Below are 72089 nucleotides of genomic sequence, written 5' to 3' on the forward strand. Positions count from 1 at the left end.
TTCTGGGGCTGAGCCCAAGTCCGAGCCCTGGGTCGGGCGGAGCGGAGTTCGCCGTCTTCCGGGGCTTAGCCCGAGTCCGAGCCCTGGGTTGGGCGGAGCGGAGTTCACCGTCTTCTGGGGCTTAGCCCGAGTCCGAGCCCTGGGTCGGGCGGAGCGGAGTTCACCGTCTTCCGGGGCTTAGCCCGAGTCCGAGCCCTAGGTCGGGCGGAGCGGAGTTCGCCGTCTTCCGGGGCTTATCCCGAGCCCGAGCCCTGGGTCGGGCGGAGCGGAGTTCGCCGTCTTTCGGGACTTAGCCCGAGTCCGAGCCCTGGGTCGGGCGGAGCGGAGTTCGCCGTCTTCCGGGACTTAGCCCGAGTCCGAGCCCTGGGTCGGGCGAAGCGGAGCTTCCTATGGTGCCTCCGGCCGGGCCTGACTGCCTGTCAGCCTCACTCTGTCAAGTGGCACCGCAGTCGGAGCGGCGCAGGCAGCGCTGTCTTTCTGTCAGGCCGGTCAGTGGAGCGGCGAAGTGACGGCGGTCACTTCGGCTCTGTCGGCTGGGGGGCGCGCGTCAGGATAAAGGTGTCAGGCCACCTTCGCATTAAATGCTCCCGCGATTTGGTCGGTCAGTGCAGCGATTTGGTCAGGGTTGCTTCTTGGCGAAGACAGGGCCTCGGGCGAGCCGGAAATATGTTCGCCGCTGGAGGGGGGCCTCGGGCGAGACGGAAATCCTTCGGGGTCGGCTGCCCTTGTCCGAGGCTAGGCTCGGGCGACGCGTGATCGCGTCCTTCGAATGGACCGATCCCTGACTTAATCGCACCCATCAGGCCTTTGCAGCTTTATGCTGATGGGGGTTACCAGCTGAGAATTAGGAGCCTTGAGGGTACCCCTAATTATGGTCCCCGACAGTAGCCCCCGAGCCTCGAAGGGAGTGTTAGCACTCGCTTGGAGGCTTTCGTCGCACTTTTTTGCAAGGGGACCAGCCTTTCTCGGTTGCGTTTTGTTTCGGTGGGTGCGCGCGAGCGCACCTGCCGGGTGTAGCCCCCGAGGCCTCGGAGGAGTGGTTTCACTCCTCTGAGGTCTTAATGCCTCGCGTAATGCTTCGGCTGGTCTGGTCGTTCCCTCATGCGAGCTGGCCATAGCCCGGGTGTACGGTCGGGTCCCAAGTTCTCGGGCTGGTATGTTGACGCTGTCAACGGTTCGACCGGAGCTGGGTTTGCGAGAGCAGCCCCCGAGCCTCTGCACAGGGCGAGAGGGCGATCAGGGACAGACTCGACTTTTTTACATACGCCCCTGCGTCGCCTTTCCACAAGGAGGAGGGGGGAAAGCGCCATGTTGCCCTCGATGGGCGCCGAACATGGTGTCTCTGGTGAGCTGCAGGCGGGTAATCCGAGTGGACGTCCGTGCCCCATTCGTTAGGGGTCGGCTAGGGGCCCGGAGGCACGCCCAAAAGTACCTGCGGGTGATCTACCGGACCCGGTCCCCTGGCGACGGGGTCCGAGGGCTCGATGCCTCCCTCTGATGGGATTCCGTTACAAGATCGTTCCCGCTGGTCTCGGAAATGTCCTAGGGTACCTCGGGAGCGCAGCCTGAGCCTTGGTTATGTATCGAACGTACCCATGGTCATCCCTCGCTCTGTGTCTGAGGCGGCTGTGAACCTTTCGAGGGCCAGCCTTCGAACCCCTGATCAGTAGTGGGCGCGGAGCCCGAGTAGCCTGAGGCGGTCGTTGAACCCTTCCGAGGGGCCGGCCTTCGAACCTCTGACCAGTAGTGGGTGTAGGGCCCACATGATCTGAGGCGGCTGTCGAACCCTTCCGAGGGGCCAGCCTTCGAACCTCTGATCAATAGGGAGGCTCGGAGCCTGGTTCCTTCACGGGGAAGGATCCTTTTCGGGGTATCCCCCTTTCCCGATCCCTGTTGCAAGAGAGAGAAAGAGGAAAAAAGGAAAAGGATACGAAATCGAACGACGCGGCGTACCTTTTCTGACGCGGTCATTATGGCGAAGGCGAAGCGTCGCCCGCTTCTCCTGCTAGAGGCGTCGCCTGTTCCGCCGCGGAGTTAATGCGACGGGGCGAGTGGTTGGTGGGGCGGCCGTTGCGCGTGCGCGAGCCGTTCGAGGAACGGAACACGGGCGCGTTGTCTTCACGCCATGAGAGAGGGTCCTCTTGTCGCCCCTGGATGGGACGTAGGCTTGGCTGGCGACGTGACCGCTGCTCCTGCCCGCCTGCCACCGCCATTACTGCCGACCCATTTTTGGCCGCATTGACTGTCGCGCCAGGCTGGCGCCGCTGGGTCGTGCTCTGGGTCGCCTCGCGGCATCGGTTCCGCAGTCGAGGAGGCGCGGTGGTGGCGCAAGTGGCGGTGCAATTGCATGCACGAAGCACTCGACGTGCCGGTTGTATGACGCGTGGGCCTGGGCCTCCATGCTGGGCGTGTTGGGAGTCGGAGAAGTGCGCCCACTTGGCACGGTTGCATGCCGCCTGCATGGCTGCCCGCCCTTTCGCCCGCTGGTCTGGGCAGAAGTGGAGAGTCGCTTGTAACCGCTGGGCGGTTGTACGCACCGCGCACGGCGATTTGGCTTCTTCTGCTCTGAGCCAGCTTGCATGACGTGTGGGACCCAGCCCCCGCACCGTAGGGGAAGACCTTGGAGTGTGTTGGAGAAGACTCAGCCCGCGACGGCTGGGGACGCAAGTAAGGAGAGTCACCTTTAAAAGGAGGGTGACCCCCTTAGAAGGCGACCATGTCTTCGCGCTTCCTTATGCGTCGTGTCTTTCCACCTTCCAAGCCCCCGAATGGGGGATACCCGCCGTCTTTCCGCTTTGTCGTTGGGGGAATGCAACTCCGTGGGAGTTGGTACCTTTCAGCCATCGTTCGGCTTCAAGGATTTTCATCATGCAGCCCGGTTGCACCCCTCCACCGGCGGTCACCCAAGACGGTGACCTCCAGTTCAATGGCGGGGGAAAGCAAACCGGGTCGCGGCCTCTGCCCCTCCCTCAGCCTCAAGGATTTTCATCACCAGGGCTGGGGAGGGGAGTGTGCCGAGTTGGGGTCGGCCCCTGCGTGGGCGGCGGCCCGCTCCTTCCCTCAGTGATCGGGGGGAAGGGTGGTTGTTGTCAGTGGCGCTGGTAGCTACCGCGTGCCTGGCTCTCGGACGCGAGTGGCTTCGGAGCCGCTCTCGGCGCCGGCTTCTGCCACGGCAGCTGGAAGAGGTTCTTCCGCCGACGAGATAGCCAGGGCCGCCCACGGACCGACCTCCAACTCTACGGCCTTCTGCCCGTCCTTGCCTCACGAGTTTGGGCATGGGCAGGGGCCACCTGGCAGCAGCATCCGCCTTGAGGTCATCGCTGCCGCTGTTCGGCCCACCGGAGCAGAAGTCGTCGTCGTCGCCGCTGCCGGAGCGGGCGACGGCGCGCCGTTCGTCGGTCTTCTGTTGCTCCGCAGGCCCCCCCATCGAGTGGGGTTGTTCGTACCTACGGAGGTGGAACCGGAGTTCCGTTTGTAATGGCACTTTGAATGCCAGTGTTTTTGTTCATTGTGGCTGTCGAGGCCTGAACATGTATATAATTTTGGCACGGAGCCGTGTTTTTTCCTCATTTTCGAGCGCTAAGACTCGCTTGTTGGTTGTCTGAACCGCTTCACCAAGCATGAGTCGCCCCGTGTAAAGGTGACGAGTGAGGTATCCGTATCCCGGAGGCGTAGGAGTCCCTCGGCTCGGTCAGCCTTGTTGCCCGAGGCTTCTCTTGCTCAGTTAAAGGAACCCCTTGGCCGCTCTTCGATGAGCCAAGGCCAGGGGTAGCGGTGTCAGCGCGAACAGAGGCAGAGTTGGCTTGAAAAGAAGACCTGGTCGGCCGGAGCCTGGCCGGGTTGTCCGTTAGCGGGACGGACGCCGGAATGGACCTGCCGAGGCCTCGGGTCGGGCTGATGTCCTCGGGGGACAGCTGGCCGAGGCCTTGGGGGTGGCCAGCCGAGGCCTCGGGTCGGGCTGACGTCCTCGGAGGCCAGCTGGCCGAGGCCCCGGGGTGACCGGCCGAGCCGCCTGCTCGGGCCGGATTCCCGGAGAAGACCCTGGCGGCGACGACCCGGGCTTGGTGATGACGTCGTCCTTCAGAGTGGAGATCTTCGGACCGCGTCGCCGTCCGAGGCTAGGTCGGACCTCACCGAAGGTGTTGTCGACGCCGAGGGCGCTGCCGCACCCTTCAAGCGTCAAGATCCGAGCCTGCAGGATCGGATCATCTTGTAGCGTGTGTTTTCTGCGGCCGCCGAGGCCAACACACACCCTCGCCGTGTCGTAAAGCTGCGTCTCTTTTCCTCTTGTTTCACCTTCTGCTTCGGATTACTGATCTTCGGCATCATCATCCTACGCACAACATAATTTTATAAGGTGAAAGGTAATCACAAGAAAAGGTAAGCAACATGTATAAGTTTCATACTGGGCTGTAATCACAAGAAAAGGTAAGCAACATGTATAAGTTTCATACCGGGCTTAAGAGGCTTCAGGCCTCGAAACTAGCCAATTCTCGACCACCCTTCGCCCAAATCTGCGTTATAAATCTGCTTCCTATGCTTCGGGCTATATTAGGGATGTCAACCAAATCTGATGCATATAAACTGAAGTTTGGTCTATTTAAGATTTTTGCGTGCGTACAGCCAGCTTTCAAAAATGTTGCAGCCGTGCCGCGAGAAGCTAGCAGGGCACAGAAGTCACCATGCCCTGCTATTACTTCGTCAAGCGCCTCAACTTCGCCTTCAATATGTTCAAAGGTGCTTGATATATCTTCGGCCGAAGGAGTAAACTTTTCAGCACTGGCTCCAACTGAGTTGAAAACCTTTTTTAATCGATGTACACAACGATTTCCAAAATCTAGACATATGTCGCGAAGCTCCTTCAAAGATTGTTTTAGCTTCGTATTCTCGGTAGATTCGGCTTCATAATTCATCTGCAAGTTTTTTCTTTCTTGTTCGAAGCTCTCTGACTTCAGCAGGAGTTCCCTATTTAATCTAATATTCTCGGCCTGCGCTTCTGCAAGGGAACCTTCCACTGCTTGGAGTAGGAAATCCTTCTTTTCAAGAGAAGCTTCTTATTCTTTGATTTTGCTTTCCAGACCCTCGATTATAATTTCATTCTTCTTATCCTCAAGGTCCTGTTGCATTTGCAGCGCTTTACTCAGCAGCATACTCTGTATAGAATAGACCTTCATCAGCTAACTTCATTGATTCAAACAAATAATAAAATTTTGTTTTATTATAAGAATCTTACCTTAAAGTTGGAATAAAATAAACTACCGATGATATGTTATCGTCGATAGCTGCTAATATCGGCTTCAAGCTTCGGAAAACCGACACTCTTCGATAGAGTGCCGATTACCTTCGCCCCGATACGGTCACGAACACATCCCAAGGCCTCTTGATTGATCCCACCAAAGAGCATGCCTCCTAGTTGGTAGCCACAGGAAATGTCGTATTCCTGTAGCTCCTTCTTTTCAGCCTTAGATAGTTCCTGCCCGATCAGGTTCCGAAGCTCAAAATCTTCTTCAGCCGTAGAAGCTTGGGCAATTTCCTGTCCTTTGTTAGGCACTGGGGTCATGACCTGTTCCGCAGCTGCAACTGTTTCTTCTATGGCCATATCCAATAACAATTTATCAATCCCAGATAAGGTAGCCTCCAAGTTGGTAGCTTCGGTGGCAGCTGCAGCTTCGGCAGGCGTGTTCGCTTCGGCAGTGGCCTCGGTACCTGCAGTAGGTCCTATCTTAGATACTGAGGCCGAAGGTGGCGTCTTTTCAATAGCTTGCATCACGCTACCAATCCTTCGCTTCTTTAGCCCATCTGCCTTCTTTGTAGCCGAAGGTTCTTCTTTCTTCTGAAAAAGCTTCGTCAGATGCAGTCCTAGAGGACTTAGCAGCTTGATAGGTAAAGATTCGGTCGTTACCTTTAAAATCTCTTCTACTTCGGCAGTAGGAGGTGTTGAAGGAGTTTCCTCTTCCACCTCAGTTACCTTCGGCTCTGGAGTTGTAGCCTTTCTCTTCTTCAAAGCCGCCGCTTTCGGCTCGGGATTGGATTTTCTCTTCTTCAAAGTTTTTTCATCCTCCTTCAACATTCTGGCAGCCTGCCTGCTCAGAACGCTGATAACTCTCTTCCTTTTTGCCCCTTCGGCACCTTTGTTGAGTCACTCGTAATCAGGGTATTCAAAATTTAAATCGTGCATTACCCGATTCAACCTTCATTTTGGTCGGGTGCCGAAGGCTGCAGTCATTAATTGATCTTATTTTTTGGTATAATTTCCCAAAATTTAATTGCACATAGTCTCAATCATCTCCAGCAATTCTTGGCAAGGCTCTTTGAACTGTTTCTCAAACTTAAAGCGATAAGGCAATCGAACAAGTTCATTCTTCTTCTTTGTTCCTTTTAGCTTCGGCATGCTCCAATCACTTAACGTTGGAGATATCCTATTGGCCAGGTATTCTTGCACCAGATCCCTGATGCTGATTTGTTAAGCCACCACTCTGAATTCTGCTGCGGCCAGCTGGCATGCTGACCCTGGCTTCATGTTGCATAAAGGGACCGTAGGGAGATTAATGCGAGCGAAGCGAGTGCCGCGCGCGCGTGCGCATCTATAGAACGCGTACGCATGTGCGCATGCGTGCGTCTATAGATCGCGTACGCATGTGCGAGTGTAATAGAACGTGCGCGTACACACGCATACATGTGCGTATGCGTGTGCACGCATGGTTATGAGGGAGAGACATGTTTGTCTAAACAAATATAGTCTCTATCACATGTTTCATTCGCTTAATGTCCTATCGGACATGAAGCTCAATCAACCTGCCTTAAAACGCCGGAAAAGCACGTCTGAGACCGTTTTCTAGCTCGACCTAAACCCCCTCCGGGGGACTAGCTACCATCCCTTGTAGAGCTCTCTTTGCATACCAGCACTCTCTGTATCCGGGCTCGCCCTCCGGGGGTTATGGCTTCAATCACCGAGGTCTGGTCATTCCGAAGCTTAAAGCCAGCGGGCACATGACCATCGTCTTCAGTTTCTCCCTCTTCTTCTCATCGGCCTTGATATAAAACCATTCACTCTTTCAGCCGGTTGGCCACTCGGTACGATAGCTGAGGACCGGAGCCTTCGTATCTTTGCGATACGCGAAATTATAGCAGCCAAAATTTTCATGCAGCCCGTCTGCTCTGGCTTTCGTTTGATAGTGCAACTCATGCACTCGACAGAATGGTTCGGCATTTGGGTCCATCCCTTGGCTTCGAAGGGCCGAGATGAAGATGCTGAGCCTAACGATAGCATTAGGGGTCAGCTGATGAAGATTTATTTCAAAATTTTCCAAAACTTCCCCTATCATCTCGTTCAGGGGAAACCGCAATCCTGCTCTGAAAAAGCTTTTGAAAACTACTACTTCACCATCCTTCGGCATTGGAGTGGTTTCTTCTCCGGCAAAATGAACAAGCTTCTTTTCAGCTTCTCCGAAGTAGCCCAATTTCATCATCATGGGCACGTCGGCTTCAGACACAGTAGATTTCTCAAAATCTAGGTGGCTGGGTTTTGATGGGATCAAAATGCTATTATTTTCCTCTTCTTCATCAGCATTTTCTTCTTCAATATCAGCCTGCTCAGCTTCGGCACCAGAAGTACCTTCGTCAATGGTTCCCTCTGTCACAACTAAGCCCGACTGTCTCATGACTTTGGAAATCGGAGCTGTCTCGGTGGCCTCGGTCTCCTCTCCTTCACGAGTTACCCTTGCAGTCGAGCGTACTCTGGCCATCTGATGGATCTTTTGCAGTTTTTACGAAGTTGATGCTTTTACAGTTTTGACGAAGCTCTCTTTTTTGATGAAGCTCTATTTTCTAACAAAGCTAATTCAAAATGATGGTTCGCTCGAGAATGCAGTGAAAAAGCTTCGGCTATGGTTAAATTTTTCAACAGCACAACAGTGCAATGGCAATGAATGTTGTGGTAACTCTGCACCAACCCGTCTGTTTATATAAGTGCTGTAGGTGGGAAGGTGAATCGCCAAATTGGCCGCACCCACTGAATGGTGGACCGCTCGGTGCCTGGAAGACGAATCGCCAGATCGCTCGCACCCACTGAACGGTGGACCGCCCGACGCTTGGAGTATTTTAATCGTTTCTCGGCAACAAGCTCAGGGAAGGTGTTTTTCGTACCTTCGACATTCTGAAGCCTTTGAGATTTTTTCGTGGATCGAGCTCATTACGAAAAATGATCTAGCACCGCGAAGGGGCTACTGTTGGGGGCCTGCTTCTTCGCCGAAGGTCATTTAAGCAAAACACCTTCGGCAGGTCGGCACATAAGCAAACACAACATGAAGGCGCAAGCCGAAGCTACGATCCAGGGAGCTTCGACATAGTGACATGTCTTGAGACGAAGGCTGCACCGACTTAAATAGGAAAAGACTGATTAGTCCATAATAGTTTGTGTCATGTTTATAGTTATTTATCAAGGGCATGAATGTAATTTTGACCGGGCTGCGTCCCGTGCCTATAAATAGATGAACAGTAACCCTATACTGTTCACGCTGACTTGTATTCACTCGCGCGTCACACTTGGACTTTTGCTTTCTGTCAAGCCGAAGGTACAAATGTAATTCAATATTGTTCATGTTCATTCATGATGACATAATAAAGATATATTAATGATGTCATATGATTATTCATGTTATTTCTCATGTTTCATATGCTTCTACTTCCATTAATATACACTGTGATGATGAAGGTACGTCATTCATAACCTTTGTCTGAAGATCATTATATCCTAAGGAAGATAAAGCGTCGAAGGACGAAGGATTTTAACCACTAATATTTTGTGTTGCCTTGTTCTTAACTCATAGCATTTGAGAACAAGTCCCCAACAGTGCTCAAGTTGTACAATTCATTCCCAAACCTCATAAGTCCATATGCAAATGATGCACATATTTAGGGGGAGATGTGCTACAACTTGACCCTTTTGAGACTAACTTGTTTTGTTGAGTACACTTGATGTAGTCTCGAAGGTACATTGAAAGGGAAAGTGAACTTGGACAACGAAAAGACTTCCACTGCACTCCGGTATTAGTGTATTTAATTCCAAGTTCATACTTGTGCTCTCATTGCCTTTTTGTTCTTAATTGACATTTTGGTAAGGAAATGGGGTTAAAAAGGCCAAGAATGATCCCGTTTTGGTGCTTAATACCAAAGAGGGAGAAATTAAGGCCAAAGCAAAATTGATCAGCCAACCACTTGTGAATTTTCAAAATAGAGGAGTTAGAATTTGGTTTTTGTCAAAATACTCTTATTACAAAATTTGGTCTCTTATGGTCTCTTACGAGGGAGAATATTGATTATGGGAAAAGGGGGAGTTTTTGACACTTGATCAATTTTACTCTTGGAATATCTCTCGATTTGCCCAAACAAGTGTGTTTGACTTAGAGATAAGAAAAAGAATTTGATTTGCAAAAACAAACCAAGTGGTGGCAAAGACTGATCCAAATATGCCAAATCTTAAGTAAAAAGGGAATTGGTCTTCATTTGCATTGATGTTGCACTTCTTTTGTTGCTTTTTGATGTGTTGGCATAAATCACCAAAAAGGGGGAGATTGAAAGGGAAATGTGCCCTTGGGCCATTTCTATAAGTATTTTGGTGATTAAATGTCCAACACATATTGAGTGAGTTCTTATGTGCCAAATGAATGAGAAGTGTGAAATCAAGAACAAGGTATGTTTCTAGACTTAGTGAATTGTTTTTGTATACTAACATGGTTATCTAAGTGCTAGAAACAGTGCCAAGAAAAGAAGATTTGAATTGGAGAAGAGTTGGCAAAGTACAGCCAACACCAGCTCGGGCCTGGCACACCGGACTGTCCGGTGGTGCACCGGACAGTGTCCGGTGCCCCAGGCTGGTCAAACGTGAATTGGCTGCTCTCAGGAAAAGAGAAAGGCGACGTGGCTATAATTCACCGGACTCTCCGGTGATGCACCGGACTCTCCGGTGAGTCAACGGTGCCAGCAGCCAAAGGTCGTCCGCGCGATCAACACGCGACACGTGGTCCGCGCCAACGGTCGATTGGGCACACCGGACAGTGTCCGATGCGCCAAACGGTCCCGGGACCAACGGTCGGCTGCGCCCCGTATGGAAGGAAATCAAACACTGAACTGCTATAGTGGCTGTCCGGTGGTGCACCGGCTTGTCCGGTGCACCACTCGACAGAAGGCAAGAATTGCCTACCAAATTGATCTCCAACGGCTCCTAGCTGCCTTGGGGCTATAAAAGGGACCCCTTGGCGCATGGAGCAGGACACCAAATATTCTCTAAGCATACTAAGACATACAGACTCTGCCTCCACGCATTTGATTCGTTGTGTTAGTGATTTGAGCTCCGTTCGAGTTGTGAACTCCCTATGTTGTGCTTTGAGCTTAAGTCTTGGCTTGTGTGCGCGTGTGTGCTGCGGATTAAATCTTGTGTGCGTTGCTTTCCCTCCCTTACTCTTGTGCTTCTTGTGATCAAAACTTTGTAAGGGCGAGAGGCTCCAACTTGTGGAGATTCCTCGCAAACGGGAAAAGATCTCAAAGGAAAAGACCGTGGTATTCAAGTTGATCATCGGATCACTTGAAAGGGTTTGAGTGCAACCCTCGTCCATTGGGACGCCACAACGTGGAAGTGGGCAAGTGTTACTTGGCCGAACCACGGGATAAAAATTGTGTGTCTCTTGTGTTGCTCTTCTCTGTGATTGTTTGTGTTCGCAAGAGCTCGGTTCATAAACTTGATTAACTAGCACTAACATCTTTATAATCAAGTTTGTAGGTATTTAGTGTTTGATTTTATAGGATCACCTATTCACCCCCCCCCCCCTCTAGGTGCTCTCAACAAGCCCTAGCTGACCCGAAGCCACATATGGTGGGCCCCATCCCTAGGTCGGGCTGGCCACCCGATAGTTATGTGGCTATGGGCAACCACAGGGGTCTCGCCTTGATCCAGCAGGAGTGGGTACCCCATATTTAGGGTACCGACAAAGACAAAGGAAAAAAACATGAGGTTGGACCTCAAGCTTATTTTCTAGGAATTTTAAATAATTTTATAGGATTTGATCCTTTGTTCTAAAGGCTCTCATAGAAAAACTTTCCATAAAAGCTGAATAAAATTTTTGATTTTTTTTCTATGAGTGCATTTGGAACAAAGGATTGGATCTTATCAATTCCTTTAAAATTCCTATGTAATGGCATCCTCCGTAGCAGTTTTGGAGGAAAATAAATATGAGACCAAACCTCATGTTTTCTTTCCTTTGTGTTTGCATTCCTATGTTTTTTCCTACGCATGGTCCAAACACATATTTTGTGACTTTCGTGTGTTATGAATTCCTATATGATTCCAATGGCAAGGGCATTTTAATTCTGTGTTTGTCCTATTCTTGCATTTTGAGAATTTTATGCTCCAAAGAAGCATGTATTGAGTTTTTAGTATGATTTTAATATACCAATAAACTAATTTAGATCAAGAGAAGTTCATGGGACGAGTACACATGAAACACCATGAAACCCGACGGAGATTGAATTTTTCCCGTTTCGACCTCCATTGGGACTAAGTTACCCTCGTCATCATCCTCTAATGGAAGAATTCCTCATGGAAAATCAGATCTCCATTACCATCTCTAGATACAACTACTCAAAAAAAATACCTACAAATGAATATAGTATTTTATTGTTTTTCTGAGTGCAATTTCTTTATACCAATCCAGACTCAACGCAAAGTTTAAATTCAAAATATTGTTAGCTTCAAAATAGGTTCCACATATAGACTCTCAAAACGAGGTAATGAATAAGCTCCACGTGAAGTTGGCTAAATTTTAGAGTTTATAACATGTGACATCTAGGTCCAAGACATAATATGATTCATATAATAATTATACAAATTAAACCTTCTTTTTCAGAAGTCTATCTCAAAAAACCTCTAAATTAGTTTGGTTGGTCGGAGATGGTCTATCTATACTACTCTATTAAGACCCTAAGGTCAACGTCGACACCTCCCACGCCCCTGCCTCCCCCCGCCCCCGTCCCCTCCGCCCCCGCCGCACGTTCCCTGCCCCAACTGCATGATCCCACTTTCGCACCCCTGCCCCCACCACACGATCCCAGTACCGCACCCCCCGCCCCCGCCCCCGCGATGCCCCCACACCCCCACCCCACTGCTACCACTGCCATTAAGGCACGATGCCGACCTCCGGAGACTGCTCCGTCCCTTGTGTCCTTCTCCCCTCTGTCTCACAGTCACAACCCACCACAAACCCTAACCCTAGATGGATGTCGTCACCTCAATGGTCCCGACACGCTTCACCTTCTTCTTGTGGATCCTGCCGTCACACGACATCTTGGTGTCGCGCGCGTCCCAAACTCCCCCACCACTGCTTCTGCCGCTCGCGACGGCGGAGGCACGTTTTTGTGGTGGAGCACTTCACATTTTCGCTGATCCCACCATCACACGGGATCTCAGCGTTGCGCGCGGCCCGGGTGAGGACAACGAGGTCGTGACACCCATCGAATAGGCGAGCGGCGGGCACATGGCAGCAACAGAGAAGGAGTGGAAGGTCAGCCTAGGGACCGAGTCGTCCAGGCTGCTACGGTGAAGCGCACCCAGGTGAAGACGGGGGAGCATGTGGCATGTGAAGACGGTAGAGCGTGCGACCGAGATGGAGGTCGCGACGGCTGTCGTCGAATCTAAGTTCGAGTCAAGCTATGGCTAGAGGAGCCCCGAGATTGTCACACTCTCGACGACCGGAGATCTGTTCCCATGACGACCAGAGATCCAGACCCGCCCCCTTGTAGATCCACTCCACGTCGAGCCCCTCCTCAAGTTGTCCAACACCGACATCGATGAGTTCATCGCCTTCGACCCAGTCTACGAGCCCAAGTCGGTGCTCCCCTCCCCCGCTAATTTAGGCCCAATGAGTTCATCACCTTGTATCTCAGTCACAACTCGCTCGAGGCCAACCTCGGGTGGGAGACACAGTCACGACTCCTTGAGGCCACCCCCGGGCAAGAGACGCAGTTAGGACTCGCCTGAGGCCAACCTCGGGTGGGAGACGTAGTCACGACTCACTCAAGGCCAACCCCGGCCAGGAGACACAGTCACGGCTCGCCCGAGGCCACCCTCAGGCAGTAGACGCAGTCATGGCTGGCTCGAGGCCACCCTCGGGCGGGAGACACAGTCATGGCTCGCCCAAGGCCATCCCCGAGCGGGAGACATAGTCACTGCTCACCCGAGGGAAACATCGAGCATGAGACGCAGTCACGGCTCGCCGGAGGCCACCCTCGGGCGGGAGACGCAGTCACCTCGGACGGGAGACGGTCACGCCTCGCTCGAGGCTACCCTCGGACGAGAGACGCAGTCACGCCTCACCCAAGGACACCCTCGACAGTGACGTATCTAGATTTTTACTATAGGGTATGCCAGCTAAAATTTACATATGCATTTGATCAAACTATTTTGGTTAAACCATTTAAAAATTCAGTGATAGTTTTAAAATTTGAACATTATTTTGTATGCATAACTAAATTACACAATAAATCTTATATTTAATGATTTAGTTTAAAACAATAATAAGTATTAAAATTGTAAATTAAGTTAAAAACATTGATAAACTATAATATAAAATAGATGAAAAGCTATACTAATAGTTTATAAAATATAGTGTAGGCATGAAAACAAGATTTATCTAACTTTTAGTTGAGACTTTCTAAAACACATAATCAATATCTTGACTTAAGGCTACACACAACAGTCTAGCATCTAGTGGCATCTCACGAGCCACATCCGTCATAGAATCCAAGCTATCAAATGTTGGATTATCGATTTTATGATTGTATTGTCCATTCAGCAGACCATACCAAGACTTTGTTAGATAGGCCCTGAGACCATAGGTCTGAGCACACAAAAAATCACAAACTACAAGACAATTAGCGCAATATTCTTTCTATGTTGAACATTTTAGATACCTTTTATTCTTTCTATAAATATATTTGTGTATATATATATAGTGTATAGCTAGACACGTAGGGTATGACAGGGCATACCTGGCATACCCCTTAGCTACACCACGAACCCTCGGGCAGAAGATGCAGTCACGGCTCGCCCGAGGCCATCCTCGGGCGAGAGACGCATTCACGCCTCACTCGAGGCTAACCTCGGGGGGGGGGGGGGACACAGTCACACCTCGCCCGAGGCCATCCCTGGGCGAGACACGCAGTCACGGCTCGCCCAAGGGTGGACTCGGACGGGAGACGCAGTCACGCCTCGTCCGAGGCCAACCTACGTCGGGAGAGGCAGTCACGGTTTGCCCGAGGGTGGCCTCAGGCGGGAGACGTAGTCACCTCGGGTGGGAGACGCAGTCACCACTCGCCCGAAACCAACCCCGGACGGGAGACACAGTCTTGACTCGCCTAAGGCAACCTCGTAGACACGGCTCACCAGAGGGTGGCCTCGGGCGGGAGATGTAGTCATGGCTCGCTCGAGATCGCCCTCGGGCGAGATAACGCATTCACGGCTCGCCCGAGGCCATCCCTCGGGTGGGAGACGCAGTCACGGCTCGCTCGAGGCCAACCTCGGGCGAGAGACGCAGTCACACTTCGCATGAGGCCAACCCTGGGCGGGAGACACAGTCACGCCTCGCCCAAGGCTGCCCTGAGGCGAGAGAACACATTCACGGCTTGCCCAAGGCTGCCCTCGGGTGGGAGACACGGTCACGGCTCGCCCGAGGCCATTCCTGGGCAGGAGACGCAGTCATGCCTCGGGTGGGAGTCTCAGTCACACCTCGCCCAAGGCCACCCTCGAGCGGGAGACACAGTCACCTCAGGCGGGAGAAGCAATCACGCCCCGCCCGAGGCCACCATTGGGCGGGAGACGCATGTTCTTATGACTAATATTTATAAAGGGCCCTTCTTTGCAATCCTAATGACTGATATTTTGCAGGTTTTTATGCCATAGAAATTCAACGGTATAAATGAGGTAACCAGTTTACCACGACGCTTCAATAACATAGATATGTGCAGGTAATAAGCATTTAACGAATAGTTTGTATTCCGTTACAACACACGGGCACCATATTAGTGATTCTAAAGGGATGTTGGTTCATGAGTGATTGGGGTGTTACATGGAGCAACTACCGCTGGCCCATGAGGGGATGGGGTCTTACAAATGTTATTAGAGCTAACCCTTGTTGTATAATGGTGTGTGTGCGCTAAGGTTTTAGACATATGACGTATGACGCATGTGGGGCCAGAGTAGTTATATGATATGGTATGATGATACTAAACACACAGACGTGGTCACGAGAAGTTCTTGGTTTCGGGTTAACCGACGAGGACATTAATATTGCAAATGGGATGGATTGTGACACCCATGACTAAGGGTTAATAGGATAATAGTGGCTCGTGAGTGATTGGGGGTGTTACAGGCTTAAAATGATCTAAAATCTAGTGTCTAAATTTAAACCATGCGATTCAATCATGCTCTAATTTCTCATGCAAATTGAATGATCACGGCTTTTTTCAAGCAAGAAATCAACAGCGAGCGACGACCATGATGTTTTTATGAGCATGGATGAAAACAAATGTATGAATTGTTATTTCAATCCAAGGTAAGAAAGCGTGCGCGCCCCAAGAAACCCTGTCGGCTGCTGACTGCTGTTTAATTTGGGGAGAATGAGGTCCACTCCACGTACGCAAACTCGGAAAGCACAGATAGCTATATTTGGAGCTACTTGGGGAAGGTTCAAGTTTCCATACGGTTGCACTTGGGGCAGGCTAGTTAGGTCCTTTTTGATAGCTCTTGCTAAAAAAATTAATAAAGTTGATAGAGCAGATTATTAGCTGTTCTAGAAAATCGTAGAGCTGTAAGCTTTTAAAAAAACATTTAAAAACATTTAGATAAGTTATTTTATTTATTGTTTAGATTAAAATATTTTTAAAACTAATTAATATGATATCATAAACTGTAGAGTTAGAACCTAGAACATCACAAACACTCTCTTAGAAACTGTTTGGTTTCACTGGGTTAGAGTAACTAAAGTTTAGAGGCTAAAATTTAGCCCATTCTATGTAGATCACTTGACTAAAATATTTACTAAAGCAATTAATGTTATCTACAAAGACTAAAATACCCTGCGCCAAAACAGCAAGCCGCTGCAATATTCGCTGGTGGGGAGGGTAGTAGGTGGAAAAGTGGGATTTTAGTCTACTTTAGCTCCATAAGATAGGCTAATGGGGCTAAATTGTTTTAGCCTATTTTTAGCCTTTGCGTTTGGTATTTTAGTCCTTAAACTAGCTATATTTTAGCCCTTTTACTTTGGCCTGGAGAAACCAAACACATCTTTATTAGTTAGAGCGCAAGCTGACAATTGATTAGGGTCAAGGGCGGCATCATCTGGACTTTAACCGGAAGAGGAGACAGCTAGTACACCAGGGAACCAACCAACCACCTCACTGCCGTACATGTGGAGAGGTTGTTTCCCCACAAGCTTCATCTGCATTTTTTATATATCTATCCTAACGGCATTAGGTACCATAGACTAGAGAGGAAAAAGGGGCATAGACTGAAGACTTGTATTGGATCCTAGATATTGCTATGGCATAAATGATTTATAGAGATTTGAGTCGCACAAATAAAATACATATGTCCTTTTTATAGTAGATGAATTGATATATATGGAGGTCATACTCACGCTGTATGAGAATGATGACCGACCAGCTCTTACTTTTCCTCTGTTCTCGTAAGAGTTATAGGCTAAATGGTCTCTATTTCACCTCCGTTTATCTACATCTAGCTTTGCCCAGCTCGTGGAATCGAATTGAATGGAGTCCACTTACCTCTCCATATTGCTCTACTCCTTCATTTTATAGCATAAGGAAAGGTAGAGTTACATATTTCCTCGATAGTTGGCTTTGTCTAACATAGGCTCAACTACTCCTATCTTCTCATAGATATGAAATCATACACAATGCACACCTCGATCATAACATAGTGTCGATTATGTCTTACTGTAGTAACAGATATGTCCTATCATATTGATAACTACTAGACTTTACGTTGTTTAGCACATCGTCTTTGATAAACGATGTTGCCACTAATACTTCATAATATTTGCCGGTGTGCCAACATGTTTAGCCGTGGTTACATGGGCAGTAGTACTTTCTTTTTCTATTCTCAAGCAAGCGAGCTCTTAAATATTTTACCAAACATGTTAGGTAGCTAGTTAGCATTTTCAAAGTGTTTTCGATAAACCATTTTACTTGGTTTCATGAGTGGCACTTTGGCCAATATGCAATGCATATGAATCCAACACCTAGTGACACTAGATGTCCGAGTTGTTTAATTAGACTCCTCTTAATAGTACTACCATCTATTCTAAATATGATAGTTTGTCAAGCAAACTGAAGTAGTAAAAGACAGTACAAGAATCATCATCAACAAACTGAAGCATCAACACAAACTAAAGCCACTATCAACAAAATGTTTGTATCGGGAACACTACTTTTCATGAGTCATGTGCCAGATTGTGAAGCCACCATCAACAAAATACATGTATTTTTCTTACTGGAGCACCAATAGCAAACTAAAGCCACTGCCAACAAAAGATGCGCTCAAATTTGTTCCTTCAGGTAGATGTGGTAGAGGCAGCGACAAGAGATGGAAAGAGGTACTGCAAGGAAGCATAGTGTTAAAACAAACATGCAACAAATCAATCAGTAGTCAGTATCTAATACCCTGCAACAGCCAAGGCAACTGCTACATCCTATATGTCCTACGTCTCCTCTAGCTTCAGAATCACATATTTTCAGTACCTAATGTGCTGCAAGAACCAAACCAACAGCTACAACCTATAGGTCCCTCATTCTCCTTTGGTTTCAGCACCAACCGAAGGTATCCATTCTTTTTCTTCTACTATCTAACTTGGGACATGATCAAAAAATTCCAATCATTAGAACCTACAAGTGGATGTTAAGCTTATGGCACATAGCTTAACATACTTTGACTACCTTATATCTAAAATATAGCCACTGCCAACTAGCTCTAGGTGAGAAGATTGTAATTTAAAGTAAATTTTGAAATAAAGATGCTTAAAAGAACATACCAAATTTGCTCATATAATTTGTTCAGGCCATGCATAACTGCCACGAAACAACCTACATTTATAAAAATGACATTATATGCTTGTAGTCTGCAATATTGCATGCTTAGTAGATTCAAGATTTGGCATACCTAATTTTGCGCTCGAGCCAAATTTCTCTAACATCATGCTCTGTTGTTGTTAAGAAAATCTCTCTGTTTGTCGTTAATCCATCTATTCCTTTCAATTCAGTCTGACACTTGCTAATAGAAAATTTATCCTCTTGCCTCTTATGTTCTTTAAGAGTTTCAAGTGTTTCTGTATTTTGGATCTTTTTAAACTCCACATAACTTTCAAGAGCTAATCCAACATGGGTTTGCTTACGCTTTCTCCCACTGCCACCTTCTCTCTCCCTTGATTCTTGATTACATGGGACAAATTGAGCTTCAGTGGGTTCATTAGTATTGACTGGGACAGATTGAGCATCAATAGATAGATTGAACACACTTGTGGTTTCATGTCCTTCCAAATCAAGTGAATTAGTACTCAAGGGATTGAGACTTTGTCCAGACGCACTCCTGGATGGAGATGAAGGTGGAGGAAGACCAACAACAGTTGATGTGAAATTTAACTCTCCGGTAGGCACACTACCTATACAAAATGTAGCAGAAGTATACTCTATTGTGAGGACTACTGATCAAGAAATTAAGAACAAAATGTTATTGGTTTGGTATGTTGTTAAACAACATGACAAAAACAAACAGCTAGCTCATCACAGTGCTATTGGTTTGATATGTTGTTGAATAGCAGGACAAAATATAAACAGCTAGCTCAACACAAAAATAAACAAAAAGTAGAAGTATACACACACGCACCTTCATATAGCCCTTCTAAACTGTAAAAAAAAGACGGAATGGCCTGTTGCGAAACTTTGATACCTTTGGGTGAGCCTATTAAATGCAACATGAAATATATTATTAGTAGGAAAAGTGAACATATTGAATGCACAAAGACAGAATTGTACAAAGAAAGTTTGCTTACGAGAATCAGCCTTGGCCAAACTTCTAGTTCAGCCAATACCATGCATAAGGTGTCATTCCAACCAACCCCGCTTTCTTTTCTTGAATCCATTATTGCCTTGTAGTATCCTTTAAGCTCTCTCTCCTTCTCTTGCAGTTGTTGTTTAGAGAAATGAGCTAGAGGGAACTTTTCATTGAACTTGGTAGTGATACTATTCCATCTACCACGATTCCAACCATTTTGACCTTTGAATTTTGGATTATCTTTGTGATCATGCATCACATCGACTAAGCCTTTCTCGTACACATTGTTCCAAATCATCCTTTATTCAAAACTGAAATTGTGGAAATAATAGTACATAACTAAGCAACTTTAAGTTCATAACTTGGCAACTAGCTACATGACAAACTACAAACCATACAGACTTCATAAGTAATAATAGTAGGCAGCCCACATCTAGCTATTGTAGGCAGCATATTATAACATCTAGCTATTGTAGGCAGCCCACATCTGAAATATGATATGATCTCTTAGAGCGCTTCCATCACTTGATTCCGTGTCATTGAGATAGTTGATATCTCCCTCTGGAACATCAACATATTGAGTTAGAGAGATGTAATCTGGTTGGTTGTCAAGCTATCTTGTCGGGGACCATAATTAGGGGTACCCTCAAGACGCCTAATTCTCAGCTGGTAACCCCCATCAGCATAAAGCTGCAAAGGCCTGATGGGTACGATTAAGTCAGGGATCAGTCCACACGAGTGACTCGATCACGCTTCACCCGAGCCTAGCCTCGGCCAAGGGCAGCCGACCTCGAGAGACTTCCGTCTCGCCCGAGGCCCCCTTTTTATGGCGGACACATCACCGGCTCGCCCGAGGCCTTGGCTTCGCTCAGAAGCAACCTTGACTAAATCGCCACACCGACTGACCAAATTGCAGGGGCATTTAACGCAAAGGTGGCCTGACACCTTCATCCTGACACGCGCCCCCGGCAGAGCTGAAGTGACCGCCGTCACTCCACCACTCCACTGGCCAGTCTGACAGAAGGACAGCGCCGCCTGCGCCACTCCGACTGCAGTGCCACTCGACAGAGTGAGTCTGACAGGCAGTCAGGCCTTGCCAAAGGCACCACGGCGAACTCCGCCCCGCCCGACCCCAGGGCTCGGACTCGGGCTAAGACCCGGAAGACGGCGAACTCCGCTCCGCCCGACCCTAGGGCTCGGACTCGGGCTAAGACCCGGAAGACGGCGAACTCCGCTCCGCTCGACCCCAGGGCTCGGACTCGGGCTAAGACCCGGAAGACGGCGAACTCCGCTCCGCCCGACCCCAGGGCTCGGACTCGGGCTAAGACCCGGAAGACGGCGAACTCCGCTCCACCCGACCCCAGGGCTCGGACTCGGGCTAAGACCCGGAAGACGGCGAACTCCGCTCCGCCCGACCCCAGGGCTCGGACTCGGGCTAAGACCCGGAAGACGGCGAACTCCGCTCCGCCCGACCCCAGGGCTCGGACTCGGGCTAAGACCCGGAAGACGACGAAACTCCGCCTCGCCCGACCCCAGGGCTCGGACTCCGCCCTGGCCTCGGCCGAACGACTTCCGCCTCGCCCGACCCCATGGCTCGGGCTCGGCCACGGCAACGGAAGGCAGACTCAACCTCGGCTTCGGAGGAACCCCCACGTCGCCCTGCCTAGAGCACAGACCGCCACGTCAACAGGAAGCGCCATCATCATCCTACCCCGAATCGACTCGGGTCACGGAGAACAAGACCGGCGTCCCATCCGGCCAGCTCCGCCGGAGGGGCAATGATGGCGCTCCACAAGCTCTATGACGACGGCGGCCCCCAGCTCTCTTACGGAAGCAGGACGACGTCAGCAGGGACTCGACCGCTCCAACAGTTGTCCCTCCGCCAGGCTCCGCCGCACCTCCGACAGCCACGACATCACGCCAGCAGGGTGCCCAGATCTCTCCGGCTGCCACATTGGCATGTACCTAGGGCGCTAGCTCTCCCTCCGCTAGACACGTAGCACTCTGCTACACCCCCCATTGTACACCTGGATCCTCTCCTTACGACTATAAAAGGGAGGACCAGGGCCTTCTTAGAGAAGGTTGGCCGCGCGGGACCGAGGACGGGACAGGCGCTCTCTTGGGGCCGCTCGCTTCCCTCACCCGCGTGGACGCTTGTAACCCCCCTACTGCAAGCGCACCTGACCTTGGTGCGGGACGAACACGAAGGCCGCGGGACTTCCACCTCTCTCACGCTCGACTCCGGCCACCTCGCCTCTCCCCCCTTCGCGCTCGCCCACGCGCTCGACCCATCTGGGCTGGGGCACGCAGCACACTCACTCGTCGGCTTAGGGACCCCCCTGTCTCGAAACGCCGACAGTTGGCGCGCCAGGTAGGGGCCTGCTGCGTGCTGACGAACAGCTCCCCGTCAAGCTCCAGATGGGCAGTCTCCAGCAACCTCTCCGGCCCGGGACGGTGCTTCGTTTCGGGACTCTTGAGTTCATGTCCTTCGACGGCAGCTACGACATGATACTTCTTCCACCGCCGCGCGACTACGACAATGGCGGCCGACAACCCGCCCGCCGGCGGCGGAATCGACGACGTCTTCCCCGCGTGGCGGAAGGGCAACATTCTGGCTCGCTCCGTTCTCTCCCCCGCCAACGGAGGAGGAGGCGGGGCCGTCAAGGCCAGGTGGGAGGCCGCGCTTCGTCGGCCGTCGAGCGAATCGACGCCCCCGACGCCCCGACGGAAGGCACGCCGGACGTCGACCTCGCGTTCAAGACGGAGGCAAGCGCCGTCCCCCCGCGGCACGCTGACCCCGAGCAAGAAGACGACGCCGGCGCGCTCGCGGAAAGACTGCAGGACGTCGCCCTCGAACCAGAGTTGACGGTGCAACCAGTCCCCGATGTGACTACGTCGCTCCTCGTCGACAAAAAGGTACCGACTAACTCCCATCTTGCGTCATTTCGACTCGGCCTCAACCCGCCAAACGACCTCGTTTTGGCGGGCGCTCTCATTGAGGCGAGTGCAACCCCACTGAGGTTCCGTATGCGGTCGCCTTGGGACCGACTGACGGACGTCTCGACCTACGGGCCCTCTGGGTCCGAGGAAGATGACGATCCCAGCATCGCTTGGGATTTCTCCGGACTTGGCAACCCCAGTGCCGTGCGGGACTTCATGACCGCATGTGACTACTGCCTATCCGACTGTTCCGATGGAAGCCGCAGCCTTGGCGACGAGAGCTGCGGCCCAAGCCGCGAATGTTTCCACATCGAGCTAGGGAATCCCTCCGAAGGCAACCATCTTGGCATGCCGGAGGACGGTGATCTCCCTAGGCCGGTGCCTCGCGCCGACATCCCACGGGAGCTAGCTGTGGTCCCCGCTCCGGCGGGGGGTTACGACCCACAACTCGAGCAAGTCCGCGAGGCGCAGGCCAGGCTCAACGAGGGAACAGGAGCGCTTGAGCCGATCCGTCGGGACGTCGGACAGGCATGGGTGGGCCAACCCCTGGCCGGAGAAATACGTCACTTGCCCCAAGGTCTCCAGCACCGCGTCGCCAACGATGTCAGGATCAGGCCGCCGCCCGCATCCAGCGGGGTTGGTCAGAACCTGGCAACCGCAGCAATGCTCATCCGCGCGATGCCGGAGCCGTCAACCACCGAGGGTCGGCGAATCCAGGGAGAACTCAAGAATCTCCTGGAAGGCGCTGCGGCCCGGCGGGCCGAGAGCACTGCCTCCCGAAGGCAAGGTTATCCCTCGGAACCTCATGCCGCGACTTCTCGGTTCATGTGGAAAGCCTCGGTCTACACCGGGCGCACGCGCGACACCGCGCCTGCGGCCCCGGGCCACCTCGACAACGAGCACCATCGACGCGACCGTCGGGCTCACCTCGACGAAAGGGTGCGCCGAGGCTACCACCCCAGGCGTGGGGGGCGCTACGACAGCGGGGAGGATCGGAGTCCCTCGCCCGAACCACCCGGTCCGCAGGCCTTCAGTCGGGCCATCCGACGGGCGCCATTCCCGACCCGGTTCCGACCCCCGACTACTATCACGAAGTACTCGGGGGAAACGAGACCGGAACTGTGGCTCGCGGACTACCGCCTTGCCTGCCAACTGGGTGGAACGGACGACGACAACCTCATCATCCGTAACCTCCCCCTGTTCCTCTCCGACACTGCTCGTGCCTGGTTGGAGCACCTGCCTCCGGGGCAGATCTCCAACTGGGACGACTTGGTCCAAGCCTTCGCTGGCAATTTCCAGGGCACATACGTGCGCCCCGGGAATTCTTGGGACCTTCGAAGCTGCCGGCAACAGCCGGGGGAGCCGCTTCGGGACTACATCCGGCGATTCTCGAAGCAGCGCACCGAGCTGCCCAACATCACCGACTCAGATGTCATCGGCGCGTTCCTCGCCGGCACCACTTGCCGCGACCTGGTGAGCAAGCTGGGTCGCAAAACCCCCACCAGGGCGAGCGAGCTGATGGACATCGCCACCAAGTTCGCCTCTGGCCAGGAGGCGGTCGAGGCTATCTTCCGAAAGGACAAGCAGCCCCAGGGCCGCCCATCGGAAGAAGCTCCCGAGGCGTCTGCTCCGCGCGGCGCCAAGAAGAAAGGCAAGAAGAAGTCGCAATCGAAACGTGACGCCGCTGACGCGGACCTTGTCGCCGCCGCCGAGTATAAGAACCCTCGGAAGCCCCCCGGAGGTGCAAACCTCTTCGACAAGATGCTCAAGGAGCCGTGCCCCTACCATCAGGGGCCCGTCAAGCACACCCTCGAGGAGTGCGTTATGCTTCGGCGTCACTTCCATAGGGCCGGGCCACCCGCCGAGGGTGGCAGGACCTGCGACGACGACAAGAACGAAGATCACCTAGCAGGAGAATTCCCCGAGGTCCGCGACTGCTTCATGATCTATGGAGGGCATGCCGCGAATACCTCGGCTCGGCACCGCAAGCAAGAGCGCCGGGAGGTCTGCTCGGTGAAGGTGGCGGCGCCAGTCTACCTAGACTGGTCCGACAAGCCCATCACTTTCGACCAGGCCGACCACCCCGATCATGTGCCGAGCCCGGGGAAATACCCGCTCGTCGTCGACCCCGTTGTCGGCGATGTCAGGCTCACCAAGGTCCTGATGGATGGGGGCAGCTGCCTCAACATCATCTACGCCGAGACCCTCAAGCTCCTGCGCGTCGATCTGTCCTCCGTCCGAGCAGGCGCTGCGCCCTTCCACGGGATCATCCCTGGGAAGCGCGTCCAGCCCCTCGGGCGACTCAACCTCCCCGTCTGCTTCGGGACACCCTCCAACTTCCGAAGGGAGACCCTGACGTTCGAGGTGGTCGGGTTCCGAGGAACCTACCATGCCGTGCTAGGGAGGCCATGCTACGCGAAGTTCATGGCCGTCCCCAACTACACCTACCTGAAGCTCAAGATGCCGGGCCCCAACGGGGTCATCACCGTCGGCCCCACGTACAAACACGCGTTCGAATGCGACGTGGAGTGCGTGGAGTACGCCGAGGCCCTCGCCGAGTCCGAGGCCCTCATCGCCGACCTGGAGAACCTCTCCAAGGAGGTGCCAGACGTGAAGCGCCACGCCGGCAACTTCGAGCCAGCGGAGACGGTCAAGGCCGTCCCTCTCGACCCCAGTGGCGACACCACCAAGCAGGTCCGGATCGGTTCCGGGCTCGACCCCAAGTAGGAAGCAGTGCTCGTCGACTTTCTCCGCGCGAACGCCAACGTCTTTGCGTGGAGTCCCTCGGACATGCCCGGCATACCGAGGGATGTCGCCGAGCACTCGCTGGATATTCGGGCCGGAGCCCGACCCGTCAGGCAGCCTCTGCGCCGATTCGACGAGGAGAAGCGCAGAGTGATTGGCGAAGAGATCCACAAGCTAATGGCAGCAGGGTTCATCAAAGAGGTATTCCATCCCGAATGGCTTGCCAACCCTGTGCTTGTGAGGAAGAAAGGGGGGAAATGGCGGATGTGTGTAGACTACACTGGTCTCAACAAAGCATGTCCGAAGGTTCCCTACCCTCTGCCTCGCATCGACCAAATCGTGGATTCCACCGCTGGGTGCGAAACCCTGTCCTTCCTCGATGCCTACTCAGGGTATCACCAGATCCGGATGAAAGAGTCCGACCAGCTCGCGACTTCTTTCATCACGCCGTTCGGCATGTACTGCTATGTCACCATGCCGTTCGGTTTGAGGAATGCGGGCGCGACGTACCAGCGGTGCATGAACCATGTGTTCGGCGAACACATCGGTCGCACAGTCGAGGCCTACGTCGATGACATCGTAGTCAAGACAAGGAAGGCTTCCGACCTCCTCTCCGACCTTGAAGTGACATTCCGGTGTCTCAAGGCGAAAGGAGTCAAGCTTAATCCTGAGAAGTGTGTCTTCGGGGTGCCCCGAGGCATGCTCCTAGGGTTCATCGTCTCCGAGCGAGGCATCGAAGCCAACCCGGAGAAGATCACGGCCATCACCAGCATGGGACCCATCAAGGACTTAAAAGGGGTACAGAGGGTCATGGGATGCCTCGCGGCCCTGAGCCGCTTCATCTCACGCCTCGGCGAAAGAGGACTGCCTCTGTACCGCCTCTTAAGGAAGGCCGAGTGTTTCGCTTGGACCCCCGAGGCCGAGGAAGCCCTCGGCAACCTGAAGGCGCTCCTTACAAAGGCGCCTGTCTTGGTGCCCCCGGCGGACGGAGAAGCCCTCTTGGTCTACGTCACCGCGACCACTCAGGTGGTTAGCGCCGCGATTGTGGTCGAAAGGCAAGAGGAAGGGCATGCATTGCCTGTTCAGAGGCCGGTCTACTTCATCAGCGAAGTGCTGTCCGAGACTAAGATCCGCTACCCGCAAGTTCAAAAGCTGCTGTATGCTGTGATCCTGACAAGGCGGAAGCTGCGACACTACTTCGAGTCTCATCCGGTAACTGTGGTGTCATCCTTCCCCCTGGGGGAGATCATCCAGTGCCGAGAGGCCTCGGGCAGGATCGCAAAGTGGGCGGTGGAAATCATGGGCGAAACGATCTCGTTCGCCCCCCGGAAGGCCATCAAGTCCCAGGTGTTGGCGGATTTCGTGGCCGAATGGGTCGACACCCAGCTGCCAACGACTCCGATCCAACCGGAGCTCTGGACCATGTTTTTCGACGGGTCGCTGATGAAGACGGGGGCCGGCGCAGGCCTGCTCTTCATCTCGCCCCTCGGAAAGCACTTGCGCTACGTGCTGCGCCTCCATTTCCCGGCGTCCAACAATGTGGCCGAGTACGAAGCTCTGGTCAACGGATTGCGGATCGCCATCGAGCTAGGGGTCAGACGCCTCGACGCCCGCGGTGATTCGCAGCTCGTCATCGACCAAGTCATGAAGAACTCCCACTGCCGCGACCCAAAGATGGAGGCCTACTGCGACGAGGTTCGGCGCCTGGAAGACAAGTTCTTCGGGCTCGAGCTCAACCACATCGCTCGGCGCTACAACGAAACCGCAGACGAGCTGGCTAAGATAGCCTCGGGGCGAACGACAGTCCCCCTGGACGTCTTCTCCCGGGATCTGCATCAACCCTCCGTCAAGCTCGACGACGTGCCCGAGCCCGAGGTACCCTCGGCTCAGCCCGAGGTACCCTCGGCACAGCCCGAGGTACCCTCGGCACAGCCCAAGGTACCCTCGGCCTCCGAGGGTGAGGCACTGAACGTCGAGGAAGGGCAGAGCGGGGCCACGCCAGATCAAGATTGGCAGGCCCCGTACCTGCAATATCTCCGTCGAGGAGAGCTACCCCTCGACCAAGTCGAGGCTCGGCGGGTAGCGCGACGCGCCAAGTCATTCGTCTTGCTGGGCGACGAAGAGGAGCTCTACCATCGCAGCCCCTCGGGCATCCTCCAGCGATGCATCTCCATCGCCGAAGGTCGGGAACTGCTGCAAGAAATACACTCGGGGGCTTGCGGCCACCACGCAGCGCCCCGAGCCCTTGTCGGAAATGCTTTCCGGCAAGGCTTCTACTGGCCAACGGCGGTGGCTGACGCCACTAGAATTGTCCGCACCTGCGAAGGGTGCCAGTTCTATGCGAAGCGGACGCACCTGCCCGCTCAGGCTCTGCAGACAATACCCGTCACTTGGCCCTTCGCTGTATGGGGTCTGGACCTCGTCGGTCCCTTGCAGAAGGCGCCCGGGGGCTACACGCACCTGCTGGTCGCCATCGACAAATTCTCCAAGTGGATCGAGGTCCGACCTCTGAACGGCATCAGATCCGAGCAGGCGGTGGCGTTCTTCACCAACATCATCCATCGCTTCGGGGTCCCGAACTCCATCATCACCGACAACGGCACCCAGTTCACCGGCAAAAAATTCTTGGATTTTTGCGAGGATCACCATATCCGGGTGGACTGGGCCGCCGTGGCTCATCCCATGTGGAATGGGCAAGTAGAGCGTGCCAACGGCATGATTCTACAAGGGCTCAAGCCTCGGATCTACAACGACCTCAACAAATTCGGCAAGCGATGGATGAAGGAACTCCCCTCGGTGGTCTGGAGCCTAAGGACGACGCCGAGTCGTGCCACGGGCTACACGCCGTTTTTCCTGGTCTACGGGGCTGAAGCTATCTTGCCCACTGACCTGGAATACGGCTCCCCGAGGGCGAGGGCCTACACCGAACAAAGCAACCAAGCTAGCCGAGAGGAATCGCTGGACCAGCTGGAGGAAGCTCGGGACAGGGCCTTACTACACTCGGCGCGGTACCAACAGTCCCTGCGACGCTACCACGCCCGAGGGGTTCGGTCCCGAGAACTCCAGGTGGGCGATCTGGTGCTTCGGCTGCGGCAAGACGCCCGAGGGAGGCACAAGCTCACGCCCCCCTGGGAAGGGCCATTCGTCATCGCCAAAGTACTGAAGCCCGGAACATACAAGCTGGCCAACAATCAAGGCGAAATCTACGGCAACGCTTGGAACATCAAACAGCTACGTCGCTTCTACCCTTAAGATGTTTTCAAGTTGTTCATATACCTCGCACCTACGCAAAGTTTAGTCGTCAAGGAAGGGTCGGCTTAGCCTCGGCAAAGCCCGACCCTCCCTCGGGGGCTAAAAGGGGGGAGACCCCCTCTGCGTCGAATTTTTCCTCGAAAAAGGATCTCTTTTTAGCAGGATTTCTTTCGTGCTTCTTGACTACTTCGGAAAGCGGATCCTGGAAACGACGGAGTACACGTAAGCAGCCAAGGCTGACCGAGCCGAGGGACTCCTACGCCTCCGGGATACGGATACCTCACTCATCACCTTCTGCGATAAGTAACTTGCGCTCGGATAAAGTGACTCCGTGGACCGAACAAGTCTTCACGTTTGGAAGCTCTCCTGCCGAAGCAGTCCTTCAAGCTTTCTCGACTAAGTCGGGGACAGGGCCTCATGGACGGGTGAAAGTACGCGTAAGCGGCAAGGCCGACCGAGCCAAGGGATTCCCACGCCTCTAGGATACGGATACCTCACTCGTCCCTTCCGCGAAAAGCAACTCTCGCTCACACAAACATCCCTGTTACCGATAGAGTCCAGATGCTCGAAACAAGAGGAAAAAAGGCGCAGCTTCGCAAGCGTGGCGAGGGTGTGTTTTTTCTGGCCTCGGCGGCCGCAGAAAGCACACGCTACAAGATGATCTGATCCTGCAGGCTCGGGTCTTCACGCTGAAGGGAGCCGTAGCACCCTCGGCATCGACGACGTCTTCAGCAAAGCCCGACCCAGCCTCGGGCGGCGACGCGGCCCGGGGACTCCTCCGGGAATCCGGCCCGAGCAGGCGGCTCGACCGGTTACCCCTGGGGCCTCGGTCAACCGGCTTCCAAGGGCGCCAGCCCGACCCGAGGCCTCGACTGATCGACTTCGGCGTCGGCTCCGCTGACGGACAACACGACTAGGCTCCGGCCAACCAGGTTCCCATTCTCGAGCCAACTCCGCCTCTGTTCATACTGATATCGCTACCCCTGGCCTCGGTCCACCGAAGGGCGGCCGAGGGGTCTCTTTAACTAAGCTAGAGGAACCCCAGACAACAAGGCCGAACGGGCCGAGGGATTCCTACGCCTCCGGGATGCGGATACCTCACCCGTCACCTTGACACGGGGCGACTCATGCTTGGTAAAGCGGTTCAGATAATCAACAGGCGAGACTTAGTGCTCGAAAATGAGGAAAAAACACGGCTCCGTGCCGAAATTACATACATGTTCAGGCCCCGACAGCCACAATGAACAAAAAACACTGGCATCCAAGGTGCCATCACAAACGGGACTCTGGTTCCGTCCCCGAGGGTACGAGTGACCTCGGGCCCGCGGGGCGACGAACGCCGGGAGGCTCGCCAGCGACCTCTGCAGCGGCAGCCATGGTCCCAGGTGAACGCGGTCACCGGAAGGCTCTTGTTCGTGGTCCCGCTCAAGGGATGCGAACAAGCCATCAAAGCCAAAGAGCGGGCCGCTCCCGAGCGCTCCGGTAGATCCTCGCTGTCGTCCTCGCCTCGAATGCAAGGGGGAAGACAGAATGTTGCATCCTAGCTGGACGGCAACAGTTCGCCTTCCCCGGCATGACTGGAGGACGACTCCGTCGTAGCGCGGGAGGACGATTGCCACCACCAGAAGCTGGAAGAGGAGGTGGTTCGCCGACCCGCACACGAGGTAGAGCCCCGGCTTGCCTCGACCCCCGCCCCAGCAAGGATGACGAACACACCCGATGCTGAGGGCGGGATCACAGCCTGGTTTGCCTCTCCCCATCCAGGAGCTGGAGGTCACCGTCTTGGGTGGCCACCGGCGGAAGGAAGCAACCAGGCTGCCTGATGAAAATCCTTGAAGCCGAACGATGGCTGAGAGGTACCAACTCCCATGGAGTTGCGTTCCTCCAACGAGGAGGTGGAAAGGCGGCGGATACCCCCCATCCGGGGGCTTGGAAGATGGGAAGACACGACGCTTAAGGGAGGAAGAAGACATGGTTGCCTTCCGAAAGGAGTCTCCCTCCTTTTAAAGGCAACTCTCCCTACGTGTGCCCCCAGGCGCCACGGGCTGAGTCTTCTCCAACATGCTCCAAGGCCCTCCCCTGCGACTCGGGGGCTGGGTCCCGCATGTCATGCAAGCCGGCTCAGGGCAGAAGAAGCCAAACCGCCGCGCGTGGTGCGCACGACCGTCCAGCGGTTACAAGCGACCCCCCATTTCCGCCCAGACCAACGGGCAGAAGGGGCGGGCAGCCATGCAGGCGGCATGCAACCGCGCCAGATGGACGCGCTTCTCCAACTTCTGACACGCCAGCTTGGGAACCCAGGCCCACGCGTCGAGCAACCGGCGCGCCAGTTGCTGCATGCAAGCAACCGCACCGCCACTTGTGCCACCATCGCGCCTCTTCGGTTGCGGAGCCAATGCCGCGACTCGAGGCGACCCAACAGCGCCAGCATGGCGCGTCGGTCAAAGCGACCGAAAGAGGGCCGGCAGTAATAGCGGTGGCAGGCGGGCGGGCGCAGCAGTCACGTCGTCAGCCAGGCTCACGTCCCATCCTGGGACAGCAAGAGAGCCTCCTCTCACGGCGTGGAGACGGTGCACCCGTGACCCGTTCCTCGAACGGATCGCACGCGCGCAACAGCCGCCCCGCCAACCACTCGCCCCGTCGCATTAACTCCGCGGCGGGACACGCGGCGCCTCTGGCAGGAGGAGCGCGCGACGCTTCACCTTCGCCGTAATAATCGCGTCAGAAAAGGTACGCCACGTCGTCCGATTTCGTATCCTTTTCCGTTTTCCTCTTTCTCTATCTCTTGCAACAGGGACCGGGAAAGGGGGATACCCCGAAAGGGATCCTTCTCCGCGAAGGAACCGGGCTCCGAGCCCCCCACTACTGATCAGGGGTTCGAAGGCTGGCCCTCTGAAGGGTTCAACAGCCGCCTCAGATCGCGTGGGCCCGACACCCACTACTGGTCAGGGGTTCGAAGGCCAGCCCCCCGAAGGGTTCCATGGCCGCCTCAGGCTACTCGGGCTCCGCGCCCATTACTGATCAGGGGTTCGAAGGCTGGCCCCCGAAGGGTTCACAGTCGCCTCAGACACCGAGCGAGGGATGACCAGGGGTACGTTCGATACATAACCAAGGCTCGGGCTGCGCTCCCGAGGTACCCTAGGACATTTCCGAGACCAGCAGGAACGATCTTGTAACGGAATCCCATCGGAGGGAGGCATCGAGCCCTCGGACCCCGTCGCCAGGGGACCGGGTCCGGCAAATCACCCGCAGGTACTTTTGGGCGTGCCTCTGGGCCCCTAGCCGACCCCCAACGAACGGGGCACGGACGTTCACTCGGATTACCCGCTTGCAGCTCACCGGAGACACCATGTTCGGTGCCCATCGAGGGTAGCATGGCGCACTCCCCCCCTCCTCCTTGCGGAAAGGCGACGTAGGGGCGTATGTAAAAAGTCGAGTCTGTCCCTGATCGCCCTCTCGCCCTGTGCAGAGGCTCGGGGGCTGCTCTCGCAAAAACCGGCTCCGGCCAAATCGTTGACAGCGTCAACATACCAGCCCGAGAGCTTGGACCCCGACCGTGCACCCGGGCTACGGCCAGTTCGCATGAGAGAACGACCAGACCAGCCGAAGCATTGCGCGAGGTATTAAGACCTCGAAGGAGTGTAACCACTCCTCCGAGGCCTCGGGGGCTACACCCGGCGGGTGCGCTCGCGCGCACCCACCGGAACGAAATGCAACCGAGAAAGGCTGGTCCCCTTGCAAAAAAGTGCGACAAAAGCCTCCAAGCGAGTGCTAACACTCCCTTCGAGGCTCGGGGGCTACTGTCGGGGACCATAATTAGGGGTACCCTCAAGACGCCTAATTCTCAGCTGGTAACCCCCATCAGCATAAAGCTGCAAAGGCCTGATGGGTACGATTAAGTCAGGGATCAGTCCACACGAGTGACTCGATCACGCTTCACCCGAGCCTAGCCTCGGCCAAGGGCAGCCGACCTCGAGAGACTTCCGTCTCGCCCGAGGCCCCCTTTTTATGGCGGACACATCACCGGCTCGCCCGAGGCCTTGGCTTCGCTCAGAAGCAACCTTGACTAAATCGCCACACCGACTGACCAAATTGCAGGGGCATTTAACGCAAAGGTGGCCTGACACCTTCATCCTGACACGCGCCCCCGGCAGAGCCGAAGTGACCGCCGTCACTCCACCACTCCACTGGCCAGTCTGACAGAAGGACAGCGCCGCCTGCGCCACTCCGACTGCAGTGCCACTCGACAGAGTGAGTCTGACAGGCAGTCAGGCCTTGCCAAAGGCACCACGGCGAACTCCGCCCCGCCCGACCCCAGGGCTCGGACTCGGGCTAAGACCCGGAAGACGGCGAACTCCGCTCCGCCCGACCCCAGGGCTCGGACTCGGGCTAAGACCCGGAAGACGGCGAACTCCGCTCCGCCCGACCCCAGGGCTCGGACTCGGGCTAAGACCCGGAAGACGGCGAACTCCGCTCCGCCCGACCCCAGGGCTCGGACTCGGGCTAAGACCCGGAAGACGGCGAACTCCGCTCCGCCCGACCCCAGGGCTCGGACTCGGGCTAAGACCCGGAAGACGGCGAACTCCGCTCCGCCCGACCCCAGGGCTCGGACTCGGGCTAAGACCCGGAAGACGGCGAACTCCGCTCCGCCCGACCCCAGGGCTCGGACTCGGGCTAAGACCCGGAAGACGGCGAACTCCGCTCCGCCCGACCCCAGGGCTCGGACTCGGGCTAAGACCCGGAAGACGGCGAACTCCGCTCCGCCCGACCCCAGGGCTCGGACTCGGGCTAAGACCCGGAAGACGGCGAACTCCGCTCCGCCCGACCCCAGGGCTCGGACTCGGGCTAAGACCCGGAAGACGACGAAACTCCGCCTCGCCCGACCCCAGGGCTCGGACTCCGCCCTGGCCTCGGCCGAACGACTTCCGCCTCGCCCGACCCCATGGCTCGGGCTCGGCCACGGCAACGGAAGGCAGACTCAACCTCGGCTTCGGAGGAACCCCCACGTCGCCCTGCCTAGAGCACAGACCGCCACGTCAACAGGAAGCGCCATCATCATCCTACCCCGAATCGACTCGGGTCACGGAGAACAAGACCGGCGTCCCATCCGGCCAGCTCCACCGGAGGGGCAATGATGGCGCTCCACAAGCTCTATGACGACGGCGGCCCCCAGCTCTCTTACGGAAGCAGGACGACGTCAGCAGGGACTCGACCGCTCCAACAGCTGTCCCTCCGCCAGGCTCCGCCGCACCTCCGACAGCCACGACATCACGCCAGCAGGGTGCCCAGATCTCTCCGGCTGCCACATTGGTATGTACCTAGGGCGCTAGCTCTCCCTCCGCTAGACACGTAGCACTCTGCTACACCCCCCATTGTACACCTGGATCCTCTCCTTACGACTATAAAAGGGAGGACCAGGGCCTTCTTAGAGAAGGTTGGCCGCGCGGGACCGAGGACGGGACAGGCGCTCTCTTGGGGCCGCTCGCTTCCCTCACCCGCGTGGACGCTTGTAACCCCCCTACTGCAAGCGCACCTGACCTGGGCGCGGGACGAACACGAAGGCCGCGGGACTTCCACCTCTCTCACGCTCGACTCCGGCCACCTCGCCTCTCCCCCCTTCGCGCTCGCCCACGCGCTCGACCCATCTGGGCTGGGGCACGTAGCACACTCACTCGTCGGCTTAGGGACCCCCTGTCTCGAAACGCCGACATATCTTTTGTCTCCATTTTGTCCTCTAATTATGTTGTGAAATGCAACAGTTGCAGGTGTGATCTTAATTTGGTTCTCTATGGGATGAAATGTGACTACCATTAGAATTAGTATAGACATAATTAAATACATTTCTTGGTTTTTAAACTATATGTGGTTACGCCTTATATACTAGGACTGAGGGAGTACTACCTGTACTTATACACAACAATTCATTGCTATTAGGTAAAGCAGGAAGAATCTCCACGCACGCAACCATTCATTGCTATTAGGTAAAGTAGGACACTAATTCCTAGAGATGGTTCTAGATTCCAATAATTAAAGAATAGAAACCTACTAACGTCAAGTCAGAAAACTCTCTTCATGAGAGACAGAGACAAGTTCCCATCGCCATGCGAATATGGGATACCACCCCTAGCATAGTATCGCCTAGCACATGAGCCATTCGAAGTGTGATATGAGAAGCGGCGGCTCACATCCATCCATTGAACTGCTGCAGTAAGCACGAGTGATGTCAGCAGCCACGTACAGGCCGACCGAATAATTGAGCTTTCGGGAACGGAAAAGGCGTTGTGCCAAAGCAAATTTCCCCCTGATGATTCGGACACGTGAGGCGGCTATGGAATTTTCTTGGAAGGTTCGGTGACAGAGGAGAGAGAAGACGAATACGACCGTGATTTATCTATGACTTAGGATAAAAAAAACGGACTGTGATTGGATCAGATGTTTGATTGATATAAATTTAATAAATTATTGCCCGTACACGGAAAGAAGACGTTATTAATAGATGTGTTTGTCCGACTCTTGCTTTTGTCTAATTTAAATTCAGAGCTACAAAACCGTCTGATTTTGACACCTTATTAGCTGTTAAAGCCGTTTAATTTTGAGCGCTGCAACCGTCCGAAAATAACCAAAATCCACCTCGTCGAGGGATCAAAATTAAATCGTTTTAATAGTTCAAATACCAGAGTTAGATAAGTTAAAGATACTTTAGGGGAAAAAGGCGGACTCTATCAAGTACTTTATAGGGTGTTTGGTTTGAGGAATGAGCTAGTCCATCATCTTCTCATTCCTCACTATTTTTGTTTGGTTTGTGGAATGGAATGAGTTGATCCATCATCATCTTATTCCTCATAGTTATTTAGTTAGTACTAATATGAGTAATGGGGTCATCCCACCAAATTTGCGAAATGAACCCATGATGCACCACCTTAATTTGGATGTAGTGATTCCTTAAACCAAACACCTCCTTAGTTTTCTTATATATTTAGGTTTACTCTGCTGCAACCACGAGGAAGCATAACGGGGCAACACAGTTAAAACGATAATGCTTTCTCCCCTTGGCAATGAATACAAGAAATCAAAGGATGAAGGATAGAGAAAATAAGTCAAAACGAATAACACCATAGTCAATCCATTTGTTTCCATTATTATACTAGTTCAGTTGACAAGTTACCATTCGTTGCTCATGTGGGTGCCATGTTCGATGCATATAGAAGGGGATCTGTTTGAGGCTACCATGGAACATGCTTTTGTATAACTCAAGCAAAAAAAAAGAGAGTTTGTACAAGGCAAGTGTCCTTTGACCACGTTCTTTATCTATGCAACTTCAATTCACTTTACTTTTTATGCATGTGTCTTAATGTTATGAACTTTAAGGATTACCTTGTGTGTTAATCATTCCTTATATCTTGGGTTTACGCATTGGTGCTAAACACTCCCACCCGAATGACACATGATTTGTAATCCTAACTAATGGCTTACTAGTGGTTGGCGTGCGCCCTTGGGCGCGCTTGCAAATTACATAAATATTGTAGAGAAATGTTTTTTTATAATAGATCATTATAGGAGGTAGCTATATTAGGTCATGTTTGGTTTGAGGGACTATTTTAGTCCCTAAATTACCAAACGGTGGGACTACAATATGTATTAAACTGTTTGTCTCTAGTCCCTCAAGGGGTGACTAAAAGGGACTAAACCATATTAATTCTACCTTTTGTCTCTCCTTTATTTCAGATGCACTAATGGCGAGAGAATATTAAAGAGTATTTTGACCTCTTATGATTCAGTTAATGTTTTTTGAATACTTTTAGTCTATAGAACCAAACAGAGTAGGATTAAACTTTAGTCTCTAAACTAAATTTTAGTCCCTGGACTAAAGGAACCAAACGAATCCTTACTCGTTAGTATCTAAATGTTGAAAATGAGACGAAGATATGTATATAGAGTTGATACTTAAGTTACTTAGTTACTTTGTATACAGGGGAATGTGTAGAAAAAAGTTGTTCAGTTCAACAGTACCACCACTAATTAATTAAGAGAATCCAAGGAAACAGGAGAGCAAGCACGTACCAATAGTGGAGTCAAGTCAATCCATAATAGAAGCATGGCACCATAGGCCACCGTCATTGTGCGACAGGATGTTATAAGTTCTAACAACGTTGGATGGCAATTTACTGATAAAAAGTAGCAGACAGACTCGTTTCGGTATTCCATCAAGCAGCTTATTGAGGACATAGAACGTACAAGGGCATAAAACGTACTCTCTCCGTTTCGTTTTAGTTGTCGCTGGATAGTGCAAAATTGATCTATCCAGCGATAACTAAAAAGAAACGGAGGGAGTAGAAGTTTGTCGCACTTTAAAGACAAAGCAGCCACCGACGCGGTTCTTGTCGCGCTAGCTCGCGCCGGTGAGGAGGTGCATCATGTGCTGGCGTGTGGTAGGGCCATGGAACCACCACTCGAGGTCTGGTGCCAGCAGTTCCTGTGCCCGACGCGCGTCGCACAGCGTTGATCGCCTCGTACACTCGCAGCACTAGGAAACAGTTCCCTTCTTCAGCGAGCAGCACCTCCATGTCCACCGCTGTATCGTGCGAACGCGGCGATACCACTCTCGGACCAGAGGTGTAAATAGCTCTTGTCGCGAGTGCCGCTTAGACTCAACAGTCCTCTCCATGCTTGAGCTACTGGGCAGCTTAAACCAGCAGTGGAGCCAAGCCCAGGCACCGGCTCTGCTGGTGTATATGTATACCGACTCCCTTTTTCCTGAGAACTAATTTCCGCCAAGAGTGAGTGGACAGCCTGAGAGTAGAGAGAGAGATGGAGAAATGTGGGTCGTGGGAGTTGGAGAAGCAACGACGACGAAGCATCTAGACTTTTCCCACTGACTCTCCGTGATCGTTAATGACGTATCGTAGGGTTCATATTCATTTTGCTAACGTGGACAACCGGTCCTTTGTGGTGAGCTTTAATATATGGCTTATGAAACTTATAGTGATAGATGTTGGCTTTTTAGAAACATGGAACAATGTCTAGGGATAACGAGTACTAAAAATTGTGGTTTGTGACTCATATTTACCCTCCCTAAGGACCGGTTCATGGAGCGACCACCTAGGATATACCTGAGAGCACCTAGAGGGGGGTGAATAGGTGATTCTGCAATAATCAACTCTAAACAAGACAAGCTCGGGTTATGATGAGTGTTAGTGAAAACTAAATCCAAGTTATTATGAGTATAGGTTTATGGAGCGACCAACTAGGATATATCGTACAACCTCAAGCCATATGGCTCTAGCTTAATATATTATAGATCTTTTACTTGTGGTATGGTAGCTTTCTAGGCAGACTCGAAAGAAGAGTTTAGATTAAGCGTGGTAGTCTGGGTCCTGGTAGGGAGCCTATAGGTCTCTAGAACATGTGAAAAGTATCATAGTGAAACCCTGTCGTGCACCTCAAAAGTGCAATAAGGCCCGACATATACGAATCATGACTTGGGTAAAAAAATTGTACACCTCTACCAAGTTTGATCATATTAGTTGTGCTATCGATCATGGGCGACTGAGCCCTCACATGATTAGAAGTGGAACTCTTGATGCAAGATGTTTGATCTTGATGGATGAAGAATCTTGATGATAAATGATTATACAGTTATTACTAGTTTCAGATCCTTTAATCACCATAGTAATCATGTTGTTCTAATAAAATCTTGCCAACTAAAAGTGTTGATAGTAGCAAGCCAGAGTCATCTTTTACCTTATTATCAGCCTTGCATGGCATTTATTTTTTTGCAGTTGTTGTGTACAAAATGTACTCACCCTTACTATATCCACACAAAATAAAGGTTGGTCATAAGATGGAGAATGGGATGTATATCATAAATATATTTCCAAGATGTTAGGTGTGTGGTCCTACCATCGACCTTGCCATGGCATGATGGAGTCAATGTTATCATAGCTTAATAATGGTATACACTACCCTTATGTGCCACTTTGCTTTAATGAGATGTAATAATCATTCTTTTTCGTACACTATATTTGGTTACCGTTAATGAATTTGATTACATATGCGGAAATTGATCCATGCACACATGTGATTATCACCTAATTTTGGTTCTTCAAAACCAGGTGTGGCAATTCATGAATTCACCTATATTTTCTCATGATTTATTTAATTTTAAATTTACAATATGCACTTCATTACTTGAGCTCAAACCATAGCTATCCAAGCATAGCATGTCACATAAATAACCCTAGAGACCTCCTGCACATGCATGGTAAACATCATCCATAATCTAGAATTCATCACCTAAAATCACCAAGAACATAGGTTGTGCCTATGTCCATGTGGATCATTCGTCGATCCACCAAATCATCATTTTGAACAACTAATTTATGATGTGATAAAATAAAGTCTAATTCTGTCTTAAGTGTGACAGATGATGTATCATGAACATGAATAAGATCAAGAAAACGCTCTTAGATGAAACCTATTTGTCAACTAACCACAACAAGTGCCATTTATTCTCTTCTTGGCTCATCCATTGATTCATCAACAATCGAGCAAAATTTGGCATCATCAATTTCATCACAAATAGTTATTTGCACATCAAAAGCTATAATATCCAATGTCTGCTTCTGAATTTGATATGAGGTGCATTCATCATTATGTGGAGCATTACTCAATACAATAACTTTTGACCTCCTTATCATATGCAACAATTAGCTTTACCATCTAAATAAAATTACCTTGGTTCTTAAATTAGTAGACTCATCGTGTCCATGAAAGGGACAAGTTTGAAATGCTAATCATTGGACTGCATCAATTGATGTCTAAGGCATAATCAGTTTGCCTTAACTTCTTCACTTGTTTGCTTCTCTAGGACCAGTTCAATGTGTCATGATCGATTCTTCAAATTATCAGAGCATTTAACAAAATACTATTGATATGACCCACTCTCCCTCACATGAAATTTGAAGGCACAATTATCCGCACTTTTAACATTCTTCCAATTTTCAAATCCTTCGATAGTAAACACATCAAATCCTGCTCTTTCTACTGGCTATTTGGAAAACAAAACGCAAGGAAAGAAAGAAAATACCACATCTTTTATTGGTGAGTATTGTAATTAAGAAAAAGTTTTAAACCGCTGCGACTGAAAACTTCGTGGGTGATTCTTTGGACCTGGAGGTGGGTATATATCTCTAAAAAATTGGTATGGACCATGTTTCATGTATGCTATAATAACTTGTTCTTGCTTATCATGGTGTAAGTCTGAACTTAGCAACATACGCTTGTGTCTCTTTCTACAACCAACACACTAGTGTCTTCAAAATTTACTTGACGAACCTTAGGTGCTAGTTATTTTGGAGCTTCCTCTTCTTCTTGATCATCCCCTTGTTGTGCAGCAAGCCAATTAGCATTTTCATCTCTTGGGATATCATCAACGGTATATTTCTTGTAAAAAATCAATGGTCCTTTTGAATACCATGATTGTCCTTCAAAACAAAAATAGGACAAAATAGCCATCTCCTGTTATAGGCATTAATTAACCAATATCAAATAAAAAATAAATAAAGTACTAGTGAAATAGAAATACAGAAGATAAAAAATAAAAAAGTACCTAAGAGCATCTCCAAAAGACTCTTTACTTTTTGCTCTCTATTTGACTCTCTATTTATCTTTTCATAAAGATTATACTTTATATATAACATTTTACTCTAACAGACTATTTATCTATTTTAGCTAGTCAGATGGCTAGTCAAGTTTAGCTAGTGAGGAGCTAATTTGAAGAGTTGGATAGCTTGACGAGTCAGACTGCTGAAAAGTTATTTTGCTATTGATTAACCAAAATTTGGCTTGATGACCTATTTAACAAGTCTTTTGCAATGCTCTGACCACCACAATCTAGGATAATTTGGTGTTGCTTTGACGACTGACAATAGTCGCTTGGCGACGGGTGAAGCAACACACGAGATGGCAAGGCAAGTACAATTAGTGTGGCATTAGATTGCGGGCTGTCGGTGTCGTGGATTTCATAGTGACGCTCGCCGCCCGGCGATGACTTGCATAGTTCCGTGGCGAGCTTTGTGATGCCTCTAAACCTTTAGATATCTAATTCCGGAAGGTGATGCGGCGATGTGTGAGACCGTATTGGTGGTCGAACAGTTAGATCATTAGTAGAGATGGCAACGGAAAAATCTCCGTCTCGAGTAGGTCTCCATCTCCATCCTCGCGAAGAGGCATTTCTTCTCAATCTCCGTTCCCCACGGGGATAAATCTCTGACGGGATCTCTGTCCGCACTTAAATTATAACTAGGTTAATGCCCATGCTTTGCTACGGAGTCAACATTTAATGATAAGATGTAATGAAACATAGAAGCACTATTTATCGTTCTATGCTCTCGTTATTAAAGATTAGTGCATAACGATTACATGGAGATGAACAATACATAATTTATTAGCCACCTCAATATCTCATATTATTTGACGAGAAGAGATAAATCATAACCATATACATTAAAATCTGATCATTCAACAATGATGTGTTCTAGTTGCATGAAAAATATATGAATCATATGATGATGCTCAACACTCATCGCAAGAAAGAAAATGGGTGTGGCGACAGTTAGCTTCCCATACTGCTTCATCATGTTATTGTAGTCCTCCAGGTCTAAGACGAAGATGAGCGAATCGAGGTCCTCCCCAAGGAGCTAAGTTGGACAACAATGAGGTCAGCTTCCGGTGCCCTCATGGCGAGGGCTTGACTCTCTTGCCGGACTCCAGCCTCTCTCGTGTGTGCCGCGTCGGAGACTCACTTGTTGACTTGTCTTGTTGGCTGCAAAATTGGAGGTGCATATCTGGTGGTGGATTTTTCTAATAAAAACACACTTTTTAGATAATGGAAACAGTTCCGGTCTTCCCTTCAAGAGAAGTTAGGGTCGACTACACAACCATGACTCTCCCATCTACAAATAGACTCACGCAACAGGAAAGCTAATATAACAGCTATTACATGATACTGATTTCAAATCACCACCTAACAACTAAAATAACTAAAAGACGCCATCAAAATGAAATTCTATTCGTGAAGCGCCAACCAAAGTGTGCAAAAATCTGCATATCAACTATCTTCGTGGACTTGTAGCTTTCATTTATTAAATCCTTATCTTCATCCTTCTTTTGTAGATTTCTCTAAAACCTATTGTAAATATGATGTGCATATATGATAGACAAAATTCTAAATCCCTAGGTTTCCCTGTGGAAGGTAGATTTCTATCTACAAATTTGAATGCACAGGCCCAAATGAACGAGATGGACCATTGAGAAAAGAAAATACTATGTTAAGAACAACCTACCCGAAAGAGGCAGATCATCTAGAAGAATATGGCAGTAGACAACAAAAAAGCTCAAGTGTACAAATGAAGCACTTCTCCACGTTTTCTAGACCAAAGTGACATTTGTACAGTCAATAAAACAAAAAAATTATACTTACATGAAAGCACATATTAGATCATATTTCCAATAAACAGTAAATAAAAACAAGGATGAAACGAGAACAATATGGGTACCTTGAGGATCCATGAGGTATAATGTAGGACCATGCCAGAAAGAAAAGGAGATCCCTCTACTTAAAGAATATAGACAGCTTGAAGACAATTAGCGTCTGCTCAGATAAGCCATTGAACATGATCATAAGCCCACCAAAGAAGAGTGCACCCATATAAGGACCCCCGACATTCAACGTGTCATGCTTCATCTTCGTACGAAATAACAGAGTCATTGCAATAATTGACATCAACATCAGCTATAATGCCAGAGCACCAAAGTCAGTCATGTTTGAGTTATTTTTTCCTACATGCCTAGTGATCATACTGTTGTTTACTCATACCAATTGCCTCTCTGAAACTAAGTAGAGTAGCCAGATTGACAACATTCAAAAACTTGGTCGCAAAGCTGCCACTCCCCAGCAAAAAGAAGTTTGACCTGGCTCAAGAAGAGTCAAATGTCACCAAAGCAGTATTATACCATAGCAACATATCTCTGAGGTAAATTACTTACATGAATTCACATGAAATGAATCCAATTCCCTATTTTAGACTCCAATATTTCCATGGCATTTTTCTGCACTTCATCTTTGTACCTGTATCTTTCTGAGCATTGTTGTTGGAAATCCAACAAACTGCCGAACTTAATAAGCTCAGCGAGCGAAGGGATCTGGTCCTCCATCTCAAAGAGAAGCCCTTCAGAGATCTCCTGTGCGAAGTAGGTCGTGAACTCAATCTTTTCTTTGTAGCTCCACTCGTTGTCGTCACTGCACGTACAGCTTGGAATCCTCCCTTTCCCACCTAATCATTCGGCTGATTTATACGAAGAAACAAACAAATAAATAGTCGGGTCTATACAAAGAAACAAGTGTAACATGCAGTAAACGGGCATTCAGAATGAGCAGAAGGTATTTCTCATCAATTAGATCAGACACATCAAGGTCTTCCTCATTATGCCCGCACTGTAGAAACTTCCTCCAATAAATAAACTAAAACTTGTATCAGAATAACAACGAAAGCAGGGAAAATCAGTTGCTTAGAGTTCTCAGATAAATGCCTCGACTATCCCCATGGTTCAGCCATCAAAGAGATCGTGAAGACAACCAACAACCATCATATGCTCAACTACCACTATTGCTTCAGCTCATATCCATGTTTTCGTGCTGGTCTCACTTTGGCCAGTCCATAGGTTGAGCATATGTGACACGTCGTATAAAAAACCTACGGAAATCTACTATAGTATTAGTTCAGTGATAGTAGAAAATATCCAAACGGGCACTTAGAGGCCCATGTGCCCTCCTCCAAATCCAATACGGCCTTGCCAATAGGACAGTAAGGAACCCGAATTGCTGCTTATATTTTATGCCAACATGTTCTCCTTTATTCTACTACCCGGTGCTCATCACCCACCAACAGATAAATTATTAATCCTCGACGCTAGGATGGGAACTCTCGCCGACAACATTCTGACCACCAGATGAACTGGCATTGACCAAGCATTATGGAACCAAGAAACCCCTAAAAGGTTATAAACTTAATATTAGATCAATAGTTAATTTTACAAAAAAAAAGAACACAAAAAATATGCAAGATATGACAATCCTCAAGTCTTGCATGAATTAGAGATCACAACAAACCTGATTTCAAGAGAATAAATATGACATATTCCTTTTCTTTAATAGTAGATTTTGCTTCATTGTATTTTTCTTCTAGATCATGCAGAGCACTCTTGGTGCCCTCCAGATCTTTCTACAAGCAAGAGATAAGATTAAAGTTATAAGTAACCTATTTGCTAAGACTGTAAAACTACATGACTTAGATTGGAAGGATACCTGAGTCTTCCCAAGTTCTGCACCCAACTCCGCACTCAGATGCTATTCGCCATCACAAAGCTCCTTTAATTTAACCAATTACTGACCACAAATTTGGCAAAAAACATCTTAGCCATTAATAACAACATCATTTATTTTCAAATGCTTAAGACATCTAACCTTATCCCTAGCGTCTAGATCAGCTCACAGTAGTTCGGTTTTCTCTGTCATGGTCCAAGTGACAAAGATAATTTAAAGAGGATGAGATAATGATATACAAAATAAAGCTAGGTGACCATAATGCGCAGAATGTCTTGAGGTAATAAATGCCACCAGCAAAAAAACATGGAATCAACAAGCATAGTGAATGCATCCTTTTAATACACCGATGCATAAACTGGTACATGTGACTAAACACTCATAGTATCGAAGGCAAGTGCAATGAAATGAATAGACTCCATCCAATTGAGTTTGTATATAAATATTAAAGGACAAAGGAGTTTCTTTTTTGCTGAAAGCAAAAATAGTAAACACCTTTATCACATATTCATCACACTTATTGAAATTTACCTAGCAAAACATCTTAGAGTAAGTGAATTTGTGATCTGGGAGCGATTTGTAGCATCTAAAATACATTTATCCAAATAGTTTTGGATCAATTAGATGTCGATGAACAAAGCAATCCTACTAATGTGCACACCATGTGAATTCAAAAGCTGACTCTCCACTCATCCCAGCTATACCAAAAGGTGAACCTCTCAGACTTCTGCACAACTATAGGCTAGTCGTTTTTATTCTTATTTTCTCTGCTAAATAGACTACAAATGGTCCTATACTATGAACAACTGTGAAGTTAAAAAAAGAGCAGGTTACCAGCGTGTGAACTCTATACTGGGGTCTTAGATATAATAATATGCTATTAAAGTACTTCATTATTAACAAATTTAGTAGCGCTAAGTTGAGAAGGATGGTACAGACACATCTGGAAGACGTCATTTTAATGGTCTACAGATCGAAATTGCTATACTTTGTATGTACTTTGTGTAGTAGGACCTGTTTTGTTGGTTGTACCAGCGGAATAGCATGAAGCACACGTAAGAGCAGTCCTTGATAAAGTGAAAAATCTGTGTCATGAGAAAACTTAGCACAATCTTATTCAGTAACTTTTTCTAATGTTCTTCTATTCAACTATCACCTATAACAACCATGTATAATGTCCTCAATCAAAACAATGAAAACCGCATGCATATTTTTGCTATTTCTATCATTCATATCTTTATTTGTGTTTGTGCTATTTATTTTTTATGTTAGATCACAAAGTTGAGTTCAAATAATAACTTTAGCAACTTTTATATTTGATAAAAACATCACCAATAGAAAGAGACAAAAGGCCAGATAAAGGAAAAGACCTTGCACTTGACAGCCCACACCGCAGAAAAGAAGCATACGCTAATATTCACCTCTTCAATGTGCCCATCTAAAGGATTTAGATGCACCTGTAAATAATATCAGTTATGCAATGTGAATTTTTTTAATGAAAATCATGCCAAGTCTGTGAATGCAATGTGTTCTTATGTTGATCCTAAAATTGCTTCTTGCATTGTTGATATGGAAAATTGTATTCATATCCTATTGGTTATCCATACATGAAACTACCAAGGTGAGAATGGGATTCGGAGCTAGGGTTTCGGCTAGAATGGCGCGCTAGTCCCGAGCTCATCGACGGATGCAGTGAAGAGGAGGTGGGCGGCTAGCGCGGGGTGGGGAGAGGGCGGAGAATTGCTCGTGTCCTGGGCAGGTGGTCAGACTATATATTATATATATATGTCAACATCTTCTTCTTCTGGATTTGGAGTTATATGATTCCATTAATTGCCAATTCGGGTAATAAATAACTTACTTGATGAAGTGCTCGGAGATGGTGCCAGAGGCGATGCGACCGAAGAATCCCCAGATGCTAGTCATGGAGACGAAGAGGGAGACATCGATGTAGCCCATGGCCACGTCCATCTGCCCCAGGTTGTTCATCACGGCCAGCCCCGTGCCCACACCCATCAGGAACGACGCGAACATCAGCCAGAAGTCCAGCGACGTGAGCGTCTGCGCGATCGTGTGCTCCTCCCCGAGCCACAGCCGCTCTTCGGGAGCACGTGCCTCCTTCACCATGAGAAGCAGCGGCACGGCCGCGGCCACCAAGGAGTCTGCCTCCTCTAGGTCGGCGTTCGCCGACACGGTAGGATCACCACGATCTCCACGCCAGGATCGCCGACACGGTAGCGGGGGACGCGAGGAGCACCAGGAGCATGGCGACAAAGACGACCCCGCCCCCGTGCCGAGCCTCGTGAGGTCCGCGGCGAGGAGGTACAGTGCGATTGCCACGGCGAGCAAGTTGATTGCGGCGAAGCAGAGCCCGTCGTCCTCGTCGTCTACAGCGGCGGCGCCCTCGCGGAGGAACACCATGGTGAGCGCGCAGACGGCGGCCGGCACGACGGCGAGCATGACGAGGAACGAGGTCGGGTCGTCGGTGAAGAGCGCGGAGCAGGTGTCGGTGAAGATGGCGGTGCTGAGGCCGACGTAGCCCTTGAGCAGGCCGGAGACAGGGCCCCTGCTCCGGCGGAAGTTGCGGATGCAGGTGACGAGCACGGCGGTGTTCATCCACGTGGTGCTGTTCCCGTCGAGGCAGAGGAAGACGCAGATCTGCCAGTAGGGGAGCGGGGCGACGGCCCCGGACACGACCATCCACTGCGCGTCATAGCCGAGGAGGCCCTCGAGGGAGCCGACAGTGAGGAGGAGCCAGGTGGGGACGCGGTCGTACGCTAGCCCCGCGAGGAGGCCGAATGCCTTGCCGACGTCTTTGGCGACAGAGAGGCCGTTGAGCTGCAGCTGCGTGAGGCCCATGAGCGTCTTGAGCGCGTGCGAGTAGTTAGAGAAGGTGTAGTTGTTGCCAGAGATGCACTGCACCCACACCGCCATCACCAGCCCCAGCCATCGCCCCCAACGCATCCCCGCCATTAGGGCCTTTCAAAACAACTAAAGAAAATGCCCAGCCCAGTCGCTTGCTTGCTTCGAGTTCAAGGCGGCTCGCGTTTGATCGCTTGGTGCTTGGTCGTGTCTCCAGAGGAGGAGGATGAGGTATGGAAGGGGCGGTGGAGGCATGGGGAGGTTCGCGGCGCAGTGGATCTATAGGCAGGAGGGGTTGCGGCGGCCCACGAGGTGGGAGGAGGAGTTCTTGGGCGATGGAGGCAGAGGTTGCTTGGATGCGGCAGCTGGCGGAGGTCGAATGGCGGATGATTCGCCGCGGGCGGGAGCTTGGGTGATGGAGGCAGAGGTTGCACGGATGCGGCAGCTGGCGGAGGTCGGTTGGCGGATCAGATGGCAGGTGATTCACCACGGAGGGAATCGCAGCGGGGGGGGTCGGTTGCGCTTGTGCGTGATCTGCGGGCGGGGAATCGCGGCAGGGGGGGGCGTCCGCGGGGAAGGGGAATCGCGGCGGGGGCAGTCTACACTGCTCCCTTAATAGTTAGTAGAGATTAGAACATATGTCTTTTGTTATTAATATAAAACATTATCACGTATACATATTGTCATATATAAATCAAGGAGGATTAGACCTTGTTTGTTTCAAATTATAGTCTGACGCAAATAATCTGATAAGTAAACAAACACGTAGATTATAGGTCTAGATTATATAATATAATACCTTGATTATGATAATCTCATAATCTTCTTAAGAATAACTTATTTCATATTATTTTTAACAAAATACCTACTACTCATGGTTATATAAATGAAAATTACATTAACCTACCATATCTTTTTTTACTCACGACGTTTCCCCTAAGGGCCCGTTCGTTTCTACAGGAATGCACCAAAAATTGTTCATATTGATCAAAACTTATACAAATTAAAGAAACAATCTGGGTAGAAACTATTCTAGTCTTGCATTCCATGTGAACCGAACGTGCCCTAAGGCATCCAGCAGCCTCCTAGATTTCTCCCGCCGCCACCTGCCCAGGAATCTGACGCCGCCTCCTCCCCTTGATTCCTCCCGCCGCCCCTAAGCAATCCCACGCCCAGCGTCCATCTCGTCATCGATTGCCATCCCGCCGCCCCAAGCAATCCCACGCCCAGCTCCTCAGCCCGATTGCCGTCGCGCCCCCTACCATCCCGCCGTCCGATGGTGCTGGGCAAAAAACCATAACCCAAAATCCGAACTCGAATCCGAAATATCCGAAACCCGAATTTTGTTCGGAAATTTCAGGTAGCAACTTGCAAACCCCGAATTTATTTCAGGTAATTCGGGTATCACAATCGGGTACCCGAATTACCCGAACTTTCATTTGTTATGTACTCATGTCATGCTTAATTATTAATTTATACATCTATAATTATGTGTAAGTGTGTATAACTTATGATTATAGATTGCTTGTATTTTATATGTCCATGTATATCATTATTCAAACTATATTTTTATTCTAATTTAATATGGTGTGTGTTTTTATGAAGCCGACACAACAATTCGGGTAGTTCGGGAATACTCGAACCCGAACCCGAAATTCCGGGTACCCAAATTTCGGGTATTGTAAAACCCGTTGTAATTTCGGGTATCGATTCTCAAAACCCGAAATTTTAAAAACCCGAATTACTCGACTCGAAATTTTCGGGTAACCCGAACGCCCACCCCTACCGCCCGTAGTCCATCTCATCGCCCCTCTCCATTCTCCATGGACAACCTCGACGCCGAGGAAAATTTGGCGGCAACCTTAAAGTATAGGAGCACCTTGTGGCGAGGCTTGGATTTTAATGTGTTCCTGGAAGACGAAGAAAGTGCGGCAACTTTCCCGACACCGATGCCGGCTACGGATCGAGAGCTCGCAGGCACAGGAGGGCTCAACATCACCACTGGCATGCGGCGAGGGGGACACGACGTCACAACAGCTGGTAGGGGCCATGACAAGAACTACCCCGAGGTCGTCGTCGATGTCGTCGAGGACGAGCGCAGGGCTGGGCGAGGACTCTCCATCGCTAGTGTTAGCATTGTGAGCGTTGGGCATGGCCTCGCCACCGCGAACCTCGTAATGGCAAGGGCTGGGCACGGCCTCGCAACCGCGAGCACTAGGTGCGGCAATGGCTCCACGAGTGCAGGGCATGGTGTCGCCACACAGGACCAAGCTACAGATCGTGTCGCAGGTGTGCTGTAGATGTTCACAAGTTGTGTCATGTGTTACGTTTACATGTTCTTGTTAACCCCACTTGTTTATTCCAATGTTGACAAGATAATATTTTGTAGATGTTATTTCCAGACATGAAAAGTGTGACACCCCAGGTGTCTATTTCGCGTCATGTCGGGAGATTAATCCTAATCTCGGATGCTCAGTAAAAATTTCTATTTCTCGATCGTGCCTTTCTCTGTTTATCAGGCTTTCTCTTGGAAGTTCACCGAATTCAGAGTTAATCGATCGCGAGAAACAACCGATTTTGGAGCCTGTTAAAAACTTTTATTCTCAGCACGAATGCAAACTCGAAAATCATTCTCGAATTATAAATCTCATCTGAAGCTCATTTAATCAAACTCTCGACGACTGTTATCTGATCTGAGCCCGCATCTAAATTCCTCGAACTTCGATCGATGTCCGACTATTTTATCTGAGTCCGTACTCTTAAACGGAATACTCAGTATGTCGCCCTCTAATTAATTCTTACTCGACTCAGCCCAGTATCTTTGTATCAAAACCGAATTCAAAACTCCCTCCGACAGCGATTTTAAAATGTCACGATTCGCTTTCTCCGACTAAAATTCAAAGCCGATCAGAAATCTGAGAGAAACATTTATTTCTAAAATAGTGCGCGATGAATTATTTCCGAGCGAAATCAAATCCAACTCTCGGCCGAATTAATCGCTCAATCGTTCATTCGTCGAAACTCTATTTCGCTCTGTTCTCCGTGGAGACGAATTCCGCAGGAGCATTTTTATTCCGGAAAATATTTAGCGCAGCCCGATTTCGTGTTTTGGGCTAAGCCCAACCTAGCCCATTTGGCCCACTAAGAAACCCTAACCCTACCACATGCCTATAAATAGGAACTCTCTCCCTTGCAAGTTGGAGAAAATTACCACTCCCTACCCCTAGCCGCCACAGCCTTCTTCCTCCTCTCCCCCACACGCACAACTCTCTTCTTCCCTGTGCATGGCGCAGAAAAATCTCCAGCTCTGCGCGCTCCCCTCGGCCACCATGGCGCCCTCCTCCCTACTCCCTGCTGGCGAGCAACAGCTCCATGGCGCCCAGATTTTTTTCCAGCAGAGAGCTTCTTCCCCATGGAGCTTCTTCCCTGCAGGTCGCCAGCAGCCTTCTCCCTGGCCGCCGAGCTCCCTGCTCCTCCTTTGGCGAGCGGCTGCAGCAGGGGGTCTTCTTCCCCAGCGACGCTTCAGCTCCAGGACCGTCCATGGCTCCTCTCCTTGAGCGCCTTCCCTTTTGCTCCAGCCGCTGCTCCTCAACGCCGCACCCAGTTGAGCTCTGCAAGCCCGGTCTGCAGGTCCCCTCTGCTCGGACGCCGAGCTCCCTACGCCGGGTCCCCTCTCCAGCGGCACCCATCCCCCAGCAGCGCCATGGCCGAGCTCCCTGTTTCCCCGCTCCCTGCCCAAAAAAAAAAAAAATCCAGCGAGGTCCCATCTCCAGACCAGCGCCCCTGCTATCTCCTCCCCATGGCGTCGAGCTTCTCCGTCGCACCTCGGTGACGTGCCCAGCGCGCCCGCCATCCATCCCTGTGCACGGTGCCCGTCCTCCCCTCTGTTCCAGCCATGGTGCGGCACACCCTCTGATCCAAGCTCGAGCAGGTGAGGCCGCCGTCGCCCATGGCCGATACCCGGCTTTCCGGCCAGCAGCCAGCCACGCGCAGCACAACACCATGCCTGCTGTCCCAGCCACCCCGTCGAGTTCCCCTTTGCAATTTCCATGGCGCACAGCAGCCCACCCTCCAAAACACCAAGCAGCGGCAGCAACCTCCATGGCGCCCCTGCTTCCATCCCATAGCTGAGCGCCCTTGCTATTCTCTTCAATGCCCCTTGGCTGTTCGACGGAATACCCGTGAGAAATAATGTGTTGTGCGCAGCCCCGTCCGTGATGCCGTCGACCCTCGGTGAGAACCCCGTTGTCCTCGCTGTTTTTTTCGGCGTTTATGATGATTCAAGGAACTGTCGTCAACAATGTTTTGTGTTATCGCAGCTAGTGGTCGACGCCGCGCTTCACGCTTGGCTCATTCGACGAAACGCCAAGCCTTGTGGACAGCCCATGTGACTAGCCTCGATTCGTCCAGGTTGTTCACTTGGTATTTTGTGGATTAATCTGTTTAAGCTTTGGTCTATGTTGTGCATGTGTAAGAAAATGTATTTGTATGGATTGAAGTTCGTGGTGAAAGAAAAAGAAGTAGAAAAGGACTCGAACGTTTTTATATTTCGATAGGAATATATGCGATGTATCGTTTGATGTGTGCGATTTGTAGTTTGTATAATTATATTTTGGTTGATGTGGTGTACATTGGTATTGGAATGTGTGTGGGTATAAAAATGTTTTGGTTATATGTCGTAGCAAGGTTGCCTTAACATTTAGGTAAGCAAACGTGTTGTGTTGTTTAACGTGATGAGTAAATTTGAAATACATGGGATGCGAGGATTTAATTAGTGCACGTAGGTGTGTGTGTGCCGTGGTGTGGTATAGTAGTGGTGGCGTGAGATAATTGTTTGAGGTGTGCGGGTGTATGCCGTGATATGGTTACACTCGCAACGAGAAAAGATGTACACATTGGGTAACACGACACTTAAGTTGCTGTTGTATAATCGAATAAAGGATGTATTATTAAGCTTGAATCAAAATGTGGGGAACTAGTGGTACGCTAGGCAGGCGGTGTCCAAATAAATTAACCAGTTGTTGTGTAGTTGCCGTGAGTGATTTATCGTTAGTGGGTAGTTGGGTTACGAGTTATGTAAGGATTATGTTGGAAACTAGAATGCGGCGCGTAACTGTGTTCGAGTTGTGAATAATAGATAAGTAGGTCTTGTTGATGTCATTAGCAAGTGGGATGATTCCTGTGGCGCGATAAATTTTGATGGGCAAAGAACATGCGTAGTGAGTCGATCAAGTTACCCAAAAATGGTGTTAAGTTGAGGCTTAATTGTGCGTGAAGGTAATAATGTGTTTAATACTTAGAACTCTTAGTCGATCATAGAATTTATCTCGGCTTAAATGGAGGGGTGGTGACATGCCAAGGTAGTCATCAATTCCTCTATGTTTATAAGTCGAGTCAAGTCGATGCGAAATTGGTGTTCGTTAAATTATGTTTTGCATATAGTGTAATGGAGTTAGTTGTTTTGGGATCATTATTAAAATGCTCTGTTCATATGATAAATATGTATGATTGCAGAAATGTTGAAGTGTATGTGTTGTCTCGGATTGCGATGAGAAGAGGCAAGCCGACGTGTAGGATGTATAGCGGCCTATGTTGTTGCGCTAGTTAGCCGAATTTTAGATGACTTGGTTAAGCTCGTAATCAAGGCGAATTACTTGTTGTGGTCTAAATATGTATAGTTGTGGTCGCGGGTAAAGAGTAGTAGTGCTCATGTGATGTCTAATTGAAAACGCAAATTGTTGGGTGATTATCGTGAAGAATACGTTGTTAATTGGTTGTTGTAATTTTAATGCACTAAATGATTTGGATAAAATTTGTAAGGCTACTTGCTAGTCCTCATGTAATTAATTTAACTCTAAGAAGTGGTAAAGTGCTAGAATGATTCAAGTCCCTAGAGTGCTGCAATTCTTGAATTATATAGAAACTGGGATTTATTGATTGCTGTTTTGGGCTGCACGCACTGTTTTTATTGTGCTGTTTGTTTGATAAACCAAATCATGTTTTCTGTAGAAAAGTCATATAGAAGAGTTGTAGATAACATGATTATCTTGCTTGTACTGAAATTTGACAGCCATAAACCTGATTGTTTAGGAGTTGTGCTTTTCACAAGCCCAGCACCTGAATCTGTCGAATTTCTGAACAGATTTCAGAGATTGCAATGGTTGCTTAAGTTAATCTTGAAATTAGTTATTGGTGGTCACAAAAAAGTTGTAGATAACTTTATTATCTTACTTGTGTTAAAATTTGACAGCCACAGGTCTAACAGTTTAGGAGTTATGCTTTTTACAAATTCAGTAACTGAATCTGTCCAAATTCTGGACAGATTTCAGAAACTGCATTGTTTGCTTAAGTTAATGTTAAAATCAGTCCTTGTCAATTATAAGAAAGTTGTAGAGGCTTTTCTTATCTTGCTTGTGTTAAAATTTCATAACTATAGGCCTGACGGTTTAAGAGTTATGAATTTTACAGACTGGTTGTTGTGTTCTGTCCACTGTCAGAACAGATTTCGAAAACTGTAATATTTGATTTAGTTAAACCTGGAATCACTTCTTGGTGATTATAAAAGTTGTGTAGTACTTTTGCTAAGCTTTTCAAAAAGTCTTAGATCACTCTTTTTGGTGGTCTGAAGATTAAGTTACATGTGTTTGAAGTGTAAAGACTAAATCTGTCCAGTTTTGGACAGCACAGCCTTCATAATATATTTTACCCTTGATACATGCTAAACCAGCTAGGGATGTTTATAAATGATATGTAGACAATTTAATTAGCTTTCCAGAAAGTCTAGGATCAATTTGTTTGGATGTCTGAATCTTCAGTTGTAAATTTTTGAAGTTGCAAGTCTGCATCTGTCCAAATCTGGACAGAACCGTTGTGTTAGCACTGTTTGACCTTGCTAAGTGCTGAATCCTGTGGAGGTAAAAATACCAAAGTCGTAGAGCACTTTTTAAGCTTTCCAAAAAGTCCTAGTTTGCTATATTTGGATTCATATTTTAAAAGTTATGATTAAAACAAGTGACTGCTGTATTGCTGTCCAAAAATCTGCAAGTGCCCATTTGATGATTGAGTTCACCCGTTTGGCTAAAAATGCTTAGTTAGCACTTAGCGGGCATAGACTCGTAATGGCTAAACTTGGGTTGACATGTGTTCCACGATTAATGTACTTGCTTGCTGTAGTTGAGGGTGGATAAGAGTTCCGTAGTTATTAATGTCTATGTCGTATTCAAACTTACGTTGTCTTGGTGGGACTTGTGTGGTCGGTGATGCTTTTGTGTGATAAATAGAAGAAATAAAGAAAAGTCATATCAAGTTAAATAAATGCGTGTACTTGTGATTGTCATAGTTGTGTTGTGTAAATATACAAAATGTGGTTGTCTTGTTAATGGTGTTAATGATGAACGTTGATAACGTACGAATAGCTAGCGCTTACGTATAGTCGTTGCAATATCTTACTAAGTGGTGTTTAGTTCGCTACCATGTATTGTATATCTTGTGATATTTTTCACCATATTCATCCATATGCATCTTGCATCTCATTTAGGACCGAGAGATGCCGATCGAGCAACTGACGTGGTGCCAACCACAAGATGCAATTGGTGGACGACCTGAAGGATGGACATAACCAGTGGATGCTCGCCAAGCGAGTACCTCCCCCAGCAAACACTATCTAAGTGTTAAAATAAAGGCAAGCCCCGGTTTTATGCATAACCGTTATATATGCTATTTTACTGCACTTAATGTTTGTAGGCTTGTACTGTGCACTTAAGTGTAGGAGTTGACTGAAACCCTAGTTGCATGAACTCAGGATTCCCCTTTGAGATGGATACTAGTATGCTAGGTCGAGTAGCTGCTTTACTAAATAGGGATCTCGGTAGAAGTCGAGTGATTTTTCTAGCACTCGCGCGAGGTCAGGAATTGGTTGTATCCATTTTGATATCATAATGGTGGTGGTCTGTGGACAACGGTCCATGGGGATGCGTTGTCTACGAGACGGAAATTGGAATAAGGATTAAGGTGTGGTACCGTGAGTCAAGCGTTTGAACGTACTAAACACATACCGAGAAATATGGTAAATCGGTAAGCCTAGTACCTGAGTGAACCTGCCCGCAGACTTTACCCCTCACGCGACCTGAGACGAGGTCTCCCATTCCGGTTATGGTGGGTACAAGTGCGGCCACTGCACGACGGCCAGTCGGGGTCAGTGGGGCATTGTACGCCAAGGCGGTGAGCCCTGATCTGTTGCCAGGGAATCGATGGGGACAGTTGATGTGTGTGGGGACGGAGTGCCCCTACATGTCGTGTGTTTAGGTTTACCTTGCAAGGTTTAAAAACTCGATTCGAATCGTCTGCTTCTCGCAGCTAATGAGACTGCTTGATCCATGCTGCTACATTGAGTAATAAGTGGAAATGAGGTGACTGGCAAAAGATGTTGTTTGATAAAAATGTTTGATACCATGTATGATTAGCTAGGTACACATCTAGTTTAAAAGGATCATACTAAAACTTGAAAAGCTAAAACTTGTTTTAGACTCAGCTAGTGCTTTTGGCAAACCAAACCCCTCAGCCAAATAGCTGCATGTCTAGAGGTAGAGGAGTAGACTCCTCACACCGGGTAAGTCTAGCTGAGTATTAGTATACTCAGCCTTGCTTGTGGCATAATTTTTGCAGGTACTTCTTAGGTTGATTGGTTGATGGTGTGACTTGGCCTTCATCCCTGCCACCGGGATAGACAGTCGAGTGGGTTATTGCTTCCGCAGGAGAGGACCAGGAGGAGTAGCGTGGCCAGGCTTCGCCATGTTACTCGGTTTTCTCTGTTAGTTATTTCCGCTGCATTAAAATTTATGGTTATTATTTCTGAAACTCGGATAATGTAATCACTAATGACACTTATTAAATTTGTGGTATTATGTTTTATTGTATTTCTCTGTGCCTCACCTTCGTGTGAGCTAGTGGTATTCGATCCTGGTTAAGTGGCTTTATCGGACTAGATCCGAGGGACTGACGGGTTATTCCTATTTAAGTGTGGTCTAGCCTCTAAGGCGGGACTTAGTCACTTAAGTTGGAATAATTCGGGCGGTTCCGCCACAGCTGGTATCGGAGCGAATACCAGTACAGAGAAGTCAATAAGTCATGATTCCAACCTTTTCTAAAGTAAAACTTGCTTAGAAACCAAAGTTGGATAGATCGTCAGGACGATAAGGATAGACCTAGGACGTGAAGCCCTAGGAATAGATGGGTAGCTAGGTGGCTAGTTATTTAGGCCATAAAGGCTACTACTACTATTAATAAGGATGTTGTAGAAGCATCCGAAAAATTAGTTAGGTCTGAGAAGACGACTAGAATAAGCATGCATCATGATTGTCGCATTATAAATGTCTCTTGTGCACCAATATGCTTCTCTCACCTTTATTCCAATAATAAAAACTCGTGAATAATGTGTTGTATTGCTGTGTTATGAAATATAAGAAATGCCTTATCTCTCGCCTAATTAGTAAGTCTTGCTAGGTTGTGTTATGTGTTTCTCTTGCCTTGCTATCTAGGTGGTATTCTAAATGTTCAACCCTTTTTACAAAAAAAAAAGGTTGTCTGTTCTTCTCGTGAAAAGATTTCCCCCTCCAAACAACCTTGAGTTTAGCAAGTGAAACCCTTGTAAAACATGCTTGTGTTGGTGTTTTCTAACCCTTGTGTGTTTCCCCCTTGAAGTTGCACCTGCACGGCTTGTAGACCTCCATAGCTTGATCGCTAGACCAACCCAAGTCCCCTTGTGCACTTGTTGTGTCAAAAAAATTGTTGTTGGTGTCTAGTTGCGCAAACCCTATCAAGGCCATGTTTCTTTCCATAAATCTTGCCCCTAAAACTTCATAGTATTTTTGTTGATCATCTTAGCTGATCCTGTTTGCCTACCTCTCCTTTGTCCGAATCTGGTAACCCTTTTTCTTGTGAATCATGTTGTGGCTTTATCATCCGAATCCCTGGATCCTTTAATGATTCTGCCCCATTATCTGGTTATCTGCTATAACCCGTTCTCAAGTATCAGATGTTGATCTTGCCTAAATCTCTCATTTCTGGTCATTCTCATACCCCCTTCTCCGAGGATCATGACGATGTTTTATCAATTTTATCTCTAAATGGTGTACCCATCGGGTTCAATGGATTCCGTTGTTGTCCTTGGTTCTCATGTCTCTAAAAGCTCAACAATCTATTTTGATCTCATGGTCGGTTCATCCTCATATCAAATCTCGTGCTAATATCTGATCTGATAATCTCCATGTTGATCATAACATAGTTCTCTGAGTTAAATAAAAAAAAATTCTCATCTGATGCTCTTTTGCCAATAATCTTTGCTTCAACTTTAGTCACATTTTCTGAGCCATACTCTCATGGGCTCCATCTATCTATGCTATGTGAATTTCTTATTGGTTACGTTTGGTAATGGTGTCATGACTAACGACTGATGGTGCTGCGACGAGACCGAGAGCCTACTATGGTGCACACATGGTTGAGCTGCTCGGCACGCGCTGGTATCATGGTTAATAGTCGTGATCCATTACGAGACTATACTGATGTGCTATCTTTTGTTAACATTCTCTCAAAGTGATCGCTGCATTTTGTCTCAACATGCCGCGATATTCTATCCAAATCTATCTTCAGTATCTTGTCAGATACCCTCTCACGAATTTGCATCTACCTTTAGCCTGGATGTTACATGCTTCTCCACCCTTGAAGACCCTCATCTGAATCTCGGGACGAGATTCTTTTTAAGGGGGGAAGGCTGTGACACCCCAGGTGTCTATTTCGCGTCATGTCGGGAGATTAATCCTAATCTCGGATGCTCAGTAAAAATTTCTATTTCTCGATCGTGCCTTTCTCTGTTTATCAGGCTTTCTCTTGGAAGTTCACCGAATTCAGAGTTAATCGATCGCGAGAAACAACCGATTTTGGAGCCTGTTAAAAACTTTTATTCTCAGCACGAATGCAAACTCGAAAATCATTCTCGAATTATAAATCTCATCTGAAGCTCATTTAATCAAACTCTCGACGACTGTTATCTAATCTGAGCCCGCATCTAAATTCCTCGAACTTCGATCGATGTCCGACTATTTTATCCGAGTCCGTACTCTTAAACGGAATACTCAGTATGTCGCCCTCTAATTAATTCTTACTCGACTCAGCCCAGTATCTTTGTATCAAAACCGAATTCAAAACTCCCTCCGACAGCGATTTTAAAATGTCACGATTCGCTTTCTCCGACTAAAATTCAAAGCCGATCAGAAATCTGAGAGAAACATTTATTTCTAAAATAGTGCGCGATGAATTATTTCCGAGCGAAATCAAATCCAACTCTCGGCCGAATTAATCGCTCAATCGTTCATTCGTCGAAACTCTATTTCGCTCTGTTCTCCGTGGAGACGAATTCCGCAGGAGCATTTTTATTCCGGAAAATATTTAGCGCAGCCCGATTTCGTGTTTTGGGCCAAGCCCAACCTAGCCCATTTGGCCCACTAAGAAACCCTAACCCTACCACATGCCTATAAATAGGAACTCTCTCCCTTGCAAGTTGGAGAAAATTACCACTCCCTACCCCTAGCCGCCACAGCCTTCTTCCTCCTCTCCCCCACACGCACAACTCTCTTCTTCCCTGTGCATGGCGCAGAAAAATCTCCAGCTCTGCGCGCTCCCCTCGGCCACCATGGCGCCCTCCTCCCTACTCCCTGCTGGCGAGCAACAGCTCCATGGCGCCCAGATTTTTTTCCAGCAGAGAGCTTCTTCCCCATGGAGCTTCTTCCCTGCAGGTCGCCAGCAGCCTTCTCCCTGGCCGCCGAGCTCCCTGCTCCTCCTTTGGCGAGCGGCTGCAGCAGGGGGTCTTCTTCCCCAGCGACGCTTCAGCTCCAGGACCGTCCATGGCTCCTCTCCTTGAGCGCCTTCCCTTTTGCTCCAGCCGCTGCTCCTCAACGCCGCACCCAGTTGAGCTCTGCAAGCCCGGTCTGCAGGTCCCCTCTGCTCGGACGCCGAGCTCCCTACGCCGGGTCCCCTCTCCAGCGGCACCCATCCCCCAGCAGCGCCATGGCCGAGCTCCCTGTTTCCCCGCTCCCTGCCCAAAAAAAAATCCAGCGAGGTCCCATCTCCAGACCAGCGCCCCTGCTATCTCCTCCCCATGGCGTCGAGCTTCTCCGTCGCACCTCGGTGACGTGCCCAGCGCGCCCGCCATCCATCCCTGTGCACGGCGCCCGTCCTCCCCTCTGTTCCAGCCATGGTGCGGCACACCCTCTGATCCAAGCTCGAGCAGGTGAGGCCGCCGTCGCCCATGGCCGATGCCCGGCTTTCCGGCCAGCAGCCAGCCACGCGCAGCACAACACCATGCCTGCTGTCCCAGCCACCCCGTCGAGTTCCCCTTTGCAATTTCCATGGCGCACAGCAGCCCACCCTCCAAAACACCAAGCAGCGGCAGCAACCTCCATGGCGCCCCTGCTTCCATCCCATAGCTGAGCGCCCTTGCTATTCTCTTCAATGCCCCTTGGCTGTTCGACGGAATACCCGTGAGAAATAATGTGTTGTGCGCAGCCCCGTCCGTGATGCCGTCGACCCTCGGTGAGAACCCCGTTGTCCTCGCTGTTTTTTTCGGCGTTTATGATGATTCAAGGAACTGTCGTCAACAATGTTTTGTGTTATCGCAGCTAGTGGTCGACGCCGCGCTTCGCGCTTGGCTCATTCGACGAAACGCCAAGCCTTGTGGACAGCCCATGTGACTAGCCTCGATTCGTCCAGGTTGTTCACTTGGTATTTTGTGGATTAATCTGTTTAAGCTTTGGTCTATGTTGTGCATGTGTAAGAAAATGTATTTGTATGGATTGAAGTTCGTGGTGAAAGAAAAAGAAGTAGAAAAGGACTCGAACGTTTTTATATTTCGATAGGAATATATGCGATGTATCGTTTGATGTGTGCGATTTGTAGTTTGTATAATTATATTTTGGTTGATGTGGTGTACATTGGTATTGGAATGTGTGTGGGTATAAAAATGTTTTGGTTATATGTCGTAGCAAGGTTGCCTTAACATTTAGGTAAGCAAACGTGTTGTGTTGTTTAACGTGATGAGTAAATTTGAAATACATGGGATGCGAGGATTTAATTAGTGCACGTAGGTGTGTGTGTGCCGTGGTGTGATATAGTAGTGGTGGCGTGAGATAATTGTTTGAGGTGTGCGGGTGTATGCCGTGATATGGTTACACTCGCAACGAGAAAAGATGTACACATTGGGTAACACGACACTTAAGTTGCTGTTGTATAATCGAATAAAGGATGTATTATTAAGCTTGAATCAAAATGTGGGGAACTAGTGGTACGCTAGGCAGGCGGTGTCCAAATAAATTAACCAGTTGTTGTGTAGTTGCCGTGAGTGATTTATCGTTAGTGGGTAGTTGGGTTACGAGTTATGTAAGGATTATGTTGGAAACTAGAATGCGGCGCGTAACTGTGTTCGAGTTGTGAATAATAGATAAGTAGGTCTTGTTGATGTCATTAGCAAGTGGGATGATTCCTGTGGCGCGATAAATTTTGATGGGCAAAGAACATGCGTAGTGAGTCGATCAAGTTACCCAAAAATGGTGTTAAGTTGAGGCTTAATTGTGCGTGAAGGTAATAATGTGTTTAATACTTAGAACTCTTAGTCGATCATAGAATTTATCTCGGCTTAAATGGAGGGGTGGTGACATGCCAAGGTAGTCATCAATTCCTCTATGTTTATAAGTCGAGTCAAGTCGATGCGAAATTGGTGTTCGTTAAATTATGTTTTGCATATAGTGTAATGGAGTTAGTTGTTTTGGGATCATTATTAAAATGCTCTGTTCATATGATAAATATGTATGATTGCAGAAATGTTGAAGTGTATGTGTTGTCTCGGATTGCGATGAGAAGAGGCAAGCCGACGTGTAGGATGTATAGCGGCCTATGTTGTTGCGCTAGTTAGCCGAATTTTAGATGACTTGGTTAAGCTCGTAATCAAGGCGAATTACTTGTTGTGGTCTAAATATGTATAGTTGTGGTCGCGGGTAAAGAGTAGTAGTGCTCATGTGATGTCTAATTGAAAACGCAAATTGTTGGGTGATTATCGTGAAGAATACGTTGTTAATTGGTTGTTGTAATTTTAATGCACTAAATGATTTGGATAAAATTTGTAAGGCTACTTGCTAGTCCTCATGTAATTAATTTAACTCTAAGAAGTGGTAAAGTGCTAGAATGATTCAAGTCCCTAGAGTGCTGCAATTCTTGAATTATATAGAAACTGGGATTTATTGATTGCTGTTTTGGGCTGCACGCACTGTTTTTGTTGTGCTGTTTGTTTGATAAACCAAATCATGTTTTCTGTAGAAAAGTCATATAGAAGAGTTGTAGATAACATGATTATCTTGCTTGTACTAAAATTTGACAGCCATAAACCTGATTGTTTAGGAGTTGTGCTTTTCACAAGCCCAGCACCTGAATCTGTCGAATTTCTGAACAGATTTCAGAGATTGCAATGGTTGCTTAAGTTAATCTTGAAATTAGTTATTGGTGGTCACAAGAAAGTTGTAGATAACTTTATTATCTTACTTGTGTTAAAATTTGACAGCCACAGGTCTAACAGTTTAGGAGTTATGCTTTTTACAAATTCAGTAACTGAATCTGTCCAAATTCTGGACAGATTTCAGAAACTGCATTGTTTGCTTAAGTTAATGTTAAAATCAGTCCTTGTCAATTATAAGAAAGTTGTAGAGGCTTTTCTTATCTTGCTTGTGTTAAAATTTCATAACTATAGGCCTGACGGTTTAAGAGTTATGAATTTTACAGACTGGTTGTTGTGTTCTGTCCACTGTCAGAACAGATTTCGAAAACTGTAATATTTGATTTAGTTAAACCTGGAATCACTTCTTGGTGATTATAAAAGTTGTGTAGTACTTTTGCTAAGCTTTTCAAAAAGTCTTAGATCACTCTTTTTGGTGGTCTGAAGATTAAGTTACATGTGTTTGAAGTGTAAAGACTAAATCTGTCCAGTTTTGGACAGCACAGCCTTCATAATATATTTTACCCTTGATACATGCTAAACCAGCTAGGGATGTTTATAAATGATATGTAGACAATTTAATTAGCTTTCCAGAAAGTCTAGGATCAATTTGTTTGGATGTCTGAATCTTCAGTTGTAAATTTTTGAAGTTGCAAGTCTGCATCTGTCCAAATCTGGACAGAACCGTTGTGTTAGCACTGTTTGACCTTGCTAAGTGCTGAATCCTGTGGAGGTAAAAATACCAAAGTCGTAGAGCACTTTTTAAGCTTTCCAAAAAGTCCTAGTTTGCTATATTTGGATTCATATTTTAAAAGTTATGATTAAAACAAGTGACTGCTGTATTGCTGTCCAAAAATCTGCAAGTGCCCATTTGATGATTGAGTTCACCCGTTTGGCTAAAAATGCTTAGTTAGCACTTAGCGGGCATAGACTCGTAATGGCTAAACTTGGGTTGACATGTGTTCCACGATTAATGTACTTGCTTGCTGTAGTTGAGGGTGGATAAGAGTTCCGTAGTTATTAATGTCTATGTCGTATTCAAACTTACGTTGTCTTGGTGGGACTTGTGTGGTCGGTGATGCTTTTGTGTGATAAATAGAAGAAATAAAGAAAAGTCATATCAAGTTAAATAAATGCGTGTACTTGTGATTGTCATAGTTGTGTTGTGTAAATATACAAAATGTGGTTGTCTTGTTAATGGTGTTAATGATGAACGTTGATAACGTACGAATAGCTAGCGCTTACGTATAGTCGTTGCAATATCTTACTAAGTGGTGTTTAGTTCGCTACCATGTATTGTATATCTTGTGATATTTTTCACCATATTCATCCATATGCATCTTGCATCTCATTTAGGACCGAGAGATGCCGATCGAGCAACTGACGTGGTGCCAACCACAAGATGCAATTGGTGGACGACCTGAAGGATGGACATAACCAGTGGATGCTCGCCAAGCGAGTACCTCCCCCAGCAAACACTATCTAAGTGTTAAAATAAAGGCAAGCCCCGGTTTTATGCATAACCGTTATATATGCTATTTTACTGCACTTAATGTTTGTAGGCTTGTATTGTGCACTTAAGTGTAGGAGTTGACTGAAACCCTAGTTGCATGAACTCAGGATTCCCCTTTGAGATGGATACTAGTATGCTAGGTCGAGTAGCTGCTTTACTAAATAGGGATCTCGGTAGAAGTCGAGTGATTTTTCTAGCACTCGCGCGAGGTCAGGAATTGGTTGTATCCATTTTGATATCATAATGGTGGTGGTCTGTGGACAACGGTCCATGGGGATGCGTTGTCTACGAGACGGAAATTGGAATAAGGATTAAGGTGTGGTACCGTGAGTCAAGCGTTTGAACGTACTAAACACATACCGAGAAATATGGTAAATCGGTAAGCCTAGTACCTGAGTGAACCTGCCCGCAGACTTTACCCCTCACGCGACCTGAGACGAGGTCTTCCATTCCGGTTATGGTGGGTACAAGTGCGGCCACTGCACGACGGCCAGTCGGGGTCAGTGGGGCATTGTACGCCAAGGCGGTGAGCCCTGATCTGTTGCCAGGGAATCGATGGGGACGGTTGATGTGTGTGGGGACGGAGTGCCCCTACATGTCGTGTGTTTAGGTTTACCTTACAAGGTTTAAAAACTCGATTCGAATCGTCTGCTTCTCGCAGCTAATGAGACTGCTTGATCCATGCTGCTACATTGAGTAATAAGTGGAAATGAGGTGACTGGCAAAAGATGTTGTTTGATAAAAATGTTTGATACCATGTATGATTAGCTAGGTACACATCTAGTTTAAAAGGATCATACTAAAACTTGAAAAGCTAAAACTTGTTTTAGACTCAGCTAGTGCTTTTGGCAAACCAAACCCCTCAGCCAAATAGCTGCATGTCTAGAGGTAGAGGAGTAGACTCCTCACACCGGGTAAGTCTAGCTGAGTATTAGTATACTCAGCCTTGCTTGTGGCATAATTTTTGCAGGTACTTCTTAGGTTGATTGGTTGATGGTGTGACTTGGCCTTCATCCCTGCCACCGGGATAGACGGTCGAGTGGGTTATTGCTTCCGCAGGAGAGGACCAGGAGGAGTAGCGTGGCCAGGCTTCGCCATGTTACTCGGTTTTCTCCGTTAGTTATTTCCGCTGCATTAAAATTTATGGTTATTATTTCTGAAACTCGGATAATGTAATCACTAATGACACTTATTAAATTTGTGGTATTATGTTTTATTGTATTTCTCTGTGCCTCACCTTCGTGTGAGCTAGTGGTATTCGATCCTGGTTAAGTGGCTTTATCGGACTAGATCCGAGGGACTGACGGGTTATTCCTATTTAAGTGTGGTCTAGCCTCTAAGGCGGGACTTAGTCACTTAAGTTGGAATAATTCGGGCGGTTCCGCCACAAAAAGCGGATAACACAAGGTTCGCAAGGGTCTGTTCGTTCTGTTCGTGGCCGTGGACGAGGGTCAGTGGAACATTTCATCGCAACTGAATTGTTTAAGAAAGCTGAGAACAGGGAACATTCAAAGCATTTGAGACAGATGAAGGAAGATTATGGTTGAAGCTTCATTGTGCTAATGTAGGCTACATTTAGTAGATATTTTATGAGATATTGTGAGTTTTTAATTACAATACTTGTTATGTTATGCGTTGGTGAACAAGAACATTGTTACATACCGTCATCAACTATGTTATGAGACCTTGTTATTTTATTGTGAACTAAACCATATTATGTTATTGTATTATGTTATGTGTAGACGGGCTAAAAGGGAATTAGGATTACACCTATTTCCTAAGTAATTTTGGTGGTTGAATTGCCCAACACAAATAATTGGACTAACTAGTTTGCTCTAGTCTATAAGTTCTACAGGTGCCAAAGGTTTACAACAAGCCAATAAAAAGACCAAGAAAAGGGTTTAAACAAAGAGAGCAAGGGACAACCGAAGTGTGCCCTGGACTGGCGCACCGGACTGTCCGGTGTTCCACCGGACAGTGTCCGGTGCACCAGGGGACTTCAAGCTAAACTCAACACCTTCGGGAATTCTCAGAGGCGCTCCGCTATAATTCACCGGACTGCCCGGTGCAACACCGGACAGTGTCCGGTGCCCCAAGGGAGAGCGACTCTGAACTCGCCAGCTTCGGGAATCCGCTCTGCTATAATTCACCGGACATGTCCGGTGCACACCGGACTGTCCGGTGAGCCAGCGGAGCAACGGCTACTTCACGCGCAACGGTCGACTGCAACACATTAAATGCGCGCCTGCGCGCGTAGAGGACAGAGCACGCGCGGGTGGCACACCGGACAGTCTACAGGACTTGTCCGGTGCGCCACCGGACAGCCAGGCGGGCCCACAAGACAGAGCTCCAACGGTCGGAACCCAACGGCCAGGTGACGTGGCTAGCGCATCGGACACTGTCTGGTGGCGCACCGGACTGTCCGGTGCGCCATGCGATAGCAGTCTCCACCAAACGGCTAGTTTGGTGGTTGGGGTTATAAATACCCCCAACCACCCCACATTCAAGTCATCCACGTTTTCCACCTTCTAACTACTTACAAGAGCTCTATCATTCAATTCTAGACACACCCAAGTGATCAAATCCTCTCCCAATTCCACACAAAGCTTTAGTGTTAAGTGAGAGAGATGTGTTGTGTTCTTTTGAGCTCTTGCGCTTGGATTGCTTCTTTCTCTCATTCTTTCTTGCGATCAACTCAATTGTAACCGAGGCAAGAGACACCAATTGTGTGGTGGTCCTTGTGGGGAAGTTTGATTCCCGTTTGATTGAGAAGAGAAGCTCACTCGGCCTGAGGGACCGTTTGAGAGAGGGAAAGGGTTGAAAGAGACCCGGTCTTTGTGACCACCTCAACGGGGAGTAGGTTTTGCGAGAACCGAACCTCGATAAAACAAATCCGTGTGTCATACTCTTTATTCGCTTGCGATTTGTTTTGCACCCTCTCTCTCGGACTCGGTTATATTTCTAACGCTAACCCGGCTTGTAGTTGTGATTAAGTTTGTAAATTTCAGATTCGCCCTATTCACCCCCTCTAGGCGACTTTCAATTGGTATCAGAGGTCGTGCTTCATTAGAGCCTAACCGCTCGAAGTGATGTCGGGAGATCATGCCAAGAAGGAGATGGAGACCGGCGACAAGCACACTACAAGCCACGGGAAAGCTTCATCGGAAGAGTCCCGCAACAAGGGGAAGGGGAAGGAGAAGAAATCCTCTTCCCACAAGTCGCATCGGAGTGGCGACAAGAAAAAGAAGATGAGGAAGGTGGTCTACTACGAGACCGATACTTCATCACCTTCTACCTCCGGCTCCGACGCGCCGTCTGTTACTTCTAAGCGCCATGAGCGCAAGAAGTTTAGTAAGATCCCCCTACGCTATCCTCGCATTCCTAAACATACACCTTTACTTTCCGTCCCATTAGGCAAACCACCAACGTTTGATGGTGAAGATTATGCTAGGTGGAGTGATTTGATGCGATTTCATCTAACCTCACTCCACAAAAGTATATGGGATGTTGTTGAGTTTGGTGTACAGGTACCATCCATAGGGGATGAAGATTATGATGAGGACGAAGTGGCCCAAATCCAACACTTCAACTCCCAAGCCTCAACTATACTCCTCGCCTCTCTAAGTCGAGAGGAGTATAATAAGGTGCAAGGGTTGAAAAATGCTAAGGAGATTTGGGACACGCTAAAGACCGCGCACGAAGGAGACGAGGTGACCAAAATCACCAAGCGGGAAATGATCGAGGGGGAGCTCGGTCGCTTCTGACTTCGCCAAGGGGAGGAGCCACAAGACATGTACAACCGGCTCAAAACCTTGGTGAACCAAGTGCGCAACCTCGGGAGCAAGAAATGGGATGACCATGAAATGGTCAAGGTTATTCTAAGATCCCTCGTTTTTCTTAACCCTACGCAAGTTCAATTAATTCAAGGAAATCCTAGATATACACTAATGTCTCCCGAGGAGGTAATTGGGAATTTTGTGAGCTTTGAATTGATGATCAAAGGCTCGAAGAAAATCAACGAGCTTGATGGCCCCTCCACGTCCGAAGCACAACCGGTCGCATTCAAAGCGACGGAGGAGAAGAAGGAGGAGTCTACATCAAGTAGACAACCAATCGATGCCTCAAAGCTCGACAATGAGGAGATGGCGCTCGTCACCAAGAGATTCCGCCAAATCCTCAAGCAAAGGAGGGGGAAGGACCACAAATCCCGCTCCAAGAAAGTTTGCTACAAGTGTGGTAAGCCCGGTCACTTTATAGCAAAATGTCCTATTTCTAGTGACAGTGACAGGGGCGACGACAAGAAGGGGAGAAGAAAGGAGAAGAAGAGGTACTACAAGAAGAAGGGCGGCGATGCCCATGTTTGCCGGGAATGGGACTCCGACGAGAGCTCCACCGACTCCTCCTCCGACGAGGACGCCGCAAAAACATCGCCGTCACCAAAGGTCTCCTCTTCCCCAACGTCGGCCACAAGTGCCTCATGGCAAAAGACGGCAAAAAAAGAATAAGGTTAAATCCAAATCCTCCACTAAATATGAGTCCTCTAGTGATGATAATGCTAGTGATGAGGAGGATAATTTGCGTACCTTTTTTGCCAACCTAAACATGCAACAAAAAGAAAAGTTAAATGAATTAATTAGTGCCATCCATGAAAAGGATGACCTCTTGGACACCCAAGAGGACTTCCTAATTAAGGAAAACAAAAAGCATGTTAAGGTTAAAAATGCTTATGCTCTAGAAGTTGAAAAATGTGAGAAATTAACTAGTGAGCTAAGCACATGCCATGATATTATCAACAACCTTAGAAATGAAAATGCTAGTTTAATTGCTAAGGTGGATTCAAATGCTTGTAATGTTTCAATTCCCAATCTTAAAGATGATAATGTTGATTTACTTGCTAAGATTGAAGAATTAAATGTTACTCTTGCTAGCCTTAGGACTGAAAATAAGAAATTAATTGCTAAGGCTAAAGAACTAGATGTTTGCAATATTACAATTTACGATCTTAGAGATAAAAATGATATATTGCATGCTAAGATTGTTGAACTTAATTCTTGCAAACCCTCTACATCTACCACTGAGCATGTCACTATTTGCACTAGATGTAGAGATATTGATGTTAATGCTATACATGATCACCTTTCCATGATTAAACAACAAAATGATCATATAGCTAAATTAGATGCTAAAATTGCCGAGCATGAACTAGAAAATGAAAAATTTAAGTTTGCTCGTAGTATGCTTTATAATGGGAGACGCCCTGGCATTAAGGATGGCATTGGCTTCCAACAGGGAGGCAATGTCAAACTCAATGCCCCTCCTAAGAAATTGTCCAACTTTGTTAAGGGCAAGGCTCCCATGCCTCAGGATAACGAGGGTTACATTTTGTACCCTGCTGGTTATCCCAAGAGCAAAATTAGGAGAATTCATTCTAGGAAGTCTCACTCTGGCTCTAACCATGCTTTTATGTATAAGGGTGAGACATCTAGTTCTAGGCAACCAACCCGTGCTAAGTTGCCTAAGAAGAAAACTCCTAGTGCATCAAATGACCATAGCATTTCATTCAAAACTTTTGATGCATCATATGTTTTAACTAACAAATCCGGCAAGGTAGTTGCCAAGTATGTCGGGGGCAAGCACAAGGGGTCAAAGACTTGTGTTTGTGTACCCAAAGTTCTTGTGTCTAATGCCAAAGGACCCAAAACCATTTGGGTACCTAAAGTCAAGAACTAAACTTGTTTTGTAGGTTTATGCATCCGGGGGCTCAAGTTGGATCATCGACAGCGGGTGCACAAACCACATGACAGGGGAGAAGAAAATGTTCTCCTCCTACGAGAAAAACCAAGATCCCCAACGAGCTATCACATTCGGGGATGGAAACCAAGGTTTGGTCAAAGGATTGGGTAAAATTGCTATATCACCTGACCATTCCATCTCCAATGTTTTTCTTGTAGATTCTTTAGATTACAATTTGCTTTCCGTTTCTCAATTATGTCAAATGGGCTACAACTGTCTATTTACTGATGTAGGTGTCACTGTCTTTAGAAGAAGTGATGATTCAGTAGCATTTAAGGGAGTGTTAGAGGATCAGCTATACTTGGTAGATTTTGATAGAGCTGAACTCGACACTTGCTTAATTGCTAAGACTAACATGGGTTGGCTCTAGCACCGCCGACTAGCCCATGTTGGGATGAAGAATCTTCATAAGCTTCTAAAGGGAGAGCACATTTTAGGATTGACAAATGTTCATTTTGAAAAAGACAGGATTTGTAGCGCATGCCAAGCAGGAAAGCAAGTTGGTGCTCATCATCCACAAAGAACATTATGACGACTGACAGGCCGCTGGAGCTCCTACACATGGACCTATTCGGCCCGATTGCTTACATAAGCATCGGCGGGAGTAAGTACTGTCTAGTTATTGTGGATGATTATTCTTGCTTCACTTGGGTGTTCTTTTTGCAGGAAAAATCTCATACCCAAGAAACCTTAAAGGGATTCTTGAGACGGGCTCAAAACGAGTTCGACTTAAGGATCAAGAAAATTAGAAGCGACAACGGGACGGAGTTCAAGAACTCACAAATCGAAGGCTTCCTTGAGGAGGAGGGCATCAAGCATGAGTTCTCTTCTCCCTACACCCACACAACAAAATGGTGTAGTGGAGAGGAAGAATAGAACTCTATTGGACATGGCTAGAACCATGCTTGATGAGTACAAGACTTCGGATCGGTTTTGGGCCGAGGCAGTCAACACCGCCTGCTACGCCATCAACCGGTTATATCTACACCGAATCCTCAAGAAGACATCATACGAACTCCTAACCAGTAAAAAGCCCAATATTTCATATTTTAGAGTCTTTGGTAGCAAATGCTTTATTCTTATTAAAAGAGGTAGAAAATCTAAATTTGCTCCTAAGACCATAGAAGGCTTTTTACTAGGATATGATTCAAACACAAGGGCATATAGAGTCTTTAACAAGTCCTCTGGACAAGTTGAAGTTTCTTGTGACGTTGTGTTTGATGAGACTAACGGCTCTCAAGTAGAGCAAGTTGATCTTAATGAGATAGGTGATGAAGAGGCTCTGTGCATCGCGCTAAGGAACATGTCCATTGGGGATGTGTGTCCTAAGGAATCCGAAGAGCCTCCAAATGCACAAGATCAACCATCCTCCTCCACGCAAGTATCTCCACCAACTCAAAATGAGGACGAGGCTAAAGATGATGAAGAAGAAGATCAAAGAGATGAGCCACCTCAAGATGACGACAATGATCAAGGGGGAGATGCAAATGATCAAGACAAGGAGGATGAAGAACCAAGGCCACCACACCCAAGAGTCCACCAAGCAATCCAACGAGATCACCCCGTCGACACCATCCTCGGCGACATTCATAAAGGGGTAACCACTAGATCTCGTGTTGCATATTTTTGTGAGCATTACTCCTTTGTTTCCTCTATTGAGCCACACAGGATAGAGGAAGCACTACAAGATTCGGATTGGGTGGTGGCGATGCAAGAGGAGCTCAACAACTTCACTAGGAATGAGGTATGGCATTTGGTTCCACGTCCTAATCAAAATGTTGTAGGAACCAAGTGGGTGTTCCGCAACAAGCAAGATGAGCATGGTGTGGTGACAAGGAACAAAGCCCGACTTGTGGCCAAAGGATACTCCCAAGTTGAAGGTTTGGATTTTGGTGAAACCTATGCACCCGTAGCTAGGCTTGAGTCAATTCACATATTATTGGCCTATGCTACTTACCATGGCTTTAAGCTCTATCAAATGGACGTGAAAAGTGCCTTCCTCAATGGACCAATCAAGGAAGAGGTCTATGTTGAGCAACCCCTCGGCTTTGAAGATAGTGAGTACCCTAACCATGTGTATAAACTCTCTAAGGCGCTTTATGGGCTCAAGCAAGCCCCAAGAGCATGGTATGAATGCCTTAGAGATTTCCTTATCACTAATGGATTCAAAGTCGGAAAGGCCGATCCTACACTCTTTACCAAAACACTTGAAAATGATTTGTTTGTATGCCAAATTTATGTTGATGATATTATATTTGGGTCTACTAACGAATCTACATGTGAAGAGTTTAGTAGGATCATGACACAAAAATTCGAGATGTCAATGATGGGGGAGTTGAAGTATTTCTTGGGATTTCAAGTAAAGCAACTCCAAGAGGGCACCTTCATTAGCCAAACAAAGTACTCAAGATATTCTAAGCAAGTTTGGGATGAAGGATGCCAAGCCCATCAAGACACCCATGGGAACCAATGGGCATCTCGACCTCGACACGGAAGGTAAATCCGTAGATCAAAAGGTATACCGGTCGATGATAGGCTCTTTACTCTATTTATGTGCATCTCGACCGGATATTATGCTTTCCGTATGCATGTGTGCAAGATTCCAAGCCGACCCTAAGGAAGCTCACCTTACAGCTGTAAAATGAATCTTGAGATATTTAGTTTATACTCCTAAGTTTGGGCTTTGGTATCCTAGGGGATCCACATTTGATTTAATTGGTTATTCGGATGCCGATTGGGCGGGGTGTAAAATAAATAGAAAGAGCACATCGGGGACTTGCCAGTTCTTGGGAAGATCCTTGGTGTCTTGGGCTTCAAAGAAGCAAAATTCGGTAGCTCTTTCTACCGCCGAAGCCGAGTACATTGCCGCAGGACATTGTTGCGCGCAACTACTTTGGATGAGGCAAACCCTTAGGGACTATGGTTACAAATTAACCAAAGTTCCTCTTCTATGTGATAATGAGAGTGCAATCCGCATGGCGGATAATCCCGTTGAGCATAGCCGCACTAAACACATAGCCATTCGGTATCATTTTCTAAGGGATCACCAACAAAAGGGAGATATCGAGATTGCATATATTAACACTAAAGATCAATTAGCCGATATCTTTACCAAGCCACTTGATGAACAAACCTTTAACAAACTTAGGCATGAGCTAAATATTCTTGATTCTAGGAATTTCTTTTAATGTCTTGCATACATAGCTCTTTAATATACCTTTGATCATGTCTCTTTCATGTGCTATGACTAATGTGTTTCCAAGAGAATTTCAAACCAAGTCATAGGTATATTGAAAGGGAATTGGAGTCTTCGGCGAAGAAAAAGGCTCCCACTCCACTCCATAACTCATCCTTCGCCGTCGCTCCGAGCAACTCTCCGTTTGTGGTATAATCTTCACTCATGTTTTATTTGCCAAAGGAGAGAAAGTAGTTAGCAAAGGGCTTATATCTCACCCAAAGTATCCGTTTTTGGCGATTCATGCCAAAGGGGGAGAAAGTATTAGCCCAAAGCAAAAGGACCGCACCACCACCTAATTTTAAAAACTAATGATTTTCAAATTGGTATCTTATTGTGTTCAAAAGGGGGAGAAAGTAGTATTTTCAAAATTGATATCTTAAAACCCTCTTGAACACTAAGAGGAGGATTTCATTGAGGGGGAGTTTTGTTTAGTCAAAGGAAAAGCATTTGAAACAGGGGGAGAAAATTTCAAATCTTGAAAATGCTTCGCAAAATCTTATTCATTTACCTTTGACTATTTGCAAAAGAACTTTGAAAAGAATTTACAAAAGAATTTGCAAAAACAAAACATGTGGTGCAAGTGTGGTCCAAAATGTTAAAATTAAAGAAACAATCCATGCGTATCTTATAAGTATTTATATTGGCTCAATTCTAAGTAACCTTTGCACTTACATTATGCAAACTAGTTCAATTATGCACTTCTATACTTGCTTTGGT

General features: G+C 48.4%; 1 non-coding gene and 2 pseudogenes across 1 annotated transcript; all 3 read right to left on the reverse strand.

The window, feature by feature from the left end:
• Window positions 1-18104: 18104 nt before the first annotated feature.
• Window positions 18105-19489, reverse strand: LOC103640948 (uncharacterized; annotated as a pseudogene).
• A 22986-nt stretch (window positions 19490-42475) lies between these two features.
• On the reverse strand, window positions 42476-42543 carry LOC111590344 (small nucleolar RNA Z105). The gene has a single exon (XR_004853475.1). It is a non-coding gene; the product is annotated as a small nucleolar RNA Z105 (small nucleolar RNA).
• Window positions 42544-45144: 2601 nt separating this feature from the next.
• On the reverse strand, window positions 45145-46406 carry LOC103642346 (protein NUCLEAR FUSION DEFECTIVE 4-like; annotated as a pseudogene).
• Window positions 46407-72089: the final 25683 nt, after the last annotated feature.

This window comes from Zea mays, chromosome 10 (genome assembly GCF_902167145.1).
Source record: "Zea mays cultivar B73 chromosome 10, Zm-B73-REFERENCE-NAM-5.0, whole genome shotgun sequence".
In the NCBI taxonomy this organism is placed as follows: Eukaryota; Viridiplantae; Streptophyta; class Magnoliopsida; order Poales; family Poaceae; genus Zea; species Zea mays.